The following is a 72,089-nucleotide window of genomic DNA, read 5'->3' as shown; positions in this document are numbered from 1 at the left end:
ATAGGTATTTTGTACTTCATTTGCACGCATCTCTATGCATTTTGTGTAGTGTTTAGCTACAAATGTCCCCCGAATTGTCTACTTTAGTTTCTCTTGTATTATTTACAAGTATGAACCGGAAAGGAGCATAATCAAGCCTAAAACATGTCGCTATGCATGCATTTAGTAGATGAGTTGAGTCGGAGCTTGGAAACTACTAATTGTGATGCGCAGAGAAGTAAGATAGCTAGGCGAGCAAAGGAAGAACTTCAAATTACTAGTGGCTAATTGGAAGAGCCATATCTCAAGTTCTACAACTGATTTTCATGTTATTCCAATTGGAGATGAAAGCCTCTCCTCTTAGCTTTCCAACGCAACTGGAAACGCTCTATTTGCCAAAGTAACAGATAAATGGCAGCCGTTTGAAGTTCAGTGCGCGAAGCAGGAATTGTGCGCTGGAAACCACTTGATCGAGTACTATTGTTTTCGATCGAGTAGTTTAAGTCCTCGATCGAATTGCTTATTTTAGATAGTGTTCGATCGAGTATGTTTTCTACTCGATCGAGTGGTTTTGCTATAAGTTACCCGATAGAGGAGTTTTAAAGTACTCGATCGAGTACTTTCTTATCTGCCGCAAGGTTTTAATCCGTGTTTAGGTTATCTTTTGTTTATTTTCACTTCCCTATATAAGGAAGTCATCATTAGGTTAATAAACATCTCTTATCACATCTTATATACTGTTTTACTTATAATCTCTGCTGCTACCTTGTTCTTATTGCTGGATTCTAAACTTCTGTAACCTTTCTTTTCTCTCTTTTATATTAATTCTCTTTTGCTTATTCCTTAATTATGTTTGTTCTTGCTTCTTCCTTCTCTTTTGATTTATTCATTATTATGTTTAGCTAATTCTCATGCTAGGATTTAGGGGATTCAATGAATTGATGTTAGTTGCTAATTAGGTTTGAAGATCTGTTGCTTAAATCATGTCTTTGTTGTTAATCATCGCATATAATTATTCTTGTCTATTTGAGTCAACTCAAATAGGTAATAAATCACGGTACACCTTGACCTAGACCGGAAGGTTGGAATGGGTAAGACCTGCAGTGAACATTAGGATGCTTTAGTGAGGGCGGAAGCTAAGCTAATAGTGTCTTAGGGTGAATTGAGACCGGAAGGAGATATTTGTTGCCCCTTAGACTGATACAAGTGACCGATCTGTGACCTTAGCTGCAATTATTTGACATTCATTGATGACCTGACAATCCTAGCTCTCTCTCTCTCTCTCTCTCTCTCTCTCTCTCTCTCTCTCTCTCTCTCTCTCTCTCTCTCTCTCTCTCTCTCTCTCTCTCTCTCTTTATTGTTAATCCCTTTATTTTTATCGCTCAATTTCTCTTGCCACCTCTCTTAGTTAAAAAATCATATTCAAACCCCTGTTACTCTTAGACTAATTTAAAATAGATAAATCTCATTTTTGCCTCCCTGTGGAGATCGACCCTACTTACCGCTAGCTTCTATTAGTAGTACTTTGGTATTTATTTTTGGTACCTGACAACGGTATCAAACACAAATATACCTTTTTGGGTTACGGAAAAGAATTGGAGTCCCGAAAAATCCGGATCGGGACTCATATCCGGAGCCGCTGCCGCCACCATCTCCGCTTGTTGCAAGGCAAGATCACCGCGACTGTAATACTCCGTAATTTTAGATATAATTTATAATTTATAAAGTGTGAATAATTAATAATTGTCGTCGTAAAAAAAAAAAATGGGTAGCTTTACCGACGGTTTGATCGAGTAGTAGGGGGGAGTTGTACTTGGTTTTGATGTTATTTATACTACCTAGATATTTTCGTTATTTAATTAATTTATGCAAATTCCTAGAACATTCCTACCACCTATGATTTTTATATATATATACCAGACTCATGCCTCACCATCACTTTTATTCCACATTGAAAATACAAACCTACAACTTGTGAGAAAGAGAGTAATCTTTGTGAGACAACATTAAGACGGAGTTTTCACCTCTCATTAAATTTAATTGTGGTAAGTTATCTAATAGCTTTACATTAATGATTTACTTTGACCAAAGCTTTGACCGCTGCCTTTGACCGTCTTTTAACCTTTCGTTGACCTGCCGTGGCCTGTTTGACCGATGGGTTGACCACCGTCAGTTGACCGTGTGTGGGGGTGTTGGTTGGGGGCGATTTTGGGTGTTGATATGGGTAGTTTAAATCTTAATTTAATCAATAAATAATAGTTTATAATTATATATAATTTAATTGTTGTTAGGTGGTGAATTTGTGGAAGAAGCTTTCTAGTAGATTAATTGATTTAATTTTGAAGATTTGCTAAAGGTAGGATATCTACTCAAGTTACTTGCTTGTTAAATTAATTAATTGATGAATTACCTATAATATCAATTTTTATTGCATAGTTGTCGTAAGAGGAATTATTATTACATTGTTGGCATAAGACGAATTATTATTGCATTGCTATTGTAAGAGTTTTCCACCATGAGTTATTATTGCAATTGTTGTCTTACGAGCATCTTATAATTATATTACTATTACTGTCGGGTTGGCTCTCTATTTATTGGCATCTTTGGAAGAGATTGGTATTGCGATTGTGATTATTGGTCGGCCAGGCATGGGAATGTGGAAATGTCGTGGACCTGCACGATTGTGGTCGTCCAGGCACGGTGGTGTTGGAGTGACCGTGGACCTGAGCGGTGTTTGTGATGTTGGGTGAGCCGTGTGTCACGGCTATGAGACGCGTGTGTCACGGCTATGAGGCGTGTGATTTCTATTGTTGTCTTTACTGTTGCATGTTTTATTATATCTATTTATTTGTTGTTTAGTTATCCTAATCAACCATTTGGTTGATCGTGTATTCTGTAAACAGCTGTGATGAACCAATTATTGAGGAGCAGATTGATTGACAGGTTAGCTTTTGAGATGTGCTGGATGCTTGGAGGGAGCTTGGGGCGCATGAGCTTTATCAGAGTCTAGAGATCACCTAGTTTATATACAGACACTATTTATTTTAATTCTGTTGTTTTTTAATTCAAATTATTTGAATAGTTCAGTTGAGTTGTAATAAACCTCTTGAGTTATCCAGTTAAATAGTATTTATTAAAGTACCTTATGTTATGTTTGTCTTTACACTTACTACCTCAGGCCACTGAGATGGTAATACCTTTATTTATCTGGGAATGTCTTGCTAAAGGCTCCTGAATAAATGGGGGTGTTACGAAGTGGTATCAGAGACAAGTTCCTAAGGCCTAAAACGAATGAATCCAATGAACGTAGGACTGAACCCGGAGTAAAAACTGTTTAGGAGCCCTCTTATTAGGTCAGGGAGACGTCATTAATCGGGCCCTACTCAGTTTTGAGCTGGTCACCTCGAGGAAGGTTAAGAGAGTGGGGTAGTTAGCGTGGATGCTTTGCCTTAAGGGTCTATTTGTAGTCTGAAGTAGCGAAATTACTAACTTTAATTGCAGGATGTGAACAAACGGTAAGAAATTTTGAGACGGATGAAGGGAAAGTGGCGTGTGGCCGATTAGATGGGTGTATGTGGTGGATTAAATTTGCTTTAAGCACGTGTTAAATTATGGCATAATTATTCGTGACATTTTCTTAGTGTATGACAGATGACACGAATTGAAGGAATACGAATTATATGATTTTGTTGCATTTTTTCATGAATTTAGTTGCACATATGTGAATTACATGCTTAGAATCATATGTCTAGAGATATGCGATATGTGTTGCCCTAAACCTATAAGCATAGAATTATGAGATTGCATGAATTAGAGACTAAGAAAAAGTGACGGATAATTATTTTGTGCAAAGGAGGGGAGGAGGCCGTGAGTGGGCCATAGGGTAGGCGTGTCACGGTTGTTGGTCGGGCAAAGGCCGGATTGGCCAATCACACATTCTTTTGTATGCAGGAATTTTATCATATACCTTGTGCTAAGATTTTTTTTTTTAAACAGAAACTTATGTTTCTTTCTTGATTCTTAATAGAACCCAAATATGGCACCAAAGAAAGCTACACCCACAACTATGTCACAGGAGGAAATCGATAGGTTGATTGCAACGAACGAGGCTTTGACAGCTGTTCTGAAGTCGAAAAATTCCACAATGGATCCTGCTAAGATGAGTGCTGCCATTGCACATCATAATCCAATGAAGTACGATGGGCTAGGTGAACCGTCCTTATTGGGAGATTGGTGTAGTGAGTTTGACAACCTCTTTGAACTGTTGAATTACCCTGAGGAGATGCTAGTGGATCAGGCTGCTCACTACTCGAAAGGGAAGGCCGGACTGTGGTGGAGTCGTAATAAGGGAATTATCAGAGAAGCTTGGAAGGAGAGTCAGGGACCTTATATTACCTGGAAAGGCTTTAAGGAGACGATGAGAGCTGTGTTTGTACCAAAGCACGTCCGGAGTAGGATGAGGTTAGAGTTTGTTATATTTAAGATGACGGAAGAGATGACGATAGAAGACTACCATAACAGATTCGTGGAACTAGCTGAGTATGTGTCGGACTTGAACTATGGTGAAGAAGTGTTGGCATTGAGATTTGAGAAGGAGTTTACCATGCGCGTTAAGAAGAGGCTCTCAGCTAGGGAGCCAAGCATTATGGAGGAAGTATATCAAAGAGCGGGACATGCTGAAAGAATTGCTGATATGGTAAAGGAGGAAAATAAAGACAAGGGATAAAATAGACGTGGCAAAACGGGTCAACGGGTTGGGTTCGGGTCGGGTCAATTCAGGTCGGGTCAGTTCGAATTTCTCATTGATATCGGGTTAACTCGGGTCGGGACGGGTCATTTCGGGTTTCGGGTTTGTTGTCGGTTCAGTTCCGGGTCAAGCGGGTCGGGTTGTTTCGGGTCGGGTCATTTTCGGGTCAATGAATAATAGAGAAATTGTCATTTCAAATCTTTTCGGTTCAATTAGAGTTATATTTTAACGGGTCATTTTCGGGTTTGGTGGTTTCGGATCGGGTCATTTTCGGGTCAGGCCAGTTCGGGTTAAGAAAGCTCGGGTCATGTTCGGGTCGGATCGGGTCAATTCGGGTTTTCGGCTCACATTCGGGTGATGTAGTTCGGGTCACTTCGGGTCTCGGGTCAGCTTTTTTGAGTCAGGTCAATCAGTTCGGGTTGCTTTTACCAGGTCTAGGATAAAAGAGAAAGGTTGAGACTACAAGTGAGGTAGCTGGAGGAAGTAAGAAGCATAATTACAACCAATTCAGATCATTTTCCGCAGGAGGAGCTATGAGTAGCGGAGGGTACGGCCGAGGTGTTGGGGCGAGCGGGGCGAGTGAACAGAGCAAGCCACGGTGCTATGGATGTGGTAGATTCGGTCATAATATCGTTGAATATAGGACTGTTGATACGTGCATTTTATATAGTCTTTTTAGGCCTTTTTATGCACGTATTTCCATGCTTTTATCGTAGTTTATGCTACGAAATGCCCCGAATATGCTACTTTGGTTAGTTTTGTCTTATTTGCAGGAATGAACCAGAAAGTAGTGAAATCAAGCCTTTTACCGTCCGTTTAGGATGCATTTGGAGGAAGAGTGAATTTGGAGCGGGAATGTAGCTATTTTGAGATGCGCAAAGAAGAAAGATAGCTAGGCGAGCAAAGGAAGAACTTCAAATTTCTAGTGCCTAATTTGAAGAGCCATATATCGTGTTCTACAACTGATATTCAGGTGATTCCAATTGGAGATGAAAGCTTGTCCTATTAGCTTTCCAACACCACCGGAATCGCCCTGTTTGCCCAAGTAACGAAGAAATGGCAGCCGTTTGAAGTTCAGTGCGCAAAGCAGGAAATTGTTGCTGGAAAGTACTCGATCGAGTACAATTATGCTCGATCGAGTCCTTTTTATACTCGATCGAGTAGTTGCATTTTAGGATTTACTCGATCGAGTAGATTTTCTACTCGATCGAGTGGTTTAAGCTTTAGTTTACTCGATCGAGTGGTTTTAAATCACTCGATCGAGTGGATTCTCTTATGGGCTTTGATCCCGTGACACTTTAGGTTTAATTTCGTATTAGCTTTAGTATAAATAAGAGATTAGCTTCGCTAATCAGGGGATTGAAAATTATTGGTGGACTGTTATTCATTCATTCACATATTACGACATTCGTTATGGCTTCCTTCCTCTATTCTCTGGATCTTAAATCTTTGTAACTTCTCCTTCTTCTTCTCTTTTAATTTATGTTATTTCTTGCATCCTTAAATCTCTTTTCCTTTAATTCTTTTTCATGAATAGCTAATTTGCATGCTAGGATTAGGGAATCTATAGCATAGATGGACTAATATGTTTTAGATTTGGAATTGGTATTAGTAGAATTGCCTCATAGTTGTTTTAATTGTTACATCTAGCGAATCGACCGGCCGGAGACTAGCTAGATAACTTGGGAATTTCTGACCTAGATCGAAAGATTGGAAGGGAATAGACCTAATTATGAACAATAGACTACCCTAGTGGACCGAAAGGACCTAGAGTTATTTAGGCATTAGATTACTTTAATGACGGCGAAAGTTAAGTTAGAAGTAATCTAGGGCGAATAGAGACCGAAAGGAGATATTCACTGCCCTTGTATGAGTACCCAGACCGGACCTTAGCTATTTTAGACCGTCATAGCTGTAGGTACCCGAAATCCTAGTATCTTTCTCTCCTATTACTCTGCTCTTATTTTCTCGTACTCTTTCTGTCTTTGATTTAGATTAGTTTTAGATTAATTACAATCAATTAACCCCCGTTACTCATAGACTAAAATTAGACAGATAAATCTCATTTTGCCTCCCTGTGGAGATCGACCCTACTTGCTGTTAGCTTCTGTTAGTAGTACTTAGGTTTATTTTTGATACTGCGACGACCGGTATCAATTGTTGTGAGAATTAATATTTGAAACGACAGATTTGGTGGAGGAAATTAGAGAGGGTACCGGACACCAACACCTATCTATGGAAGTAACCGTTTTAATGGATCTTGGAATAATGAAAGAAGCTACAACAATAACAACAACTATCAGAATCGCTTCAACAATAATCAAGGTAATGGAAACAGGTCGTACCAAAGACAAAACAATGGGGGAAATCAAACCAGTGCCATGAAGCCAGGGGCGGAGTCGGCTTCAACCGTGCAGGGTGGAGTCAAATCCAATGGTAAACTGTTCATGATGGGTATGGAGGCTGCTGAGGGAGATGCACATGTGGTTTCGAGTACTTTTCTAAACAATTCTAAACCATCTTACGTTTTATTGATTCGAGAGCAACCCACTCATTTATATCAAGTGAACATGTTAAAGTATTGGAATATGCTAACCCATTATTTATAAAAGACGAAGTAGAAATACCTTCTGGGGAGTCAGTACCTTGCACCAGAGTATATAAAAACGTAAATATTCTAATCGGGGAGGTTTTATTTAATGGACTTAATAGAAATTCCTTTGGGAGGTTTTGAAATCATTTTGGGGATGGATTGGTTGAGTAAGAATAGAGCCTTTATTGACTGTTACCAAAAGAAAGTGTCCTTGAAGGGACCAAAGGGAGTAAGGGTGTCCTATAAGGGATTTGTAGTAAAACCGAAGGTAAGACTATCAACAATTACTCTGAAATCGTGTTTGAGGAAGGGAGGAGAATTAATTTATGTCATGTAGAGGACCTGCATGAGGAGGTGAAAGACGCATGGGAGATCACGTTAGTGAGTGAGTTTCAGGATGTGTTTCCAGATGAGATTCCGGGTTTACCACTAAAGAGAGATATAGATTTTAACATTGAATTGAAACCTGGGACGGGACCTATTTCTAAGGCACCTTACAAGATGGGGCCTAAGGAGTTGGAGGAGTTGAAGAAGCAGTTGGAAGAGTTGTTAGAAAAGGGCTATGTGAGGCAAAGTGTATCACCCTGGAGCACACCAGTTTTATTTGTTAAGAAAAAGGTTGGGAGTATGAGACTGTGTATAGATTACATAGAGCTAAATAATGTGACAATTAAAAATAGATACCCTTTGCCTCGAATTGATTATTATTTGATCAACTGAGCGGAGTAGGAGTTTTCTCTAAAATTGACTTGAGATCTGGGTAACATCAGCTGAGGATTAAGGAGGAGGTTATTATTAAGACTGCCTTTAGGACGAGGTATGGGCACTATGAGTTTGAGGTAATGCCATTTGGGTTGACCAATGTACCTGCCGTATTTATGCATTTGATGAATAGAGTATTTAGTCCCTACCTTGACCAGTTTCTTATCGTCTTTATTGATGATATCTTGGTGTATTCTAAGAACAAAGAGGAGCATGAGAAACATCTGAGAATTATGTTGCAGACCTTGAGGTAGAATAATTTGTATGCTAAGTTGAGTAAATGTGAGTTTTCGTTGGAGAAGGTAGCATTTTTAGGGCATGTGGTGTCGAAGGAGGGGGTGTCTGTTGACCCAGGAAAGATTGAGGTGGTATCTAACTGGGAGAGGCCAAAGAATGTAGCTGACATAAGGAGTTTTTTGGGATTGGTTGGTTACTACAGGAGATTTGTAAAAGATTTATCTAAGGTAGCTAAGCCTTTGACAGCTTTGATGAGAAAGGAGAACAGGTTTAGGTGGGATGAGAGTTGTGAGACAGCTTTTCTAACCTTAAAGGAACACTTAACCATGGCTCCTATCCTAGCTTTACATGAAGGGAGTGAGAATTTTGAAGTATATACTGATGCTTAGAAGAATGGGTTAAGATGTGTTCTCATGCAAGGGGGTAAGGTGATAGCTTATGCTTCGAGGCAGTTGAAACTGTATGAAGAGAATTATCTGACGCATGACCTGGAGCTGGGGGCGGTTGTTTTCGCTTTAAAGTTGTGGAGGCATATTTATATGGGGCTACTTTTAACGTATTTTCTGATCATAAGAGCCTTAAGTATATATATACTCAAAAGGAGGTTAATATGAGGCAAGGGAGATGGATAGAGTTGATTGGAGATTATGATATGGAGATAGTCTATCATGAGGGGAAGGCTAATGTGGTGGTAGATGCTTTAAGTAGGAAGTCCATTCACGCTCTATGCTCAGTTATGTCGCGCGTGAAGCTGTAGGGTGAGATAGAGAAAATGGGAATTTGTGTGATAAGAAAAGGGGATTCAGTTGGGGATTTGACCATTGAGCCAGAATTGTATGCTGAAATTAGAGAAAAGCAAAAAAGGGACCCGAAGGTCGAGAGGTGGCGCACGGTCGTGGCTGACGATGTGGCGTTGCATTTTGCCGTATGAGAAGATAACAGCTTAAGGTTTGACGGGAGGTGGTGTGTATATGATGACGAGGAGTTGAAAAGAAAGATTTTGACTGAAGCACATTCTACACCATATTCTGTGCATCCTGGAGAAGATAAATTATATAAAGATTTGAAGAAGATATTCGGGTGGCCAAGGATGAAGAAAGAGGTTGATCAATTTGTCTCAAGATGCCTGACTTGTCAAAGGGTAAAAGGTGAGCATAAAAGACCACAAGGTAAGGTTCAGTCTTTAGGTGTGCCTGAATGGAAGTGGCAAAGCATTTCTATGGATTTTATAGTTGGTCTGCCTCGAACTCAGAAGGGTAATAATATGATTTGGGTAATAGTAGATCGTCTGACTAAGACTGCACATTTTATTCCTATGAAAGATACTTAGAGTAATGTAAGAAATATTGTTAAGTTGCATGGAATTCCAAAAGATATAGTTTCTGATCGTGACTCAATATTTATTTACAAGTTTTGGCAAGAGTTGCAAGAGTGTATGGGAACAACATTGAAGATGAGTACTGCATTCCATCCAGCGATAGACGTGCAGACTGAGAAGACTATTCAGACATTAGAGAATATGTTAAGGATGTGTGTGATGGAATTTGGAGGATCTTAGGAAGAGAGGTTGGTCTTGATAAAGTTTTCTTATAATAACAGCTATCATGCTAGCATTGGCATGACACCTTTTGAAGCTTTGTATGGAAGGAAGTGTAGGAGTCCAGTCTGTTGGGACGACGTAACAGATGTTGTGACCCTAGGGCGGGAGATGATCTAGAAGATGATTGAGCAAGTTCATGTGATCAGACAGAAGATGAGAGTTGCACTTGACTGACAGAAAAGTTATACCTATTTGAGAAGAAGTGATATTGAGTTTGTTGCAGGGGACAAAGTGTTACTGAAAGTGTCTCCAATTAAGGGGTGATGCATTTTGGCAAGAGAGGAAAGTTGAGTCATAAATATATTGGGCCTTATGAGATTTTAGACAGAGTTGGTGAAGTAGCATACCATCTTGCACTACCACCATCCTTGGCCAGAGTTCATAATGACTTTCATGTCTCGCAGTGGAGGAAATATGTGAGTGATCCTACTCATGTGTTAGCAGCTGAGACAGTTGACATGGATGATAATTTATCTTATGTGGAAGTGGCTAATTAAATATTAAACAGAAAAGTGAGAAAGACTAAAAATGGCAAGACAACGTTAGTGAAAGTTCTTTGTTCTAATCATAATGTAGAAGAGGCTGCTTGGGAAGCTGAAGCTGAGATGAAAGAGAAGTATCCCCATTTATTTGCTTAAGGTATGTTGGTTACGGGGACGTACCATTTTCTTTTACGGGGGTAGAATATAATACTACGTTTATTTTGGTCCTAAGAGTAAATAATTTAGTTTAGTTACTTAGAAGTTATCGTGTTAGTTGTGTGGTGACCTTCGAGACGAAGTTCCTTTTAAGGAGGGAAGAGTGTAATACTCCATAATTTTAGATATAATTTATAATTTATAAAGTGTGAATAAATAAAAATTGTCGTCGTAAAAAGAAAATAAATAAATAAAACGAGTAGCTTGACCGACGGTTTGACCGAGTAGTAGGGGGGTGTACTTGGTTTGGGTGTAATCTATACTACCTAGATATTTTAGTTATTTAATTAATTTATGCAAGCTCCTAGAACCATCCTACCACCTACCATGTTAATATATATATATATATATATATATATATATATATATATATATATATATATATATATATATATATATATATATATATATATATATATATATATATGTACGTGTATACACCAAACTCATGCCTTACCATCACTTTTATTCCACATCAAAAACACAAACCTATAACTTTTGAGAAAGAGTGTAATTTTTGTGAGACAACTTTGAAATGGAGTTTTCACCTCGCATTAAATTTAATTGTGATAAGTTATCTAATTGCTTTGCATCAATTATTTACATTCACCAAAGCCTTGACCGCTGCTTTTGACCTGTCGTGGCCTGTTTGACGACGGGTTGACCACCGTCGGTTGGCCGTGTATGGGGGTGTCGGTTGGGGGGATTTTGGATGTTGATATAGGTACTTTACATCTTAATTTAATCAATAAAGAATAGTTTATAATTATATACTATTTAATTGTTGTTAGGTGGTGAATTTGTGGAAGAAGCTTTCTAGTAAATTAATTGATTGAATTTTGAAGTCTTGCTAAAGATAGCATATCTACTCAACTTACTTGCTTGTTAAATTAACTAATTGATGAATTACCAATTAGATGAATTTTTATTTCATTGTTGTCGTAAGATGAATTATTATTGCTGTAAACATAGTCACCCGCACCACGCGCACACGCTTGTTGGTTCACAGAGATCTTGAGTAAGGGGTGAGGGTACGTATTAGGAAGCTCTTTTATTCAAACACCTAATCCCGTCCGCCTCGATAGCAGTCTCTACTAATGATCAGGGAAGTTATTTATATTCAATATATTGTCAATTGTATGCATGCTATGCAACATCCACAGATTAATCCTAGCATGTGAGAATTTGGACTATGTCGGTGAACAAATAATTTTAGCACTCAATTTTGTCGAAGTTGGATTTAGGTTCGTTACATGTGAATACGCCAGAGAAATAAATCATACAAGATAAATATGAAAATACGATAAATTACATGATATAAATTACAATGGATTAATTTGAATTTACATCATAAATATGCTCAAGAGGGAGATTTGAGAAGAAAATAAAATAAAAAGAACAAAAAGAAATTAAAATATGAAAATATGTCGAATTATAAGTGATAATACGAATAATAATCGATTAGAAACCTAATTAGAAGCCTACGTCAAAACGAGAAAGAGTTCAGAGGCAGAAGCCAACCCAGAACAGGCGCTGCAACTGGTGCGTCCTCTAGAAGAGGTGCATCACCTGTTCCCAATGTTCTAGAGCTGGGTTCTGACTGTGATAGTCAGACTCGCGGGTTAGTTAATTTTCGTTGGTCAATTTATGTCGATTATTGATGCGTGACTCAAGTAGAAGTGATTTAGTCAGATTATAATTGTCAGATTAAAAGTTAAGGAGGATTTAAGACGGATTATACAACGTTTTACAAGACGATAAAAAACGAAGTCGGTTTATATAAGTAAAACAGTTAAAAAAAATGGGATCAAAACAGAAGTTGTAAAATAAAGGATTAGGACTGGAAAACGAGTCGAAAACAATGTACAAAAGGCGAATTCAAGCGACTTGATATGAGGAAATCAAATCTCTTAAACTCGAGTTTGAATTTATGACGAAAACCAGCAAATATTGATTACAGGGATCTAAGACGAGAAAAGATGGAAAAGATTTATAAAAACTAATTTGACATTTATTAGACGAAATAAGATTTAAAAAAACGATAAAGAAAATAAAAGACGAAAGATGTAGAAAAACCGGGGAAGAACAAGAAGTGCAGCAACTGAAGGCAGCCTCTGGAAGAGGCGCAGCAGATGCTGCGGCCTTTCCAGAATGCGCATCAAGTGATGCGATTCTTCCCTACGTTGTTACTCTGCTGTTTCCATCAAAGGGTTTTAAAAAGGTGATTTTAAAAGACGGTTTGAGCATACAAATGATATAAATTCTTACATATGTTATATACAAAAAATAAAATAAATAAATTGGGATTTTACACCCACAGACTTACATGTTTGACAAAACGAAATTGACTAAGTTGTCGTTTAGTGATTGCTCGACTCGATGTATGAATGAAAGTGCCCTTAAAAAGGATTTAAAACAGATTGATTAGATTTATTAGGTGGAGTTGGTCAAATTAGTTGGTCTATGTAATGTGACTGGTACTCAGAATCATCTGAGCTTACGTGGTCGCATAGAGCAAGCACGTAGGCGTCGAAAAGCAAGAGCGCGGTCTTAGAATGCAAAGGGAGAAGAGAAAGGGCGGACACTCGCGTGATAAATATGTGAGGCGGAGGCGTCTATTTATACTAATCACGTGGAAGAATTTAGATAAAAGTGGGATTAGGAAAGAAATCCGGAAAGATTCTGGAAACTGTGGAAAAACCAGCCCAGGAAGAGGTGCATCAGGACCTGCGTGTGGGAATTTATCTGTATGCATCCCTTAATATACAAGGATTATAACAAATTTTAGGAAGATGATCACTAGTCATAAAATAAAATTACATAAACAAAAGTATAAAGGATTTAGAAATAACCTTCGGTCCTAGAAAAAATGGCCTAAGAACAATATCAAAATTGATATTCGCCTATTAGTTGCATCCAAGACGATATGAGATATGCCCTTTGATTATGCTAGAATCGATCCAAGTTTTTTGTAAAAATTTAGGTTGTTTTTGTGTTTTTTTCTGATAAGAGGAGAGATTAGGTTAAAAGAAAATTAGGGTAAGAAAATGATCTCCCTTTCTCCTCTAATGGAAACCAAAAATGGGAGTGAATAAGGGAGATATTATCTTCCCTAACTCGGCCCATATCACCGAAATAACGAGTATATTTTCCTTATTTTCGGTTATTCCAAAAATGTATAAAATGTGTTAAATTGTCATCTAGTGAGGATCGAACCCATGACCTCTTGGTTTGTGTACCCTCACTATTACCACTATGACACATTCATCTTGTTGATATTAAATATAACCGATTACATTTAATTACGAATTAACAGATTAATTCGTCCAAGCTAACATTACATACATTTAACTAAATATAACTAATTATATTCAATTTACGAATTGACAGTTAATTCGTCTCAACTAATATTATTTAATCTTCATTAAATAATTGTCTCATCAACACATTGACTAACTGTTTAGTCATATTAGGCATCAACGTGATTATATTTCTATAACCACATCTCTCAAACACATCCTATAGGTGTGACCTTTAGGGACCAGTTGATCACCGCCATCTGTATGATAATAACGTCAAACTTTCTAGCAAGCCAATCGTTATTAGGTAATCGTTAATCAACTGATTAAAATACGAAGTATACCCTTGTGAACCTGTAAGAGATTTACAAATGTTATCACACTAATTTGTGGAGGACACAAACTCCAACAAACTCCCACTTGTCCTCACAAGTGTATGTGCGATAACCGATTCTCATATCCTAAAATTTCTCCCAGTCAATGTAAAACAATTTGCAAATCCGTATTCACAAAGGTCGTATTTTACAAGCGATCATCATCAAGAGTGGTTTCCCCGACTAGAGAGTAACTTAACTGATAAACGAATCATCATTCGAGCATGGCCATGCATTTCAGTTACAACTCCTCGAGTGGCCCTGAGAAATAACTATACCTGATAAGGGTTGGATATTTTCCTCAACTCGAATCCTGCAGATGTAACCACTGTATGAAATGACCCAGAAAAAATCTACTTAGCCTCCAGTTACGGAAGACCGTGAGAAAGAAACCAAAGTCACCCAAAAACTGCCTTAATCTCAAGAGACAGTCGATAGTCAAAAGAATCGACTCTAGGAACACAATGGATGTCCTATCCACGACCTGACACCGAATGTTTTTAAACATTTAGGACTCCATTACGTTGTGACAAAAAGTTGTCCTACGAGGTATCGTTATAATCTCGCATCTGTGATCGATCAGTTAACCGTTTGACTTATGGTTCGTTGAACCCACCATCAATCGACTGCACAATATAATAGCCGGAGTTATCAGCTCACATTGGCGATTACGGACCAAAACAATATAATGTAATTCAGTTCACTTTGTGGGGTTCAATGTTGTTAGTACAATCCACATGAAAAACAAAATATTATAATAAAACGATGAAGTTATAAATAGTATATGAAAAAGATAATGTATCAAATCCATAATCAAGTACTACAACTAAGGAACGCGTTTAATTCCCATGAAATTAACGTGCCCTACATGCTTATCATAATTCAACGGTTTAGTGAGAGGATCCGCGATGTTATCATCCGTCGCAATCTTGTCTATCACTATCTCCTCTTGCTCGACGTAATCACGGATCAGGTGAGCTTTCCGATGTACATGTCTAGATTTGTTGCTAGACTTTGGCTCCTTAGCCTGAAAGATGGCACCTCTATTGTCACAATAGATGGTGATCGGGTCATTCGAACTAGGAACTACCATAAGTCCTTGTAAGAATTGACGCATCCATATCGCTTCCTTTGCTGCCTCCGAAGCGGCATAGTACTCGGATTCAGTAGTAGAATCTGCTACAACACTCTGTTTGGAACTCTTCCAGCTGACCTCAACACCATTAAGAGTGAAGACGAACCCGGACTAAGATTTTGAATCATCTCGATCCGTTTGGAAGCTAGCATCTGCGTAACCGATTGCGCATAGCTTAGTATCGCCTCCATAAGTCAATACCCAATCCTTAGTCCTTTGTAGGTACTTGAGGATGTTTTTAACAGCTATCCATTGTGTTTTACCTGAAGTCTTTTGGTACCGACTCGTCATACTCAATGCATATGCCACGTTTGGACGTGTGCATATCATGGCATACATGATCGATCCTTTTGCAGATGCATAAGGAACACGACTCATGCGCTCAATCCCTTCAGGCGTCGTGGGTGACTGAGACTTGCTCAACTGCATCCCAGTCGTCATTGGAAGGTTCCCCTTCTTGGAGTTGGTCATGCTGAACTTCTCAGGAATCTTATCCAAATAAGACTCCTGACTAAGTGATAACGTCCGTCGTGATCTATCTCGGTAGATACGGATTCCTAAAATGCGCTGTGCCTCACCCAGATCTTTCATCTGGAAATGGTTCTTCAACCATTCTTTAACCGAAGATAGGAGAGGAATGTCATTCCCAATCAAGAGTATGTCATCAACATACAATATCAAGAATACAATCTTAATCCCACTCGACTTGATATATAAGCATGGTTCTTCGACCGATTGAGTGAAACCATACTCTTTTATCACCGATTGAGTATGTCATCAACATACAATATCAAGAATACAATCTTAATCCGAGAAGCTTGCTTAAGTCCATAAATGGAACGCTTAAGCTTGCATACTTTCTTAGGATGTTCAGGATCTATGAAACCTTCTGGTTTCACCATGTACAACTCTTCCTCCAAATAACCATTTAAGAAGGAGGTTTTCACATCCATTTGCCAAATTTCATAATCATGAAATGCGGCAAACGCTAAGATTATCCGAATGGAACGTAGCATGACTACAGGTGCAAAAATCTCATCATAATGCAATCCGTGCACTTGAGTGAAACCTTTTGCCACAAGTCGTGCCTTATAGGTATCTGGTTGCGCGTCTACAGAACGCTTTATTTTGTAAAGCCATTTGCACTGTAGAGGTTTTACCTTATTTGGTAAATCAACTAGATCCCATACGTCATTCTCATACATGGAGTCCATCTCGGATTGCATGGCTTCGAGCCATAGCTTTGAGTCGGAATAGGTCATAGCACCTTTATAGGTAGCGGGTTCATTACTCTCTAGGAGTAAAACGTCATTCTCCTCGACCATACCAATGTATATGTCCGGAGGATGAGAGACTCTACCCGACCTCCTAGGTTCCTCAGGAATATTAACCGTATCATCAGTTGGAGGAACAACTTCCTCCATCCGTTCCTCGGTCGTTGGTTCTGGACTCTCCGACAGCTCGAAGGTTCTATTACTCGTCTTGTTCTCGAGAAATTCTTTCTCTAAGAACGTCGCACTAGCCGCAACAAAAACTCGATGTTCGGTAGGCGAATAGAAGTAATGACCAAATGTTCCTTTTGGATAACCTATAAAGTATGTCCTGACCGATCGCGGGCCGAGCTTATCCTCGTGTCTCCACTTGACATAAGCCTCGCAGCCCCAAACCCAAATAAAGGACAAATTAGGGACCGTTCCCTTCCACATTTCATATGGAGTCTTGTCGACAGCTTTAGATGGACTTCGGTTAAGTATAAGAGCAGCTGACAAAAGAGCAAAACCCCATAATGAATCAGGCACTACGGTGTGACTCATCATGGATCAAACCATATCAAGTAAGGTTCAATTTCTCCGTTCGGACACACCATTAAATTGAGGTGTTCCAGGTGGAGTTAAATGCAAAACGATTCCACAGTCTTTCAGGTGTTGATCAAACTCATTTGAAAGATATTCGCCACCCCGATCTGAACGGAGTGCTTTAACCTTTCTACCCGATTGGTTCTGTACCGTTCGGTATTCCTTGAATTTCTCAAAGGACTCACTTTTATGCTTCATTAAGTAGACATATCCGTATCTACTTAAATCGTCCGTGAAAGTGATAAAATATCTATAGCCATCTCTAGCGGTAATTGACATAGGTCCACAAACATCAGTATGTATGAGTCCTAATAGGTCACTAGTGCGCATTCCAACACCTTTGAAGGAAATTCGAGTCATCTTGCCAATGAGACATGATTCACACGTGCCATATGTAGAAAAATCGAATGCGGGAATAGTCCCATTATCGACGAGTTTCTTCACGCGTTTCTCATTTATGTGTCCCATTCGACAATGCCATATATAGGTTTGATCATTGTCACCAACCTTTATTTTCTTATTATTCACGTGTAATACTTCCGTGGTTTGGTCTAAGATGTAAATTCCATTCATGGAAACTGCTTTGCCATAAATCATTTCATTGAAAGAGAAAATACAGCTATTATCCTTTATTGAAAATGCAAAACCGTCTTTAGCAAGTACGGAAACAGAAATAATGTTCTTTGACAAACTGGGTACATACTAACAGTTATATAAAAATAACTCAAAACCACTAGGGAGTTGGATTACATATGTTCCCTTCGAGACAGCAGCAACTCGTGCTCCATTCCCGACATGAAGGTCCACATCACCTTTTTCGAGAAGTATGATGTTCTTTAGGCCCTGCAAATGATTACACAGATGAGAACCACAACCAGTATCTAGTACCCAAGTTCTGAAACTTGCATGGTTAATCTCAATCATATGAATATAAGATGACATACCAACAGGAACGACGCGGCCTGCTTTGATGTCCTCACGGTAGAGGGGACAGTTCCTCCTCCAATGTTCAGTCTTGTGACAATGGTGGCACTCTATGTCACCGCCCTTGCTCTTTGCCTTGCCCTGTGAGCCACTAGTCTCACTAGGCGCACTCTTACCGTTTCCTGGCTTCTTAAACTTTGGCTTACCTACAGCTAGGTCGCCATAAGCCTTGTCCTTACCTTTACCCTTGTTTGAAATCATGAGAACATCCTGCTTCATGCTCCCACTCAATTTCATATCCTTCTCGGTCTGTACGAGAAGGGAGTGTAGCTCATGAGGACTCTTTTTCAAGCCATTCATGTAGTAGTTCGCCCTGAAAAGGGCAAAACCATCATGAAGAGAATGAAGCATTCGGTCAATATGACAATGCTCTCACTGATTTTGCAATCAAGAGCCTCCAGCTTCTCGACATTCTCAATCATGTGAAGAATGTGTGGGCTAACCGGTTGGCCCTTCTGGAGTTTCGCATCAAAGAAGCAATAGGTATGCTCATATATAACGATTCTCGGTACATTTGAGAACTCGTTAGTGAGCGTGGTGAAAATCTTGTTTGCACCCTGAGCAATGAAGCGTCTCTGCAAATTGGTTTCCATTGCAAAGATGAGTACGTTCTTTATCGCACCCGCTTCCATAACAAAGTAACTATAAGCGAGTGACTCGTTGACTCCTGCATTGGGGCCTGGGTTGACCGGTATTGGCTCAGTTAAGTACTTAGGCTTACCGTCAGCAATGGCAGCATTCCGTAGTGCCGCCTCCCAGTCCGCAAAGTTGGACCCATCATTCTTCAGTCGCGTGGACTGATTCATGTGGTCCATGAAAGCTTTCAGCCAGGACTCGCGTCCAAGTGTGGCACTAGGCATTGGGATTGCGTTATTTCCAGCCATTTCGTTGTAACAGTATTATGAAAATAAACGTGTTCTACACTGCGAGAAGAAGAATAAAATAATAAGCATGTGCATCGTTTATATTTTTAAGTCTAATGAACTACTGTCATAACGCGAAGACTCAAAACGTTTATACAATTGACCTCCCTCAAGAATTATATAAATGATCCCAAGACTCAATTCTCTGTAAATTGATAAGCTAACCTTTTAGCTAATTCTACCGTTAAAATTCTTGGTCGATAAATTTCTGTAAATTCTATCTTTAGTCCATCATAATCACGAGAAACTCTTCGGACTATGATGTTGAGGTAAACTAAGTCAACACAACTGCTTACCCAACGTAGAAGAGGTCATATTATGCCTACCGACGAAGAAGGGATTCATAGTTGTTTGCCCTTATAAAGACTAATCTCAATTTCCGTTTTTTAGAGGAAGATCCCATCAACTTTATTTTAATTCATTTTAAGTGAACTAATATCTAGCATGCGAGAATGAATAAACTAAGGTGATGGCTTAATAAGACTGTGACATCTGTATGTCCATGAAAACTAACATACAACCTATATGAGTCAATTTTCATGCATTTTAGTAGTAGGTGGTTTGGTTTTAGGCGGAATATGATGCATAAACTATCATGTGAATGAAGAGAAATAAAAATGAAAACGTAAAAACAATAAAAGTCCTAGTGTGGCCTATCCTATCAAAATGAACAATAAATACAAGTTTGGAATTCATCCTTGGACCCGAGAAGCTTGTCTTGATGTTCCATCTTGATCCATGTAGCGGGAGTGAGCTCCAATCTTCATCTTTAGTCTTCTTCGAAAAAATACAATAAATAAAATTTACATAATAAACCTATTTATTACATTCTAATTTCAAAACCCAAAAACTAAAGAAAAGTAAAGGAGATTCGAGATCTCATAATTACATAAAAAATCATGTTTCCTTCATTACGAAAACATAATTTGACTAGCGCCACACTAAGTATTACAAATTACAACCGATTGCAAAAAAAAATACGTAAATTAAATTCATTCAATCGATTCATTCAACAAAAATTAAAATGCATCAACTAAAAATAAATTAAACATACATGACACAATTCCTTAATTATGTTGATTAATTTATCCAAACCACCTATTTAAATCAAATTAAGTGACAATTTCTCAATTAATCACATTAATTTCAATCTTAATTCATATTAAACTTGTAATATGAATTCAATCCGTCAAAATTTTAAACTGCTTTAAAATAATATGATATCTTGAAATTGTGAACCGTTTCATAATAACTAATTGGCCAAAACAAACAAGTTTTTTTTTTCAGCCACGGCAAAAGAAAAAAACAAAATTTTTTTTTTTTTAATTCCCAGCTGCTCACGGCTGGAATAAAAAAAACAGCCCAAAATTTTTCCCAATTCGGCAATTTGACAAAAACGAAAGAAAAACAAACTTTTCTAATTATAATTTTATTTTTCTTTTCCGACATTTCAGGAAAAAAAAACACACAAAAACGGAAATTTTTTTTTCTTTTTGGCTCACGGCAAACCCTAAAAAAAATATGCCGTCACTTTTTTTTCTTTTGCGGCAAAAAGCCCTAAAACAAAAATCGATCAAGAAAATGTTTACAGTTGCTATTAGAACACTATTTAGCAAATGAATTAATGAACATGATTAATCGTATATGCTAAAACTATATAGCAAAAACAAGTTCTTGTATCATCGACATGATGATTCTATTTGTATTTTAACTTAATCTTCATTAAATCAAAATCTACCAGTTCTTCATATGATAATTTTAACTGATTAAAACAATGATATGAAAAATGAAATTGGAAATAAATCATCAAGCAAAAGAAAAAAAAACGAAAAAAAAGGCCGAAGAAAAAAATTACCTCTCGGCAAAAACAATTTATAGCCGAAATATTTTTTTTCTTATTTTTCGAAATTCCTCATATTGTTTACATACAATTTTATGAAAATCATCAAAATTAAAATTCGTGGCCTTGGCTCTGATACCACTTGTGGGAATTTATCTGTATGCATCCCTTAATATACAAGGATTATAACGAATTTTGTGAAGATGATCACTAGTCATAAAATAAAATTACATAAACAAAAGTATATAGGATTAAGAAATAACCTTCGGTCCTAGCAAAAATGGCCTAAGAACAATATCAAAATTGATATTCGCCTATTAGTTGCATCCAAGACGATATGAGATATGACCTTTGATTATGCTAGAATCGATCCAAATTTTCTGTAAAAATTTAAGTTGTTTTTGTGTTTTTTTCTGATGAGAAGAGAGATTAGGTTAAAAGAGAATTAGGGTAAGAAAATGATCTCCCTTTCTCCTCTTATGGAAACCGAAAATGGGAGTGAATAAGGGAGATATTATCTTCCCTAATTCGGCCCATATCACCGAAATAAGGAGTATATTTTCCTTATTTTCGGTTATTCCAAATATGTATAAAATGTGTTAAATTGTCATCTAGTGAGGATCGAACCCATGAACTCTTGGTTTGTGTACCCTCACTATTACTACTATGACACATTCATCTTGTTGATATTAAATATAACCGATTACATTTAATTACGAATTAACAGATTAATTCGTCCAAGCTAACACTACATACATTTAATTAAATATAACTTATTATATTCAATTTACGAATTGACAGTTAATTCGCCTCAACTAATATTATTTAATCTTCATTAAATAATTGTCTCATCAACACATTGACTAACTGTTTAGTCATATTAGGCATCAATGTGATTATATTTCTATAACCACATCTCTCAAACACATCCTATAGGTGTGACCTTTAGGGACCAGTTGATCACCGCCATCTGTATGATAATAACGTCAAACTTTCTAACAAGCCAACCGTTATTAGATAATCGTTAATCAACTGATGAAAATACGAAGTATACCCTTGTGAACCTGTAAGATATTTACAAATGTTATCACACTAATTTGTGGAGGACACAAGCTCCAACACTGCGACCTTTCCAAGAGGCGCAGCTCCTGCTGGGTTTTCTCTTGGGTGATTTCCTCCTTCGCAAGAAAGATTTCTGCGGCTTTATTTAGGAATTAGGGAAGATGTATGCTTCCTTATTCCGCAAGAAAAAGATATTTCCGTGATAAAAGATAAAAATTAGGAATAATACTCTAGAAAATTTCTAGAACATTCCGATAGAACTCGATCGAGTGACTTTGACTCAGCCGGCTACTTGTTTCGTTAATTTCAGCATTGACTTGGTGATTTAGCTTCCGAAATCACTTCATGCATCTCGTAACAGCAGTATTTCCCGCTCCAAATCCAATCATACTCTAAATGCAAGCAAAGTGGACGATAAAAGGCTTGATTCCACCACTTTCGGGTCCATTCCTGCAAATAAAGCAAAACAACCCAAAGTAGAATATTCGGGGCATTTCGTAGCATAAAACTACGAGGATAGCATAGAAATACGTGCATAAAGAGGCTTAAAAAGACTATATAAAATGCACGTATCATATGCTTCCATATTCCACAAAAAAAAAGATATTTCCGTGATAAAAGATAAAAATTAGGAATAATACTCTAGAAATTTTCTAGAACATTCCAATTTTCGACTGGGGTTAAGACGGTTCTAGAAAATGGAAATGGTTTTTTCACCCGGACTCCAAAGGTACTCTAATTACTGTCAAAACGACCGTATCGGCGCGTAGATGACGACCACGAGGTTAACTCGACTGTTTGAGCTATTACGTGTCGATGAACTTACGAAATGTCATAAATGGCTCCGTGTTATTAAACATGCGGCCCAATTATCACTGGGTGGTTGGCGGGAGGTGTAGAAACGGGGTGTCTACAATTGCATTGTTGGCATAAAACGAATTATTATTGCATTGTTGTTGTAAGAGTTTTCCACCATGAGTTATTATTGCAATTGTTGTCTTATGAGCATATTATAATTGTATTACTATTATTGTTGGGTTGACTATTTGTTTATTGCCATCTTTGGAAGAGGTTGGTATTGCGATTGTGATTACTGGTCGGCCAGGCACGGGGATGTGAAAGTGTCGTGGACCTGCGCGATTGTTGTCGTCCAGGCACGGTGGTGTTGGAGTGACCGTGGACCTGAGCGGTGTTTGTAATGTTGGGTGAGCCGTGTGTCACGACTATGAGGCGCGTGATTTCTGTTGTTGTCTTTTCTGTTGCAGGTTTCATTATATCTATTTATTTGTTGTTTAGTTATCCAAGTTAACCATTTGGTTGACCGTGTATTTTGTAAACACTTATGATGAACTAATTATTGGGGAGCAAATTGACTTACATGTTAGCTTTTGAGATGTTTTGGATGCTTGGAGGGAGCTTGGGACACATGACCTTCGTCAGAGTCTAGAGATCACCTATTTTATATTCAGACACTATTTATTTTAATTCCGCTGCTTTGTAATTCAAATTATTTGAATAATTCTGTTGAGTTGTAATAAAACCTCTTGAGTTATCGACTTAAAGAGTATTTATTTTAAAGTACCTTATGTTATGTTTGTCTTTATGCTTACTACCTCAGGAAACTGAGATCGTAACGCCTTTATTAATCTGGGAATGTCTTGCCAAAGGCTCCTAAATAAATAGGTTGTTACAGTGACGAACCTGTTTTTTTAGTGCCATTGATGATGGAAGAAGAGGGTTCGTGATTGGGATGGTGTGGGTGGTTGATTGTGAAATATTAATGGAGTTTTGAGGAAGAAAAATGTTTTTGAGAGACGAAAGATTGAAAAATAATGAAGGAAGAAGGGGTATCGTCGCGTGTTTAATTGGGAATCAGGGGGATCTTAGCCGGTAGGGGCACCGGCCGCCGGTCACCCGGCTGGGAGTCCGAGGCAAATTTGATTTTCTTCAAAAAAAATTGTAAACATTCAGGGGACTCCCAGTCGGTCACCCGACAGGGAGTCTTTGCCTTCTTCCCTCACCTCGTTTGTCCTCACAGGGTTGCTCTCGGCCGGCGGACCGGCTGCCGTCCTACCGGCAAGGAGCTTGAGTCTTTGCCTTCTTCCCTCACCTCGTTTGTCCTCATAGGGTTGCTCCCCGCCGGTGGACCGGCTGCCGTCATAACGGCAGGGACCTTCTTCTCTTAAAAATTCATCGTGTTTTCCTTCATAGGGGAGTCTCGGCAGGTGAGCCGGCTGCCGGCCTACCGGCTGCAGACTCTTCTCTCAAAATTTCACAAGTATTCTTTAATGGGGTGGTCCTAGCCAGTTGACCGGCTGCCGTCCTACCGGCTCACACCCCCCTTCACTTCAAACTTCAAAAATTCCAATAAAATTTCCAGGAACTTCCCAGCCGGGTAGGGTACCGGCTGGGAATCCCTTCTTCAATATCTCATGTTTTTCAACTTAAATCGTCAGGAGGTTCCCAGCCGGCACAGGGGCCGGTCGCCGGCCTACCGGCCGGGTGACTTCTTCTTCGTGAATTATTCTTTATTTCTCATTTGAAATCCCAACTTCTTCACTTAGCCTTAATTTGCGTGTTTCCCACTTTCAAGCCGACATATCATGTCGGGAAATAGGCCAAGTGAAGGGTATGCTTGTGTTCCACATTTACCCAACGACCATTGCGTGACATCCCGTCACCAAATCCAACTTTGCACAAGATGAAGGTTGATCCAAATGCTCTCATGTTCTATCTAATATACATGTAATATGTACAAAAAATGGTGGTTATTGGGGAACTCCACCAAACCCAAACTTCATTGTTTTAGAGATCATTCATCTCCCAAGAGAGAGGGATCTTCAGGTTCCATTTCACCATGGGTTTCAATCGGTTGCCCTTCATAGTAGTACATCACACGTTGACCATTAACTTTGAAATATTCACCTTTCTTGTTCTTCAACTCGAATGAACCATATGAGTAAACAGTTACCACTTCAAATGGTCCCGACCACCTAGACTTCAATTTTCCAGGGAACAATTGCAAAACTTGAATTGAAAAGGAGGACTTTGTCCCCCAAACTTATCTCTTTCCTCATGATTTTGGAATCATGCCATTGCTTGGTTCTCTTCTTGTAAAGCTTGGCATTCTCATATGCATCCATTCTAAGCTCATCGAGCTCATTTAGTTGAAGAAAGCGCTTGTTCCTCGCAATGTCCAAATTATAATTGAGCTCCTTCAAAGCCCATCTAGCACGGTGCTCCAATTCAAGAGGAAGATGGCACGACTTACCAAAAACCAACTGATAGGGAGTGGTGCCTATCGGAGTTTTTTAAGCGGTTCTCAATGCCCAAAGTACATTATTAAGCTTGGCACTCCAATCCTTACGTGATTTGTTCACCACAAGCTCAAGGATGGCCTTAATTTGACGGTTCGGTACTTCCACTTGCCCTTTTGTTTGGGGATGGTAAGCAAGATCGACCTTGTGTCGAACACCATACTTCTTAAGCAAGGCATAGATGGTGCGGTTGATGAAATGTGAGCCACGATCACTTATTACGGCCCTAGGCACTCAAAATCATGGAAAGATATAATCCTTGAAAAGTTTGGTAATGACTCTTGAGTCATTGGTGGGTGCGGCAATAGCTTCAATCCATTTTGACACATAGTCCACCGCAACCAATATGTATTGGTTGCCAAACGATGATGGAAACGGTCCCATGAAATCCACACCCCATACATCAAATAGTTCCACCTCTAGAATGTTGTTAAGAGGCATCTCATCTCTTCTCCCTATATGTCCTCTTCTTTGACAGGAGTCACAAGAATGAACAAAGGCATAGGCATCCGTGAATAAACATGGACAATAGAGGACTCTAGCTTGAGTCCTTGAAGTGGATAGATGGCCTCCATAAGTTGTTTCATGACACGATTGAAGGATTGCTTTACCCTCTTTATGAGTGACACATCTTCGGTAAATACCGTCATTGCACCTTCTATACAAGAAGGGTTCTTCCCACACATATCTTCTTGCTTCATATTTCAACTTCTTTCTAGCTTGGCTATCAAATTCTTCCGGGATAAAGGTAGAACACAAGTAATTTGCAATATCCGCATACCAAGGGTCGGAATTCATAATAGCCATGATGGTGTCATCGGGTAGCCATTCATTAATGGGTATACCATCATCAATATCCCCTCTTGTTTCTTGTGTTAACCTAGATTAATGGTCTGCAATGACATTTTTGGCACCCGCTTTATCATTGATGGTGAGGTCAAATTCTTGTAGCAATAGAACCCAACATATTAATCTTGGCTTAGAGTCCTTCTTTATAATGAGTCGTTTGAGATCGGTGTGATCCGTGTAGACGATCACCCTAAAGCAAAGATGGTAAGGTTGAAATTTATAGAAGGCATACACCATCGCCAACATCTCCTTTTCTGTTGTGGTGTAGTTGAATTGAGTGCAATCCAAAGTCTTGCTCACATAAGCTATTATATAAAGCTTATTATCATGTCATTGACCTAGAACCGCCCCTAGTGAAAAGTCGCTCGCATCGCACATTAATTCAAAGAGGAGGTCCCAATTTGGTGGTTGCACAATTGGAGCCGTCACTAAAGCTTGTTTGAGCCTACAAAAACTCTCATGACAAGAATCATCAAATACAAAGGGAGTGTCTTTGGCAAGAAGTGAGGTGGGGGGTTTGGCAATTTTTGCAAAATCTTTTATAAATCTTCTATAAAAACCCGCATGACCCAAGAAACTCCTCACACCCTTGACATTGGTGGGTGGGGGAAGTTTCTCAATCACCTGAACTTTCACCTTATCCACATGGATCCGTATTTTGGAAATGACATGTCCAAATACCACTCCCTCTTGCACCATAAAGTGGCATTTTTGCCAATTTAAATTAAGGTTGTATTGGATGCAAGTTTGGAGCACTTGGGAGAGGTTTTTCAAACAATCATCAAAGGAGGTGCCATAGACACTAATGTCGTCCATAAACACTTCCATGGACTTCTCAATATAGTCCGAAAAAATTGACATCATAGCTCTTTGAAATGTCCCGGGAGCATTGAAAATTCCAAATGGCATTCTCCGTTATGCGAAGACACCATAGGGACAAGTGAAAGTAGTTTTTGTTTGGTCATCTGGGTGAATAGGGATTTGGAAAAACCCGAAGTAACCGTCAAGAAAGAAAAAATACTCATGATTTGCCAATCTCTCGAGCATTTGATCAATGAAAGGCAAAGGGAAGTGATCTTTGATTGAGGCGGAATTTAATTTTCGGTAATCAATACACATTCTCCATCCCGTAACTGGTCGGGTGGAGATGAGTTCACCATCCTCATTCTCAACCACGGTCATACCGCCCTTTTTAGGGACAATTTGAACCGGGCTTACCCAATCGCTTTCCGAGATGGAGTATATAATTCCGGCCTCAAGCAATTTATCAACTTCCTTCCTTACCACCTCCTTCAACTTCTTATTCAATCTGCTCATAGGTTGAGCGGAGGGGGTGTATCCATCCTCTAGTGTAATGTGATGCATGCACACTCTAGGATCGATACCCACAAGATCGTTAATGCTATACCCAAGTGCCTTTTTGTTGGTTCTAAGGACACTTAAAAGTTTTTCTTTTTGTTTCACTTTTATGTTAGCATTGATAGTAACGGGGAAGGTCTTTGCATCGTCAAGAAAAGCATATTCAAGGGAGGGGGAGGGGGTAAGGGTTAAGGTCTAACTTGGTAGGGTTCTTACCCTCATCTTCACATGAAAGTGGTGGTATAGCTTCATAGTCTTCTTCTTTATCTTCCCCCGAGCATTCATCTCTTTTTTCTTCAATCACCTCTTCTAGCATGTCAACCGAATAAGCACTCTCAAACATTGTCTTAGACATAGCCCCCGTTAGAGAGAATTCAACCACATTTTCTCCCACATTGAAGGAAAGCTTTCCATTTTTCACATCTATCAGTACCCCTCCGGTTGCCATGAATGGCCTACCAAGAATAATTGAAGTTTGTTGGTCTTTCGGAATATCTAATACCATAAAGTCCGCCGGTATATAGAAATTCCCCACTTTTACCGGGACATCTTCAATAAATCCCTTATGATATTATACCGATCGATCGGCATGTTGCAATGTCATATAAATCGGAATCATATCTTAGAGACTAAGCTTCTTGGGAATGGGAAGAGGTAGGATGCTAACACTTGCACCCAAATCGCATAAAGCTCTTTCATTGTTCATATTACCTTCTATACATGGGATTGAGAAGCTACCCGGGTCTTGTAATTTCTTTGGTATGTGATTAAGCAATACCGCACTACATTATTCCGTCAAGACAACTAAGCCATCTGCTCCGATTCTTCTTTTCTTTGTCAACACATCTTTGAGAAATTTAGTGTAGTGGCATTTGTGTCACCACCTCGGTGAAAGGTAATGAAACTTTAAGTTTCTTAAACATATCCAAGAACTTAGAGAATTTCTTCTCCTCGTTCATTACTCTACCTCTATTAGGAAAAGGTATTGGAGGGACATAAACCTTGTTAGAAGGTGAGGCTTGCATGGTGGCATCAATCTTTTTGGCTTCCATTTCTTTCTCTTCACTACCCACTTTGTCAACCTCAATTTCTTCCAAGACAAAGTTTTCATCATCCATAATCTCCCCAAACCAAACCTTTGCTTGTCCCCAAGCAAATTAAATGCAAACTAATGGAACGGAAAAAAAAAGCTCAGAGCTAGCTATAACTTGTCTACTTAAACCAATTTAATGCAGTAAATAATTAATAGTCATAGCCACAGCAGTCAATACACAAACGAGTTATAAGATGTCCATAAACAAGGCTGACCTATCGACCTTGCAAGACCAACAAAATCGGACTCTCACGTGGTCACTCTTCTCTCATGAAGCAAAGGGTGAATATGTATGTAAGTGAGAAAGAGAATACAGTCACTCACCTAAACTGCGACCTACATAACATGCATGCAACAAAAATGAAAGACGATTCAAGTACTATGCATACACTCCAACCAACAATGTGCGTCACAGCCGAGGGCTTACAAATAGTATGGGAAAGTGAGGTTTAGGCGAGAAAAGGCAAAACAGATTATGGAAATGTGAAGGTAAAAGCGCCAAGCTAGTTCCTAAACAGGACCATATAAGACCGTCCGAATCTCAACTGACTGAAAAATAAGTACAAGTGCCCTTCATTGGCACACATCTCACTATCCAAACACACTATCTCCTCAAAAATGTGAAAATAAGAATAGGGAGTAGACCGTCACAAGATAAAAGTAAGTGCAGACGGTCTCAAAATTCAACCAACCCAATTTTTTCATTCTTTTCTTTCCTTTTCTTCTTTTCTGCTCACGTGTGATTTCTTTTTTTTTCTTTTTTCACCACACGTATTCTTTCTTCTTTTTTTTTCATGTTTTTTTTCATTTTTCTTCCTTTCCCATTCCTCTACCAACTCCAATCAACAGAAACGAGGCAAACTCACAACGGATCAACATACCACAAAAGACACAACTAAACTAGCTTCACTGGGCAGGCTCAGTTTTGGATGTAGCTAATGGGTCAGAAAGGCTAAATTTGGATTAAGTGGAGCTAAATGGGTGAAAAATGTAAAAAGGGAAATTTGCAAGCGCCTCCCTGCATGTGACACCGACCATAAATCCGAATGTATGCATTTAACGAGAAATCGAATGTCATAAATGTGCAAAAATGATAAACATGCTCTGCAAGGAGTACTACTCTCAATTCCTATGCAAACTGGTCATGGATGTCACCAGTTATAAGGCTCTAAATCTCAGAAATTGTAAAGTAGGTTGCCAAATTATCAGGTCAAGTCTACATAGTTAGCTTAATTTTTGACATTAACTCGTAGATATGCATAAGACTCAGCTAATAACTGTCAATAAAGTACAAGGCTCAAGTAAAAATGACAAGTTACAGTGCAATATCATCACGGAAATCTACCGTTCCGACTCAACCTATATGCAAAAATAAACGTGAATTTTTTTAATTTTTATCAATTTTTTTGATTTTTATGAGGTTTTTGAGTTTTATAAAAATTAAACAACAATGCATACAGAAAAATTAAACGTGATAACAAAAATGCAATAAAAACAACATGCAGACACAGATATGGATGCATAACCTCCCCAAACCAAACCGTACAATGCCCTCATTGTACCCAAAAATAAGGAAGGAAATGCAAACTAAAGGGAGAGAGTGGAGATGCAGAAAACTCACAAGATAACGCGAAGTAGGGACCTCCCCAAACCAGCCAACAACATGGGAGGTCGCTAAATAGCTCCAGAACAGCGTCACAGGAAGCAAATCAACCAAATTCTACCCGATGGTACTCGATCGAGAGAAGTTAGTACTCGATCGAGTACAAATAGCTGCCAAAGTGTTTGATCGAGGAAAAGAATTACTCGATCGAATGGTCCTGCAGGCTACAAATTTCGACTAAAAACCAAGTCTGAAATTGTTCACAGTCTATGGTTGTAAAAACCAATTATTAAGCACGCAGCAAAAACTAAAATGTTTGAAAAAAAACAACTACAAATAAATCTCCGGGTTGCCTCCCGGGTAGCGCTAGTTCCAGTCAGGTCCCAGCTCGACCTTCTTTTCTTCGGGCCTCTCTAATTTAGCCTGGTCAAAACAGCTCAAGGCACGCAGCAATCGATCAAATAACTGCGCATGTGCTACACAAAAATGTAAGTAGCACCATAATATAAAAATAAAATAGAAATTTAAAACATGTAACCATTTGAGCCTAACGAATTTGCTATGACAGCTCCCAAATTTATCCACAAAGTAATCCTGCCCTCCAGATACGGGCGGAATATAAAAGCTCAAATTATCCGTCAGTGGAAAATTTGAGAACTTGGGAGCATTTAAAAACAATCTAAGGCACCGTTTCAGTTTAACGAATTTCTGATGACAAGTATGGTGAAAAATTGTTAAATTATTTGTCCATCTGGGAGGGGGTAGAGCATCAAAAGAAACAACATGAGTCAAATGAGATAGCATACTATCAAGACTAACAATAATGAAATTATCGTTAACTACCTTAGGTTGGTCGCTCTCAATGTCGGAATCATTGACAAAAGAATGTATTACCTCTTCCGTGCTAGGAGTAATCACTGACTCAGCTGTCTTCTCGTTACCCTCCTCTGTGGGTTCTGTCCCATAAATCGCAGCCTCTAAAGCATCCAACTCGGCTTTGAAAAGGGAAGATTCACCGTAACCATTGTCTTCAGCAAAATCGTCATCCAAAACGGACCCAGGTGACGTATCATTGCTCTCCATGGCCATATCACTCGATTGAGAATGATCTTTGGTCGATCGATGAGTTTCTTCATCTAGTTCACTCGATCGAACATTGTAGGGTGTTCGATCGAGGTCTTCCTCATAACAGTTATTCGATCGAGTGGTTTGTTCTACTCGATCGAATTCTTCCTCATAGAATTCACTCGATCGAACATGATGGACTGCTCGATCGAGTGTTTTATGCTAAACCGTGGTGAAGTGCTTGAGAAATGCTTCATGCTCTTCGATTTCCGAGTCGTACAAATCGTCATCATCAATAGGTAGCTCAGGTTCTTCATAGGAGGGACCGCTCTTGGTACAAATAACATGTACCTCCTTTGGATGCCTATAATCCATCTCGGTAGCTAATAGAGCTATTTGAGACTCATGTAGCTTGACACGAGCTTCCCTGGCTTCATCAATTTCTTGTGCTCGAAGTGCAAGTGCCTTCACCAAGGACTTCAATTCAGCAACCTCTTCATTTTCTTCAACGGGACGAAGGGTTTGTTGTTGCGGGAGCCAGATAAATGGAGGCTTTTGACAGCCTCGTTGCTGAAGCGGATGTGGCGACACATATGTAATGGGATGACTAGCTTGTCTACGCTGCTTGAACGCATAGACTTCATCGCGCCAAACTTTGATACGGTCGTTTCCCGCTAGACAGATAACAGCATTGTGCCCCGCAACACCACATCTTTCATAGAAATGCACCTGTTGCGCCATAGGATGGAACATAGGTGGAAGATCAATGGTACTCAAGCCTTCCCTTCGACGATCTTTTACCTAGAACTGTGTAGGTAGGACCTATAGGACCTATCAAAACAGCACTAAAGAAAAATATGAGAACTGCCTCAAGGAATAAATCCCTTGAGGCTAAAGACAGACAAAAATAAACAAGTAAATAAAATAGTTGTCTCCCAGGCAACGGCGCCAAAATTTGATACCGTCGTCAGGTACCAAAAATAAAATACCTAGTTACACTAACAGAAGCTAGCAGTAAGTAGGGTCGATCTCCACAGGGAGGCGGTCACTATCTACTTGTTTATTCGGTCTGTCTACGTCACAGTTGGGGGTTTTGAATTGAATAAAACTAAACTAAACAAGATTAAGGGAAGAGAATTAATGATAAGAGAAATTAATAAGGAAGAGAGAAAACTAGGATGTCGGGTTATCAACGAACGTCAGTTAATTACAGCTAAGGTCACAGATTAGTCAATGTGTCGGTCTAAGGGGCAACGAATATCTCCTTCCGATCTCAATTCGCCCTAAATTACTATTAGCTTAGCTTCCGCCCTCACTAACGCATTCTATTGTTCACTGCAGGTCTCACCCTTTCCAACCTTCCGGTCTAGGTTAAGGCTTACCAAATAAATTAAATAGGCTAAATGCATCGATTCAAATAGCTAGATACAATTAAAGCAGTGATTAACAACATAGACTTAACAACAACGACAATCTATAAACCTAATTAGCAGTTAACATTGGTTCATCGACTCCCCTAGATCCTAGCAGGGGAATTAGCTAGACATAGATAAGGGAAAAGCAAGAACGAAAATTAAAAGAATAAACAACATCATAAATTAAGAGAATAAGGAAAGAGAATTACTAAGGATAGTCCGGAAAAGTAGAGAAGAAACAGTGTCTAACAGAGGAAAGGAAAAAAAGTAGTGTATACGGTCCATAGTATGATACAAATGACGTTTGATGCTTTCCTATTTATAGGAAATAGGATTTTATTTGACCTAAATACAAATTAAAGCTAAAAAGCTCGAGCCCAATAGAGATTTACTCGATCGAGGACTTTTATATCACTCGATCGAGCAAAACCAAGCTAAATCCTCTCAATCGAGTACTTTAGGTACTCGATCGAAAACTTATTAAATAGGCACTACTCGATCGAGTAGAAAAAGGAGTCGATCGAACACAATTGTACTCGATCGAGTACTTTCCAGCGCACAATTCCTGCTTCGCTCACTGAACTTCAAACGGCTGCTATTTCTTGTTACTTGGGCAAACAGGGCGTTTCCAGTGGCGTTTGATAAGAGGACAAGATTTCATCTCCAATTGGAATCACCTGAAAACCAGTTGTAGAACTCGAGATATGGCTCTTCAAAGTAGGCACTAGTAATTTAAAGTTCTTCCTTTACTCACCTAGCTAACTTACTCCTTTGCGCATCTCAAAATAGTAGTCTTAAGGCTCCGAGTCAAGTCATCTCATAAATGTATGCATAAGGACATGTTTTAGGCTTGATTATGCTCCTCTCTGGTTCATACTTGTAAATAATACAAGAGAAACCAAAGTAGACAATTCGGGGGACATTTGTAGCTAAACACCACACAAAATGCATAGAAATGCGTGCAAATGAAGTACGAAATACCTATATAAAATGCACGCATCACATGGGTTGATCACTTACTTTCCCCTTCTTGGAGTTCTTACCTCTACTTGTTGGTGATAAATGTGGGCTCTCAACTCCTCCTCTCATAACATCCCTTTTTCTATTTAAATCGTAATCATAATCCTTATAAGGGTCTTCCATACCTTTCCCACCCCTCAAAGTGACCACATGAGCTTGTTGGTGATGAGGTGGTCCATCCTTAGGATGGAGGTCTTGCATTGGTAGAGATTGTGATCCCCTTATAGGATTAGAAGCTCCTTGATTCGAGTTAGCCATATAAGAATCAAGTGTTCTTTGGTGTGCTTGGACATTAGAAATATCGGACCTTAGAAGCTTGAATTGTTGCTCCGCATTGGCTTCTTTTTGTAACGCCATGGCCTCCATGTTTTTCAACATTTTTCAATGGAAGCATTTGGGTTTGGTGGTTCAATGAGAGGGGGTGGTTTCTTTTGGGGTTGGTAATTTTGATTTCTTTGGTAGTTTTGATTTCCTTGGAAATTTTGGTTTCCTTGGAAATTGCCTTGAGGTTGGAAATTTTGATTGTCTTTCCGTTGTTGTTCCTTAGGGGTGGGGGAACATAAGGTTGGTTGTTGTTTTGTGGAAATCTCCGAAAATCGAAACCTTGGCCTTGGTTTTGGTTTTGGTTGTATTACCTTGAACGATCCGGCTTCGGTGGTGGTTGATATTAAGGTTGTTGATATTTAGGGTCCAAAGATTGGCCCTCAAATGAAAGCCTCGGATCTTGATTCGGAAAAACACGGCAAAAAGTCTCTTGGCGTTGATAAGAGTACTTTAGTTATTAGCCTTGCACAAGATAACATTCTTGTGGGTATTGGTCATCTTGTTGGAAAGACAGACACGTGTCATGAACATGACCAACACCACCAATTTTGTCACATATCGGTTGTTGGATATAGTTTCTTGGAGGAGACATTGGCTCTTGCACATAGTACACCCTAGAGTGACTTGGTCTCTCCTCTTGGACTTGTTGGACTTGATGGACTTGTCCCTTACCCTTCTCCAATCCCAAGTTGTCAAATTTCTTTGACAATTCATCCAACTTAAGCTTTGTTTCCAACTCAAGTCTAGTGGGCCCTTTACCTTTTCCCTCGTTATCTCTTGTACCATAACTATTTTCCTTCTCGGATATGTTTTGAATCATCTCTGTGGTAGCTACGCTATTCATAGCATAGAAGTTTTCGCCGGAAGCCGCCACAATCATGTCCCTAAACCTCGGCTCAAGGGTTTGGAAGAATGTTTGGGTGGTCATCCATTTGGGGATGCTATGGTGTGGGTAAGTGGTAAGAAGGTCCTGAAATCGCTCCCAAGCTTCACTTAGGGTCTCAAGGTCTTTTTGTTTGAAGGTTTGAATTCCTTGCCTTATCCTTGCGGTTTTTGAGGGTGGGTAGAATTTGTTGATGAAAGCCTTAGAGAGGCTAGCCCAAGTTGTGAATGTACCCTGTTCATGTGAATTCAACCATTTCCTTGTATTGTCTTTCAAGGAGAAAGGGAAGAGCATGAGAAGAATTTCCTCTTCGGTGACACCATTATGCTTTATTGTGCCCACCTTCTCTTTGAACATAACGAGATGCCCATGTGCATCTTCATTATTTATCCCAAGGAAAAAGTCTTGTTGAATGAAGGAGATTACATGGTGCCTTAGCTCAAAGGTGTTGGGAGCAATGGCATGATAGTTAATTGCCGAGCAAGACCGGTTAGGATCCGACCTATTATAGTATCCCATGGGTTGGTCCGCCATTTTATCTTTCACAAGGTTGTATCTTGGTGAAATGGGTGAATTTGGGGTATTTAGTGACCTTGGTGACTCGGTGTTATGAGTGCAGTTTGAGTGTTGTGAATAGGTGGGTGAATTTTTGGGAGATGGATTTGGTGAATTACGTGGTGGAATGTTGAGTAGATGAAAATGGGAGGAAGAGGGTGTTGTATTTGGAGGCTCAATTGTGGAAATTTGGGTAGCTGACGGATTAAAAAAGGGTGGTGATCTTCGTATAGCCGATAGAGCTTGTCGTCTTCTTGCCCAAAATGTTTTCTCGATCTCGTTATCAAGAGGGAAGAGAGGTGTGATATAGCACCTATTCATGCACTTAACAAAAGATCAAATAGTCCTAATGAAAGGTTTGCACTAGGGAAAACGGAGAAAACAAACAAACACAAATGAATTAAGCCTAGAAATTAATTAAACTATCTTATCCAATGAATGTCGTCCTCGGCAACGGCGCCAAAAACTTGTAATTTATTTAAACCTCGCAAGGAACGAGTGATAGTTGTGTATTGCATGGGTTAAATCCCAAGGGACGATATCTATGGTTCTAAGACGGTCTAACTTATCCTCGTTTAATTCTAGCCAAAAGCAATTGATTGGTGACTAATGATAAGCTACAACAAAAGCAAGAGAAGCAATTAACAAGTAAGTAAGTAAATTGATCTAACTCAAGAGTTTAAAAGACTAAGGTAGTCGGGTTCACAAGTGTAGGACAAGGTTGATTATGGTCACAACTAAAGTTGGTCTATGGGTAAGGTGCGGGTAGGTCTCCACCTCTCAGTGTAAGACGATCCTTAGTCTAGGGTTGGTCGAGTGATGTGTCTAATTTATATACGATTTTACCCCCTATTTTAGCTCAGTTTCATTTGATTATTTCACTTTTATTAGTGTATTTGTGAGCTAATTCCGTGTTCTAGGTGTCTTTGCTTGTATTCATTATATTTTGTAGGAAATGAAGCATTTGGTAGCTTTTTCCCGTCAAATTTGCAAGCACTAAAGTTCAAGAGGCTAAAAGAAACAATATCATGCAAATGGAAGGGCGTTTTGGAAAATTCCGATCAAAGACATCCGAGCATGAAGGAAGTGACATGGGTTGATGCAAGTAAAGAAATGGAAATAAAGCCCAAACAAAGTCCAAATGACCAAGTTAAATTGCAAGCTTAGAATTCCAAAATGATGCTCTAACTCGGGGAATTAAGGAGCTTATTGATGCAACATAGAATACCATTTGCTAATTAATCAAGGATTAATAGCAATAAAGCAAGAAACTTGCGTCTTCGATCGGGGTGGGGTGTCCCCGATCGGGGTTTCCTTCCCCTTGGATTTTTACGTTTCACCCTTTATTCCTATATAAAGGATGCTTAATCCGTCAATTGGGATCATCTTTTCATAAACTTTCCATACTCTTAAGGACACAAATTCTCTTAGTTTCATAATTAGTTTACATTTCATTAAGCATTTCCTTTGTTATAAACAATTTACTTAAGCATTTTGTTCTTTATAATACAAGCTTTCCATTCAGGTTATTTGGGTTGATCACTTGTATTCTTCTTGTTTAAGTTCTATTTCTTTTATTACGGTAATTTCATTACTAGCTTTACTTCGTTAATTTATTCGTCATTTCCTTTATCATATAGTTTTCATTATCATTACTAGCATTTTACATATAGTTATTAGTTTGTTACAGTTCGTTATCAAGCTATCATCATCTTAGTTCATTCTAGCATTTCCATTTACATTTCATCATAGTTATTTTACCAATCATATGTTATCATCATCTATTTATTTTATAGAATATTGTTTCTAATTCTTATGTTTCCATCATTTAGCATAATTCTAATTCTCTTTTATTCATTTAGTTATATTTCTATTATCATCATGTTTACTAATTCACATGTCATTAGTTTAATTTCCAACATGAGTGAGTAGTCCTTTTTGTCTAGGGATTAGGGAATCCATGCATGAATCATATTTGTAATTGTTAAAATTAGGATGTTATAATATTGTTTAGTAGTTTCTATCACAGGCTTGTTTTATTTGCTAATCTTTGGTAATTGGTCACTGTTTGGGCTAAAATCTGAACCTTAGCTTAATAAGAGGCAAACCCACTTGGTACCGTCTCAAGAGCTGGGCCGTGGAAATAGGTCAATCACAAGAAGCCCAAAAGCAGATGGAATCCGCCTAAGGGGTTGGGCCGAGAAGCATGCGACAGTGGAAAGGCCCAGTGACAAAGGAATCTCGTGTGTTGGAAAGTCTTCAGGGAGATCTTAGGGAGAATTCAGGGAGATTAGGGAGAATGGTGGAGGAAGATTCGTTTATGGAGTTGTGATAGGAGTAATATTCCTTACCATAAACGAGGTAGGACATATCTAGGGTTCATACCCTATAAATAGCCAAAGAAGCAATCAAGGAAGGGCATTGAAGATCTCACGCATACATACAACATATTGTGCTAGCTAGATTTACATTCCATCTCCACTTCCCGCGGTCGTTTCCCACATTGGGTTTTCCGCGTCACCAAATCTCACGTGTCAACCTCTATTTACGTACTTAATTCCTTTATTTAACATTAAACACAAACATACAATCAATACGCAACGAGTAAGACCGCGTTGACCTCGCATAACCTAATTCGGTAAAAATTACCAAAACAGTTTGGCGCCCACCGTGGGGCATTGTGGTCCTCAATCGTTGATTACCCAGACATATAATAGACAAGCAAACGTCAGCAGCCGTGTCAGGGAGCGGTCAGCCGTCGATACCACCCAATCCAGTTCAGAATCCAGCATCAGCGGCACAAACTCAGGCCCCCGGACACACTCGAAGAACCGCATCCGTGACAAAAGTCACTCTGCCTCCTAGAACTCCTGCTCTGGAAGCTCAACACAGATCAGATAGGGGAACAGCAAGTACAAGCCTTACCCCGCCACCCAGTCCAACACAAACCCTGCTCAGTGGTATGGAGAATCTTCAAAAGGTCATGGAAGATATGCGAGAGGACCAGAAAAAGGCAGAAGCTGAAGCAAGAAGGAGGGACAGGGAACTCTAGGCGCAAATAGACTTTTTGAAGCAGCAGTCCGGCACACCAGCAAGCATGAGGGATGAAGGTTGGGCCCGTTAGTAGATCTTACCCAGGGGGCATCAAGCAGCACGAGTCAACTTCGACGGATACCAACCAAGTTGGTAACAAGACTGGATCTAATAGTAGTGTCAACAGGAGAAAGGATAACCCACAATGGCTAAGATACCTCACACCAGACAGCTGGCAGCCAGCCAGCCGCGTGAAAGTACAACCAGGTAACCTTCCAGTTGATAACTTCGTAGTAACTAACCAGACACCTGGTGCAGGATCCTCAGGTAGCCCGCAGGTAAGCTGGAATCAAGCAACACTCGTGACCTCAACCCCATTAGCTACCACACCACATCAGAACCTTTAAGAATTCGGGCCTGACAGCAACACTCCAAATTAGTAGGTAGCAGACAAACGAATCCCGGATTCAGGAAGCCTGACCAATCAGTAGTACCTGGAGCTAAGGGAGATGCTGAGTAGGGTCCCGGGATTGGCACCTCCACTTGAGAAGGCGGTACCCGGCAGTTATGCTGACTCGCAATTTGTGGCTGCCATATCCATTGTTGCCATGCCAAAGGGATTCACAAATCCAAACATGCCTCTCTTTGTCGGCACTACAGATCCCTTTTACCACATGAGCTAGTACAAGCAGAAAATGATGAAAGTGACGGCTGTAGGACAAGTAAAAGAAGCATGTATGTGTAAGGGGTTTGGATCCACACTGTCGGGGCCAGCACTCCGATGGTTCGTAAGCTTGCCTAACAGGTCAATATCCACGTTTGCCGACCTGGTAAACACATTCACTCAGCAATTTGCAAGCAGCCGGAAGCCGCAAAAGCATGCAGGAGACTTGTACAGAATTGTTCAGGGAGTTGGTGAGACCATTGGAGAGTACAACAATAAATTCAACAATGAGAAGGTGGCGGTACGGGAATTTTATGTGTCAACAGCAGTGGAAGCCTTCAGAAGGGGACTACACCATGAGTCTGACCTGTATAAGCAGTTAACTATGCACCCATGTCATAGCTTTGAGGCGGTGCAAGAAAAAGCAGCAGTTGTGATCAGATTAGAAGAATATATCCTAGCCAGAGTCAGCATACCAAGTACGCCAAGCGTATCCAGCACATCAGCCATGGAGAAGTCAGGTAGAAAGGAACCCACTAGTAAGAAGGATGAAAGATACAGGCCATATGGAAAGGGAGTCAACAGGGTCGACAACAGAGAAGAAAATCAGCAACTCCCCACACTGGCTGAATATAGATTCACAACTAGCGTCGGAGGAATCCTAAAAGCACTGAGAGAGATGGGAGACGGGGTAAGATGGCCCAGGCCACCATTAGAGGGACAGGCATGGCGAAAGGACAACAAGAAAAAATGCGAGTTCCTTCGTGACATTGGGTATAACACGGAGGATTGCTACACACTACACAGGGAGATCAGACGCCTGTATGAGCAGGGAGAACTGAGCGACCTATTACCACGTGGGGGCAAGCAGCAGGATAAGGTAGGCTCCGCAAAGCCTGCAGCTCCACCTACATGCACCAAGATAATAAACGTGATAACAGGCGGCTCAGACTTAAGCGGATTGACATATTCAGCAGCCAAAAGGCGTGCCGCAAAGACTAAGGGAGATAGACCAGAAACTTCTTGCACGATTTCTCACAATGACCTACCTGCTGTAGCTTTCGACGAAGGGGATGTGCATGATGGACAGGAAAATCACGATGCACTTATCATAACTCTTGACACGGCTGTTGCAACCCTGTCAAAGATAAAACCAACGGGTCTCAACTAAATGTAGCAGAGGCAGTCGGGTATCGAATCCACAGGGAGATGGGAATCCTATAGTCAACTAGGTCTCTCGAAAGTAACCAAAATAGGGGGTTTGTTTGTTTGTTTTCTAAAGACTACGAGCAAAGGAGAGAATAAAAAGGAACGAGAGAGAAATAAAATAGAGATGAACAAGGGAGAAAGGTACTAGGATTGTCGGTTCACCATGGCTTCTAAAGTCCGAACTAAAATATAGATGCCCTAAATCCAAGCTGTGGGTAATAAACGTCACCTTTCGGTCCTTAGTTCGCCCTAGGCAACACTAGTTTAGCTTTCGCCCTAGCCAGCATAAATCCTAATGAAACGCTGCAGAACTACTCCTTCTCCAATCTTTCGATCTAGGAGAAGGGGAAAACGAGACAGTTAATTGAGTGCGTCGACTCAAACAATTAAGAGATAATAAAGCAGCAGATGCATACAACTAGACTACGGGTGTCTTAATTAATTCGTCCTTCCTACGCCATGGCTACCCTAAATCCTAGCAAAGCGATTAGCTATTCATGATCGAAATGAGGAACAATAGTGGCCAAGCAAATAACAATAGATAACATAATAAACGAAACTGAACTGAAATTATGCTATGATAATACCGAATTCAACAGAAGAAAAGTTGAGAAATGGCGATGAAAAGTACTTTTGATCCAAAAACAAAAGCAACAGTCTCCGTCCTTTGTCTAGAATGTGATAATTAGGTCTCAGTATTCCTTGCCTTTTTATAAGAAAAATAGCAAAGGGAATAAAGCGTTATAAAATAACAACACAAAATCGAACTAAAGCCCATCAGTGCGTGGCCTCTCGATCGAACTCCACAGTTCCTCGATCGAGAAATTTCCCTAAGCATCTCCCTCGATCGAGAAAAGGACATCTCGATTGAGGCCTTCACCCTTGCATTCACTCGATCGAGAACAAGACATCTCGATCGAGGGGTTCTTGACTTCTTGTGTGTTCTCCTAATCCTTTGGATACCTTCACGCGTCTCAAGATGGTAAAGTTTCGCGCCAACTCTCTTAAGCAGGCTTGGAGGATCGCAAATAGGCTGATTTCTAGTCATTGCGGTTCGTACCTGCAAATAATGCAAAGCAGACCAAAGTAGACTATTCGGGGTATAAAGTGACATAATATCACTCAAATACATAGAAATGCGTGCCAAAAGAGACCGTAAAAGTCTATGTAAAATGCACGCATCAAACTTCCCCAAACCAAACCTTTGCTTGTCCTCAAGCAAACTAATGCAACTAGCTAGGACGAAATGGATAGGAGTAGAACATAGACAAGCTGAAGACCGTTGGCTTAAACCGTTTAATGCATAAGAATCAACTACTAGTAGCTTGACATCAAGCCAAACGAATTTATGCATATTTCAAAGAGACGTTGAACTTTCGACCTTGCAAGACTTTTAAAAAAAGTGGACTCTCACGGGTCGCTCAATCACACAAATAGGCATAAGGTGATATGTAAAATAAGATAGAAGGAATAAAGAACACTCACCTAACTGCAACCTATAAGGACATACATGCAGTCTAATATGAATAAAGTCTCTACAACCGTACATATGCATTCCAACCAAACTGATGACCAAGACACATGCCGAGGACTTACATATGGGTAAGTGAGGTAATAGGTAAGAAGGGGCTAAAATGAATTTGGATATGTGGGGTTAATAGCCAGGCTAGCAACAATGGATCCAAATTATACAACTTCCCTACTTCAAACGCCATACATATCATTACGAAATAGTGCAAATTGGATGCACACAGCTCACTAATCACCATAAAATTATCAACTCCCCATAAGATATAAATTAAACATGGGAGCATAAATCACAACATACAGTCTTTTCATTTTCCGCATATGATTTTTTTCTTCTTCTTTTTTTTCCATATTTCTTTTCGGATTTCTCTTTTCTTGTTTTTTCCTTTTGTTTTTTCCTTTTTCTTCACTTCTTTTTCAATATTTCTCCTTCATTTCCTTCACCCATCCATCTCATGAAAAGATATAATAACCAACTGCAAATCAACACATTCCCAACATTGCTACCATTACTAGCTCGGCTAGGGTAGGAAAAATATGGATTGTAGCTAAATAGGGACAAAATGGGCAATTTGGCTATGTGGAGCTCATGGGTAAAATGAAATAAAGGGGTTGCCTCTCCAAACATGTGTCACCAACCACAGACCCGAATGCATACATGTACTAAGTAGACTAAACTCATGCTTATGCAATTTGATGTTACATGCCTTATAAGGAGTAACTACTCACCTCCTACATGAACTGGTCATGGATGACACCAGTTATAAAGCTCTAAACCTCAGAAAGATATTGTAGTTTGCCAAAATTTCAAGTCAAGTCTACTTATTCAACGAATTTTGAAACGAAATTCGAGAAATTGCAAAGGCTGTTGCTAAAAGAAGTGAAATAAAGCAAGGCTTAAGCAAAAAGACAGTTATCAGCAATGAAAAACTCCCATCAGACTCAACCTAAAATGCAAAAATAAACATGATTTTTTTTCTTGAATTTTGAAATTTTCCAATTTTTTATGAGATTTTTTATTTTTATGAAATAAAATACAATGCAAACGTAAGTAAACGTGGTAACAAAATGCGGTAAAAACAACATGCAGACACGATATGGATGCAAATCCTCCCCAAACCAAACTGTACAATGTCCCCATTGTACAAAGTAAAGGAAAAGAGATGCAAACTAAAGAGAGGGAGAGTCGAAAACTTACAAAAGCGTGCAGACCACGGACCTCCCCAAACCGAACTAGATAGAGAGGTTAGTAGGGCTTTCGATCGACAAAGGATCAGGTCGATCGAGAAGAACACGGTACTCGATCGAGACAAGTAACACTCGATCGAGGCTTTTAGCGGTGCATAAACTTGATCGAACAAATAGGATCTCGATCGAGAGCTTTGAAGGCGTAGGACCACTCGATCGAGCAAGAAGGCTACTCGATCGAGGGCTGTTGCATCAGTAAGCAACAGTACGGTACCTGTGCTGTACCAAAAACGCAAAAATTCTATTAAAATTGTTCAAACGCACACCAAACAGAAATAAAGAAAGTTAAAAGTTCGAAAAACAAATACAACAATTTACAATCGAGTTGCCTCCCGATAAGCGCAGGTTTATAAGGTCCCGCACGACCTATAAGTGTCAAACATCACTCTCTGCCATCGCGTCGAAAAAGAGAACTTCGACGCGTCCAATCACAGCATCAGCCCCATAATAATGCTTCACAAGATGACCATTAACTTTGAAGCGATTCCCCTCGGAGTCCTCTAACTCAACTGATCCAAATTTAGTGACGCCAATCACCGTGTACGGACCACTCCACCTGGACTTCAGCTTACCAGGAAATAGTCTCAACCGAGCATTAAACAGTAACACCTTTTGCCCAACATGGAACTCACGGGGTACAATCCTCTTATCGTGCCAACGCTTAGTCTTCTTCTTATAAATTCGGGAGCTATCATAAGCATTCAAATTAAACTCCTCCAAATAAGCATCTAGTCGCAATAAACACTTCTCACCACACAAGTCAGCATCATAATTAAGCTAGCGGATAGCCCACCAAGCTTTATGTTCTAGCTCAACAGGAAGATGACAAGACTTTCCATACACTAAACGATACGGTGAAGCACCGATTGGTGTCTTAAAAGTCGTCCTATAAGCCCACAACGTGTCCTCTAGTTTAGCACTCCAGTCTTTCCGTGATTTAGACACTACTTTGCTTAATATCTCTTTTAGTTCCCTATTAGAGACCTCAACCTTTCCGCTAGTCTAAGAGTGATACCCCAAACCCCTACGGTGTTTGACACCATATTTAGACAGCAAAGCAGTCAACTGTTGTTCTCTAAAATGTATACCCCTATCGCTAATGACGACCCTAGGGACACCAAAACGGGGAAAAATAATCTTACGAAACAGCTTAATCACGGTCCTGGCATCACAATTGGGAGTGGCAATTGCCTCCACCCACTTAGACACATAGTCTACAGCTACTAGAATATACCTGTTACCCTGGCTAGACGGGAATGGCCCTTGATAATCGATGCCCCATACATCGAAAATCTCAACCTCTAGGATGCCGTTCTGAGGCATCTCATGTCTCTTGGAAATGTATCCCGTTCTCTGACAAGCATCACAGCTAGCAACAAAAGTTTTAGTGTCAGTGAAAAGAGTTGTCCAATAAAAACCTGACTGCAATACCTTAGCCACGGTACGTGATGGACCGTGGTGTCGTCCACAAGGAGCCGAATGGCAGCCTTCTAGGATAGCTTTGGTCTCCCACTGCGGAATACACCATCTGTAGAGTCCGTCTGCACATTCCTTAAATAAATAAGGGTCATCCCATAAATATTGTCGTGCATCGTGTAAGAATCTCTTGCGCTGCTGATGAGATAAATCTGGCGGCAGTGCCTGACTGACAGCAAAGTTAGCATAGTCTGCAAACCAAGGTTCAGCACCATCCTTAGAATTTACAGAGGTCACAGAAAAAACATCAACAGAAAATAAAGAGTCGTCAGCGAAAGAATTATTAATAGGAAGAGAATCCTCCCCCTCCTGTTGCGTCAGACGCGACAGATGGTCGGCTACGACATTTTTTGCTCCCTTCTTATCCTTAATCTCCAAGTCAAACTCCTGTAAAAGGAGTATCCATCTCAGCAATTTGGGCTTAGCTTCCTTCTTGTTCAGAAGGTGTTTCAAATGACGCATGATCTGTAAAAATAATAACTTTAGAACCCAACAAATACGATCTAAACTTATCTAACGCATAAACAACAGCTAAAAGCTCCTTCTCCGTGGTAGCATATTTCACTTGAGCCTCATCCAGAGTTCGGCACACATAATAAATCGCACTCAGCGCTTTGTCTTTCCGTTGGCCTAGCACCGCTCCTAGTGCATAATCACTGGCATCGCACATAATCTCGAAAGGCAGCTTCCAATCTGGAGGCTGGATAATGGGTGCAGAGACCAAAGCCTGCTTCAAAGTGTTAAAAGCAAAAAGACATTCATCATTAAAATCAAAAGGAGCATCCTTTAAAAGCAAATGTGTAAGCGGTCGAGCAATCTTTGAGAAGTCCTTGATAAACCGACGATAAAAGCCAGCGTGACCAAGGAAACTTCTCACCCCCTTAACATTAACTGGAGGGGGTAATTGCTCGATTACTTGCACCTTTGCTCTGTCTATCTCAATACCCCTGTTGGAGACTAGGTGCCCAAGGACAACGCCCTCATTTACCATAAAATGGCACTTCTCCCAGTTTAGCACTAGATTAACCTCAATACATCGCTGCAAAACTTTATCAAGGTTAGCAAAACAATTATCAAAGTCATTCCCATAGACACTGAAGTCGTCCATAAAGACTTCCATGATAGACTCGATATACTCAGAAAAGATCCCCATCATACACCTCTGAAAGGTGGCAGGGGCATTACACAAACCAAAAGGCATTCTGCGATAAGCAAAGACACCCTTCGGACAAGTAAAGGTAGTCTTTTCCTGATCATCTGGATGAATAGGGATCTGAAAGAACCCTGAGTACCCATCCAGATAACAGAAAAACTCATGAGAAGCCAATCTCTCTATCATCTGATCAATGAAAGGAAGGGGGAAATGATCTTTCTTGGTGGCGGCATTTAATTACCGATAATCTATACACATCCGCCACCCGGTCACTAGTCTAGTAGGTATTAGCTCATTATTTTCATTTCGGACAACTGTAGTACCACCTTTCTTAGGTACCACCTGAACGGGACTTACCCATTTAGAATTCCCAACTGAATAAACAATACCTGCGTCGAGTAGTTTCATAACCTCAGCCGTCACAACCTGCTCCATCTTTGGATTCAGCTTTCGCTGACCCTGCCTGCGAGGTTTGTGATCATCCTCTAGCTCAATCCTGTGCATGCAGACATTGGGGTTGATACCCTTAAGGTCATCCAACGAATATCCCATTGCCTTCCTATTCCTCATAAGAACAGTCAATAAAGCAGTTAACTGTCCGTCGTTGAGCTTAGCGCTCACAATCACTGGAAACTGCTCAGTATCATCAAGAAAGGCATACTTAAGGTGAGAGGGAAGAGCTTTACGCTCGGGGACCTTTACCTCGACTGAGCACAAAGTGTGTGCCAAGTTCTCTACCTGTTCCAGCTGAACGTCAGACAGCTCTATCTCATCTGTAGTAATTCCAAGCAACTCCTCGACATCGTCCTCGTCATCTGAAAAATCTGCACACTCATCTAGAAACATCAAAGACTCATGCGGATCCTTAACTAAGGAATCCGACCAAAACTCGTAAGCAGACTCATCAATAATATCCACAGAATAACAAGTATCCTCGATCATCGGTCTAGACAAGGTCTCGGGCAGACTAAACGTAATCACATCATCCCCTACCTCTAGAGTCAAACGCCCGTGTTTGACATCAATAATAGCTCCAGTTGTACACAAAAACGGTCTACCCAAAATAATCTGGGTACGGGTATCCTCAGCAATATCTAAAACAATAAAGTCCATTGGAATAATGAATTTGCCTACCTTGACAGGCACATCCTCTAAGATACCTAAGGGCCGTCTAACAGATCTGTCGGCCATCTGTAGGGTGATATTGGTCATTTTTAGGTGACCCAATTTAAGCTTAGAAAAGATAGAATAGGGCATGACACGACATCGGCTCCAAGGTCACACAAAATGCCCTATTTATCACCACATCTCCTATAACACAAGAAATATAGAAACTACCCGGGTCCTTCAGTTTTGGGGGAGACTTTCCCGAAATTAGACTACTAGACTCTTCCATGAAAGCGACAGTAGCTGTTTCTCCAAATTCCCTCTTACGCGTAATAATATCTTTCATAAATTTTGCGTAAGGAGGTATTTGGGTAATTAGCTCAGCAAAAGGAATGGTTACCTGAATGTTTCTTACCATATCTGCGAATTTGCTGAATTGTCTCTCCGTCTTTGTGTCGCGTAATCGACTCGGGTAAGGGACCTTAACCATAGGAAGTGGGTCCTCTTCTTTCTCTTTACCTTTATCAGTTCTTGACACCCTCGCAGCACAGGAGGGTACCCCACTACGGTCAGCATTGGAATGCGTGTCCGTAGGCTCAGCATCTCTCGATCGAGGCTCAGAAGTGCTCGATCGAGAGCTGTTCTTGCTAACCTCTCTCGATCGAGAGGTTTCATTGTGCAGCTTACTCAATCGAGAAGTACCGTCTCTCGATCGAGGGGTTTCTTCCTCAGCATTGGTCGATCGAGAGGTAAGTTCACTCGATCGACCACCCTTCAGCAATTCTTCATCATTTTGCTGAATAGTGATCCCTGCCTCGGCGTTTGAACTTTCTGGAGTATGTTCTGGTCCGTCATAAGTGCGACCACTCCTCAAACTTATTGCATTTACCGGGTCTTCCTCTAAGCACATTGACTCACACTTTTCGAGCAGTTTACGGAAGACATCCGCACCAGATTCCTGCTCAAGATGTTGCATGTGAATGGCGGCCTTAAGGTTGTACTCGACCTGAACATTGTCAGCATAAACCTCGAGGGAAGAGCCTCCTTGCCTAAACTTCCGATAGGCTAGAACGCTCTCGGACGTAGCCATGCATGAAATGGGATTGTGTCCCCATTCGCCACATCTTCCACAAATTACCTCCATAGCTGAACTATAACCTGTAACCACAGAAAAGACTCGGGCGAAGAATGAGAACTGTCTCAAGGAATAAATTCCCTAAGACAAAAGACAAACAAAGGAACTATAAAATTGCACCGTCTCCCCGGCAACGGCGCCAAAATTTGACACGGCTGTCGCAACCCTGTCAAAGATAAAACCAACGGGTCTCAACTAAATGTAGCAGAGGCATAGCAGAGGCAGTCGGGTATCGAATCCACAGGGAGATGGGAATCCTATAGTCAACTAGGTCTGTCGAAAGTAACCAAAATAGAGGGTTTGTTTGATTCTTTTCTAAAGACTACGAGCAAAGGAGAGAATAAAAAGGAACGAGAGAGAAATAAAATAGAGATGAACAAGGGAGAAAGGTACTAGGATTGTCGGTTCACCATGGCTTCTAAAGTCCGGACTAAAATATAGATGCCCTAAATCCAAGCCGTGGGTAATAAACGTCACCTTTCGGTCCTTAGTTCGCCCTAGGCAACACTAGTTTAGCTTTCGCCCTAGCCAGCATAAATCCTAATGAAACGCTGCAGAACTACTCCTTCTCCAATCTTTCGATCTAGGAGAAGGGGAAAACGAGACAGTTAATTGAGTGCGTCGACTCAAACAATTAAGAGATATTAAAGCATCAGATGCATACAACTAGACTACGGGTGTCTTAATTAATTCGTCCTTCCTACGCCATGGCTACCCTAAATCCTAGCAAAGCGATTAGCTATTCATGATCGAAATGAGGAACAATAGTGGCAAAGAAAATAACAATAGATAACATAATAAACGAAACTGAACTGAAATTATACTATGATAATACAAAATTCAACAGAAGAAAAGTTGAGAAATGGCGATGAAAAGTACTTTTGATCCAAAAACTAAAGCAACAGTCTCCGTCCTCTGTCTAGAATGTGATAATTAGGTCTCAGTATTCCTTGCCTTTTTATAAGAAAAATAGCAAAGGGAATAAAGCGTTATAAAATAACAACACAAAATCGAACTAAAGCCCATCAGTGCGTGGCCTCTCGATCGAACTCCACAGTTGCTCGATCGAGAGCTTTCCCTAAGAATCTCCCTCGATCGAGAACAGGACATCTCGATCGAGGCCTTCACCCTTGCATTCACTCGATCGAGAACAGGACATCTCGATCGAGGGGTTCTTGACTTCTTGTGTGTTCTCCTAATCCTTTGGATACCTTCACGCATCTCAAGATGGTAAAGTTTCGCGCCAACTCTCTTAAGCAGGCTTGGAGGATTTCAAATAGGCTTATTTCCAGTCATTCCGGTTCGTACCTGCAAAGCAGACCAAAGTAGACTATTCGGGGTATAAAGTGACATAATATCACTCAAATACATAGAAATGCGTGCCAAAAGAGACCGTAAAAGTCTATGTAAAATGCACGCATCAACTCTGTCAATGGCCAACTGTACAGTTAGGAAGGTCCTGGTGAACACTGATAGCTCGGTCAATTTGATCATGCTGAAAACCGTAGAAAATATGGGTTTCAGCGAGAAAGATTTGCAAAAGAAGGCCAACCCGCTGGTGGGGTTCAGTGGAGAGACGGCCAATTCGTTGGGCGAGATAGTAATCCCAACCTACGTGGGAGGAGTCAACAAACAGGTGAGGTACTTGGTCATAGATGGACCCTCTACCTACAACGTTATTCTTGGAAGGCCATGGCTGCACCTGATAAAAGCACTTCCCTCAACATACCATCAATGCATAAAGTTCCCCACGCCATGGGAAGTAGAGACAATACAAGGAGAGCAAGAGGAAGCTCGAGGCTGCTACAAGAAAGCATTAAAGTGCATAGCCAGCCCTCCAGTATAGCAATTACAGAAGCAGCATGTCCAGGACGAATACGTTGAGCCTTCAACCGAGGAGTTGGACAAAGTCAACCTGGGCAAGTTGCACCCAGAAAGAACCGTGTTAATAGGGGCTCGGTGCACTAGATATCTCAAACAACACCTAATTGAATTCTTGCAAACCAACATGGATTGTTTCGCATGGTCCCATGACAACATGATAGGGATAGATCCATCTATCATAACACACAAACTCAGCATGGACCCAGGAAGCAAGCCCGTCCAGCAGAGGAGAAGGAAGTTTGTAGCTGAGAGAAATAAGGTGATCAACCAGGAGGTAGACAGCCTGCTAGCGGCAAATAAGATAAGAGAGGTGAAGTACCCACAATAGCTGTCAAACATGGTGGTAGTACCTAAGAAGAACGGGAAGTGGAGAGTATGCGTGGACTTCACCGACCTCAACAAAGCATGTCCCAAGGACCCCCTCCCGCTGCCATACATTGATGCAACGGTGGATGCGACATCTAGACATGAAATGTTGACATTCCTAGATGCTTGGAGTGGTTACAATCAAATCAAGATGGATCCAGCAGATCAAGAGAAGACAGCATTCATGTCTGAAAGAGGAATATACTGCTACAACATCATGCCCTTCGGCCTGAAAAATGCAGGGCCCACATATCAAAGGCTAGTCAACCGGATGTTTAAAGAGCAGATAGGAAGAACCATGGAGGTCTATATTGACGATATGGTGGTAATGTCAGAGAAAGCCAAGGACCACATGCAGCATCAGGTAGAAATATTCAGCACCCTCAGGGAGTACAAAATGAAGCAAAACTCATCCAAATGCACCTTTTGAGTTTCCTCAGGCAAGTTCTTAGGCTACATTGTAACTCAAATAGGGATAGAGGCCAGCACCGAGCAGATCAAGGCCGTGTTACAGCTGGAATCACCAGAAAAACCAAAGGATGTGCAAAGGCTAGCTGGCAAAGTGGCGGCTTTGAGCAGGCGCATCTCAAGATCCACAGACAAGTGCAGACTATTTTATGATATATTAAGGAAGAGCCAGAAGTTCGAGTGGACGGCAGACCACGAGCAGGCATTTAGGGATCTGAAGCACTACCTCAGCACCCCACCACTACTATCAAACCAGAGCAAGGAGAACCATTATTCCTTTACTTAGCTGTCACAGAGGTAGCAGTAAGCGCGGTTCTTTTCAGAGAGCAGGACAAGGAGCAAAAGCCAGTCTACTATGTAAGCAAGTCTCTGCTGCCAGTAGAGACCAGGTACACGTCTCTTGAAAAGGTAGTACTAGCACTGGTAATTGCATCTTACAAACTGCGCCCTTACTTTGAGTCCCACACCATACATATTGTAACCAATTACCCATTAAAATTCGTGATGAGGAAGCCTGAGCTGTCAGGCAGAATGTCAAAGTGGTCCGTACATCTTAGTGGATATGACATCAGGTATGATCCAAGAACAGCAATAAAGTTGCAGGCACTGGCAGACTTTGTGTCATACTTCAGCCTAGCTATCCAAAATCTGGCAGACGAAGAGATCCTAACCCTCAAAGGTGTTGGAGCTTGTGTCCTCCACAGTTAGTGTGATAATGTATATAAATCTCTTATAGGTTCACAAGGGTGATGCGTGTATTTTATATAAGGTTTTTACCTCATTTTCACACGCATTTCTGTACTATTTATGTAGCATATAGCTACAAATACCCCCGAATATTCTACTTTGGTTCGTTTTGTGTAATTTGCAGGAATAAACCAAAGAGGAGCTAAATCGAGCCTAATTTGTCCCAACTGCAAGCATTTATGGAGAATAAGGAGCCGGAGCTTGGAATCTAACATTTTGGAGACGCATGAGCTGGTTTCGGAAGGTGTTTTGAGGTCTTACGTGCCAAGATAGCTAGATCGAGAGATTTATTACTCGATCGAATGCTTTATATACTCCAAGTTGCTCGATCGAGCAGTTCAGGGAGTCAATCGAGAAGACTTTGCAAGGATGCTCGATCGAGTGGTTTAATTCCAGTCGATCAAGTGGTTTGGTGTTAGTTTGCTCGATCGAGTGGTTTATTTCCACTCGATCGAGTGGTTTGTCCTTCTTTAGACTTTTTCCGCCTAATTTTGGTATGGACTTTTGTAATTAGTCCATAGGTTAGATTAGGAAGAGATTTTCGTATGTAAAGGGAGGAGGAGGGACTGCGTCAGGGACTCCCCTCCTTTCGGATTAACTTTTACTCTATACTTTCGACTGTGGATTGAATCTTGCTTCCTTTCTACGCTTTTTGCTACTCAGATTTAGATTTGTATTGGTATTATCATTCTCCTTTAATTCCTTAATTCTTAATCATTGCTTTAATTCCTTCTTCCCTTTTATTGTTATCATAATTGCTTTTAATTCAATCTTCATTCGTTTTATTATCATGTTTAGCTTTGATTATATATATGTTATTGTTGGTAATTCAATAACGATGTGTAGCTAATTCCCTTCTGCTAGGACTATAGGGGATCCATAATTATGAAAGGAAAGTAATCGAATCGTAAGGTTAATGCTGGTATAATCTTTGTTGTTAACAGCTGCAATTAATTGTATCTGTTTAATTGAGTCGACGCAATTAGGCATTTATATCTTAGTGACCCTTGACCTAGACCGAAAGGTTGGAAAAAGCGAGACTAGTAGCGAACAATAGAGTATTATAGTTAGGGCGAAAGCTAAGCTATTTGTGCTTTAGGGCGAATTGAGACCGAAAAGAGATATTCACCGCTCCTCAGACCGTATCTGCACTGACCTGAGACCTAGATTACTTGACTGAATGAATATGGTGAACCGTCTGTCTTAGTTATTCCCTCCACTTGATTTATCTTATTTCTCCTATTTTCTCTTCCTTATCCTTACTATTAGTTTAGAATCAATCAATTAAAAACCCACCAATTTGGTTACCTTGACAGACTTAGACGAGGCTAACATTTTCCCATCTCCCTGTGGATTCGACCCGACTTCCCTAGCTATATTAGTTAGATCCAGTTGGTTATTTTTGATAGGTATACGACTGCCCTGTCAAAGGGTATACTTAGTATTTTATCAGTTGATTAACGTTTACTTAATAACGGTTAGCTTGCTAGAAGTTTGACGTTATTATCATACTGATGGCGGTGATCAACTGGTCCCTAAAAGTCACACCTAAAGGATGTGTTTGAGAGATGTGATTGTATGGAAATATAATCACATTGATGCCTTATATGACTAAAAGGTTAGTCCATGTATTTGACTAAAAAGTTAGTCAATGTGATGATGAGACGATTATTTAATATAATTAAATAATATTAGCTTAGACGAATTAATTGTTAATTAGTAAATTGAATATAAACTGTTATATTTAATTAATGTATATAATGTTAGCTTAAACGAATTAAGATGTTAATTCGTAATTAAACGTAACCAGTTATATTTAATTAGCAAATTATAAATATGTGATATTTATAGTTAAAGTATATATATTATACGACATTGTCATAATAAATGATGACGGACCGGTATTAATAAATCGACTACAAACTGTTATGTGTGGAATTATTAATATGTGACGACATATATGACAATTGATAATAATACGCATTATATACAATATGATGACAACCAAAAATAAGAAGATTATATCCTTATTTGTTTTGGTGGTCACTCGGTCAAACAAGAATAAAAAGGAAGAAAAATATCTTCCCTCTTTCTCTCCTTTTTCGGTTATAATAGGTGAGAAGGGAGATCATTTTTCTCACTTAATTTTTGACCTAATTCTCTCATCATACAAAAACCCTAAAAATAATTAACAATTTAGGGATCTCATTCTAGCAAAAAGAGAGGCATTTCTCAAAGCATTTTGGGTGCAACGATTAAGAGAATATCGATCTCGATATTGTTCTTAGGCCATATTGCTAGGACCAAAGGTTGATTCTAATCTCTACTATTTTGTTTATGCAATTTCATTTATGACTAGCAATTTCATAATTATAATTTCGTTATAATCCGAATTTCTTGATGAAGTATACCGATATTTCCCACAAGTGGTATCAGAGCATAGGCCACGAAATTATTTTATATGATTTTCATAAATGGATTTAAACAAAAAAAAATTTGAAAAAAAAAATTCCGGCCGAGAGCAATTTTTTATTTGCCGAGTGCAATTTTTTTTCTACCGAGATGATTTTTCGTTTTTGATGTTTTTGTTTCCATTTTGATTTATTCATATTGTTGTTTTAATTAGTTAAGATGATAATATGATAAATTTGTAGATGTTTTGATTTAATAACAATTAAATTAAAATGTGAATGGAAATTTTTTTAATTGTTGATGATTTGTTTTTGCTATATAGTTTTGGCATACAAGTTAATTTAATAATGTTCAAATCAATTGTGATGAATCAAATATTCGGATAATCGATTTAATCATAATTTGGATATTCATTTTAAGAGGTTAAATTCAATCATCTAGTTTGAATCCATGTTTAAATTAAAAGATGATGAATATGGCAATCTTGTTATAGTAGCAACATTAAACAAATTGTTCACATTAAAAGGGAGTTTTCGAAAAAAAATAAGTAAAAAAAATATGTTTTTTTATTTGTTTTTAGGGCAAAATGCCGCAATAAATAAATAAAAACTGTTTTTGTTATTTTAGGGCATAATGAAAAAAAAATTGTTTTTCTTTTTTTTTTCAGATTTGCCGAGAGCAAAAAGAAAAAAAATATATTTTCGTTTTTTTTTTTGTGATATTGCCGAGAGCTGAAAAAAAAAGGTTTTGTTTTTTTATTTTGGCCGATTAATTTTATACATTATTTTCTATAATGTATGATTGTTTGTTGTAAAAAAGTTCACAAATTTTAGATACCCAATTATTTTAAAGAGGTTTAAAATAATGTTGGATTAATTCATATCACTAGTTAATGTGAATTAAGATTGGAATTATTCTGAGTAATTGAGGAATTGTCACATAATTTTGATAATTATAAAATAGGTGGTTTGGATAAATTACTCTACAAAATTAAGGAATTATGTCTTGAATGGTTAATTTATAGTTGATGCATTTTTATTTAGTTGTATGAAGTGTTGAATGGTTTAATTTACGTATTTTTGCAATCGGTTGTAATTTTGTATTACCTAGTGTGGCCTTAGTTAATTATGTTTTCGTAATGATGGAAACATAATTTTTATGTAATTTTGAGATCTCGAATCTCCTTTTGGTTTTCTTTAGTATTACGTTTTTGAGATTAGAATGTAAATAGGTTTATTTTGTAATTTTATTAATTGTAATTTTGAGAAGACTAAAGATGGAGATTGGATTGCTCACTCCCGCTACATGGACCAAGATGGAACATCAAGACAAGTTTCTCGGGTCCAAGGATGGATTCCAAAGTTGTATTTAATGTTCATTTTGGTAGATAGGCCACACTAGGACTTTGTTTTTATTTTACGTTTTTCATTCTCGTTGCTTTTCATTCGCATGATAATTAGTGCATCATATTCCGCCTAAACCAAACCCCCTACTACTAATATGCATGAAAATTGACTCATATAGATTGTATGTTAGTTATCATGGACATAAATATGTCTCACTTTTTAAGCCATCATCTTAGTTTATTCATTCTCGCATGCTAGATATTAGTTCACTTAAAATGAATTAAAATAAAGTTGATGGGATCTTCCTCTAAAATAAAATTGAGAATTGTCTTTATAAGGGCAAACAACTATGAATCTCTTCTTCGTCGGTAGGCATATAGGACCTTACTCTCCATGTGACCCCTTCTACGTTGGGTAAGTAGTTTGTGTTGACTTATTTTACCTCAACATTATAATCCGAAGACTTTCTCGTGATTATGATGGACTATAGATAGAATTTACAGAAATTTATCGGCCAAGAATTCTAACAGTAGAATTAGCCAAGAGGTTGGCTTATCAATTTACAGATAATTGAGTCTTGGGATCATTTATATTATTCTTGAGGGAGGTCAATTATATAAATGCTTGAGTCTTCGCTTATTACAGTTATGCATTAGACTTAAATCATAACGATGATTATGCTTATTATATTTTTCTTCTTTTCGCAGTGTAGAATTCGTTTTATATTGATAATATTGCTTACAACAAATGGCTGCAAATAATGATATCCCTATGCCAAGTGCCACACTTTTACGCGAGTCCTGACTCAAAACTTTCATGGACCACATGAATCAGTCCACACGACTAAAGAATGACGGGTCCAACTTTGCGGACTGGGAATCATCATTACGGAATGCTGCCATTGTTGACGGTAAGCTCAAGTACTTAACTGAGCCAATACCGCCAAACCCAGGCCCCAATGCAAGAGCTAACGAGTCACTTGCTTATAGTGACTTCGTCATGGAAGCGGGTGCGATAAAGAACGTACTCATTTTTGCAATGGAAACCAATTTGCAAAGACGTTTCATTGCCCAAGGTGCAAACAAGATTTTCACCACGCTCACTAATGAGTTCTCAAAAGCACCGAGAATCGTTACATATGAGCATACATGTCGCTTCTTTGATGCGAAACTCCAGAAGGGCCAACCGGTTAGCCCACACATTCTTAACATGATTGAGAATGTCGAGAAACTGGAGGCACTTGATTGCAAAATCAGTGAGTGCAGTCATTGACCGTATGCTTCATTCACTTCATGATGGTTTTGCCCTTTTCAGGGCAAATTACTACATGAATGACATGAAGAAAAGTCCTCATGAGCTACACTCACTTCTCGTACAGACCGAGAAGGATATGAAATTGAGTGGGAGCATGAAGCAAGATGTTCTCATGATTTCCAACAAGAATAAGGGTAAGGGCAAAGCTTACGGCGACCTAACTGTAGGAAAGCCAAAGTTTAAGAAGTCAGGAAACGGTAAGAGTGGGCCCGTGACACTAGTGGCTCACAAGGCAAAGCAAAGAGCAAGGACGGTAAAGTTGAATGCCACCATTGTCATTGTGACAGGACATTGGAGGAGGAATTGTCCCGTGTACCTTGAGGACATAAAAGCAGGCCGCGTTACTCCTGTTGGTATGTCATCTTATATTCATATGATTGAGATTAACCATGGAAGTTTCGGAACTTGGGTACTTGATACTGGTTGTGGTTCTCATCTGTGTAATCATTTGCAGGGCCTAAAAAACATCAAACCCCTCTCAAAGGGTGATGTGGACCTGCGAGTCGGGAATGGAGCACGAGTTGCTGCAGTCTCAATGGGAACATACGTAATTCAACTCCCGAGTGGTTTTGAGTTATTTTTTATATAACTGTTACTATGTACCCAGTTTGTCTAAGAATATTATTTCTGTTTCCGTACTTGATAAAGACGGTTTTTCATTTTCAATAAAGGACAATAGCTGTATTTTCTCTTTTAATGAAATGGTCTATGGCAAAGCAGTTTCCATGAATGGAATTTATATCTTAGATCAAACCACAGATATATTACATGTGAATAATAAGAAATTAAAGGTTGGTGACAAAGATCAAACTTATCTATGGCATTGTCGAATGGGACACATAAATGAAAACCGTGTAAAGAAACTCATTGAGAATAGGACTATTCCCACATTTGATTTCTCTACATTTGGCACGTGTGAATCATGTCTTATCGGCAAAATGACTCGAATTTCATTCAAAGGTGTTGGAATGCGCGCTAGTGACCTATTAGGACTCATACATACTGATGTATGTGGACCTATGTCAATCACCGCTAGAGATGGCTATAGATATTTTATCACTTTCACAGACGATTTGAGTAGATACGGATATATCTACTTAATGAAGCATAAAAGTGAGTCTTTTGAAAAATTCAAGGAATACCAGAATAAGGTTGAGAACCAACTGGGAAGAAAGGTTAAAGCACTCCGTTCAGATCGGGGTGGCGAATATCTTTCAAATGAGTTTGATCAACACCTTAAAGACTGTGGAATAGTTTTACAGTTAACTCCACCTGGAACACCTCAATTAAATGGTGTATCCGAACGGAGAAATCAAACACTACTTGATATGGTTCGATCTATGATGAGTCACACGGTAGTACCTGATTCATTATGGGGTTTTGCTCTTTTGTCAGCTGCGCTTATACTTAACCGAAGTCCGTCTAAAGCTGTCGACAAGACTCCATATGAAATGTGGAAGGGAACGGTCCCTAACTTGTCCTTTATTCGGGTTTGGGGCTGCGAGGCTTATGTCAAGTGGAGACACGAGGATAAGCTCGGCCCGCGATTGGGCAAGACATACTTTATTGGTTATCCAAAAGGAATGTTTGGTCATTACTTCTATTCGCCTACCGAACATCGAGTTTTTGTTGCGGCTAGTGCGAAGTTCTTAGAAAAAGAATTTCTCGAGAACAAGTCAAGTAATAGAACCTTCAAGTTGTCGGAGATTCAAGAACCAACAACCGAGGAACAGATGGAAGAAGATGTTCCTTCAACTGATGATACGGTTAATATTCCTCAGGAACCTATGAGGTCGGGTAGAGTCTCTAATCCTCCAAACAGATACATTGGTATGGTTGAGGAAAATGACGTTTTGCTCCTAGAGAGTAATGAACCTGCTACCTATAAAGGTGCCATGAGCTATTCCGACTCTAAGCTATGGCTTGAAGCCATGCAATCCGAGATGGACTCCATGTATGAGAATGACGTATGAGATCTTGTTGATTTACCTAACAAGGTAAGACCTCTTCAGTGCAAATGGCTTTACAAAATAAAGCATTCTGTAGACGGGCAACCAGATACCTATAAAGCACGACTAGTGGCAAAAGGTTTCACTCAAGTGCACTGATTGCATTATGATGAAATTTTTGCACCGGTAGTTGTGATGCATTCCATTTGGATAATCTTAGCGATTGCCGCTTTTCATGACTATGAAATTTGGCAAATGGATGTGAAAACCGCCTTCTTAAACGGTTATTTGGAGGAGGAGTTGTACATGGTACAACCCGAAGGTTTCATAGATCCTGAAAATCCTAAGAAAGTGTGCAAGTTTAAACGTTCCATTTATGGACTTAAGCAAGCTTCTCGGAGTTGGAATCATTGTTTCGACCAGGTGATAAAAGAATATGGTTTCACTCGATCGGTCGAAGAACCATGCTTATATATCAAGTCGAGTGGGAGCAAGATCGTTTTCTTGATATTGTATGTCGATGACATACTCTTGATTGGGAATGACATTCCTCTATTATCTTCGGTAAAAGGATGGTTGAAGAACCATTTCCATATAAAAAATCTGGGTGAGGCACAACGCATATTGGGAATCCGTATCTATCGAGATAGATCACGCCGGATGTTATCATTGAGTCAGGAGTCTTATTTAGATAAGATTCTTGAAAGGTTCAGCATGACCAACTCCAAGAAGGGGAACCTTCCAATGACGTCTGGGATGCATTTGAGCAAGTCTCAGTCACCCAAGACATCTGAAGGGATTGAGCGCATGAGTCATGTTCCTTATGCATCAGCAATAGGATCAATCATGTATGCCATGATATGCACACGTCCAGATGTGGCATATGCATTGAGTATGACGAGTCGGTACCAAGGCAATCCAGGTGAAACACACTGGATAGCTGTTAAAAACATCCTTAAGTACCTACAGAGGACTAAGGATTGGGTATTGACTTATGGAGGAGATACCAAGCTATGTGCAATCGGTTACGCAGATGCTAGCTTCCAAGTAGATCGAGATGATTCCAAATCTCAGTCTGGATTCGTCTTTACTCTTAATGGTGCTGCGGTCAGCTGGAAGAGTTCCAAACAGGATGTTGTAGCATATTCTACTACTGAATCCGAGTACTATGCCGCTTCAAAAGCAGCAAAGGAAGCTATATGGATGCGTTAATTCTTACAAGGACTATCCATAGTTTCTAGTTTGAATGACCCAATCACTATCTATTGTGACAATAGAGGTGCCATCTTCCAGGCTAAAGAGCCTAAGTCTAGAAACAAGTCTATACATGTACATCGGAAGGCTCACCTGATCCGTGATTACGTGGAGAAAGAGGAGATAGTGATTGACAAGATTTCTTCGGATGACAACATCGCGGACCCTCTCAGTAAACCATTGAAATATGATAAGCATGAAGGGCACGTTATTTCCATAAGAATTAAACGTGTTCCTGAGTTGTACTAGTTGATTATGGATTCGATACATTATCTTTTTCATATGCTATTTATAACTTCATCATATTATTTCATATTTTGTTTTTCATGTGGATTGTACGACAACATTGAACGCCACAAAGTGAACTGAATTACATTATATTTGTTTTGGTCCGTAATCGCCTACATGAGCTGATAACTCTGGCTATTATATTGTGAAGTTGATTGATGGTGGGTTCAACGAGCCATAAATAAAAACGGTTGGCTGATCGATCACAGATGCGAGTTATGACGATACCTCGTAGGACAATTGTGACAACGTAATGGAGTCCTAAATGTTTAAAAACATTCGGTGCCAGGTCGTGGATTGGACGTCCATTGTGTTCCTAGAGTCGATTCTTTTGACTATCGACTGTCTCTTGAGATTAAGGCAGTTTTTGGGTGACTTTGGTTTCTTTCTCATCGTCGACCGTAACAGGAGGCTAAGCAGATTTTCACTGGGTCATTTCATACTGTGCTTATATCTGCAGGATTCGAGTTGAAGAAAATATCCAACCTTTATCAGGTTTAGTTATTTCTCAGGGCCACTCGAGGAGTTGTAACTGAAATGCATGGCCATGCTCGAATGATGATTCGTTTATCAGTTAAGTTACTCTCTAGTCGGGAAAACCACTCTTGATATTGATCACTTGTAAAATACGACCTTTGTGAATACGGATTTTGCAAATTGTTTTAATTGAGTTGGAGAAATTTTAGGATATGAGAATCGGTTGTCGCACATACACTTGTGAGGACAAGTGGGAGTTTGTTGGAGCTTGTGTTCTCCACAGTTAGTGTGATAACGTATATAAATCTCTTATAGGTTCACAAGGGTATACTTAGTATTTTATCAGTTGATTAACGTTTTCTTAATAACGGTTGGCTTGCTAGAAGTTTGACGTTATTATCATACTGATGGCGGTGATCAACTGGTCCCTAAAAGTCACACCTAAAGGATGTGTTTGAGAGATGTAATTGTATGGAAATATAATCACATTGATGCCTTATATGACTAAAAGGTTAGTCCATGTATTTGACTAAAAAGTTAGTCAATGTGATGATGAGACGATTATTTAATATAATTAAATAATATTAGCTGAGACGAATTAATTTTTAATTCGTAAATTGAATATAAACTGTTATATTTAATTAATGTATATAATGTTAGCTTAAACGAATTAAGATGTTAATTCGTAATTAAACGTAACCAGTTATATTTAATTAGCAAATTATAAATATGCGATATTTATAGTTAAAGGATATATTATACGACATTGTCATAATAAATGATGACGGACCGGTATTAATAAATCGACTACAAACTGTTATGTGTAGACTTATTAATACGTGGCGACATATATAACAATTGATAATAATACACATTATATACAATATGATGACAACCAAAAATAAGAAGATTATATCCTTATTTGTTTTGGTGGTCACTCGGTCAAACAAGAATAAAAAGGAAGAAAAATATCTTCCCTCTTTCTCTCCTTTTTCGGTTATAATAGGTGAGAAGGGAGATCATTTTTCTCACTTAATTTTTGACCTAATTCTCTCATCACACAAAAACCCTAAAAATAATTAACAATTTAGGAATCTCATTCTAGCAAAAAGAGAGGCATTTCTCAAAGCAATTTGGGTGCAACGATTAGGAGAATATCGATCTCGATATTGTTCTTAGGCCATATTGCTAGGACCAAAGGTTGATTCTAATCTCTACTATTTTGTTTATGCAATTTCATTTATGACTAGCAATTTCATAATTATAATTTCGTTATAATCCGAATTTCTTTATGAAGTATATCGATATTTCCCACAAAAGGGAACAAGGAAGCAGAAGTATGGCAGATGCACATCGATGGAGCCTCCAACCATAGGGGGGCAGGTGTAGGACTAATCTTGCGATCACCGCAGGGAGATCTGATAGTAAAAGCAGTAAGATGTGAATTTAAGGCAACTAACAATAAAACAGAATATGAAGCCTTAATACTAGAAATGATGAATTCATAGCCAGGGACTCAAAGATGATCGCCTACTTAAAGGTGGTGATGTGACCATAATTGGCGCATATTTAGCCCCCGAATTAGCCTTGTTTCCATGCTTTTTAGTGCTTATTTGGGTCATTTCTTATCTTTAGTTCTTTGATTTGCATATTCTTTGAGATTTTGATCCCTTGGTAGGAAAGGAGTAAGAATCTTGCATTTTCATGGCAAAACGAGACTAAATTGATCGAATTCAATGACCAAGCATCAAGGAGAGACAAGATTAGAAGGCCTTTGTACATATCATAGTAGAAGAGCAATGTTGAGAAAAGATCCTTGAGTCCCCAAGGAAATCCCCAAGGAATTTATGAAGAAAAGGGAAGAAAAGATGAAGTTACTATGCTGACTGACAATCCGAGCGGATTGTCAACAATCCGTCCGTCCAGCTCCAGCACAATCCGAGCGTCTTTGCCTGAATCCGCTCGGATTCCCCCTCCACAATCCGCCCGGATTCTTCAGAATACGCTCGGATTCCAAAGCCAGAATCCGCCCGTCCCGACCCTTATCCGCCCGGATTCTGCTCCAGCACGAATTGTCTTCTTCAAGCTACGAAAAGAGAAGCCCTTCTCTCCAAAAATACCGGGTCCTCCTTGCTCAACTTAAAAAGTGTAATTACTAGTTTAGCCCTTAGTTAACCCTAATGCATCCTCCCTAATTTCCACTATAAATACCCCATTAGTCTAATTAGAGGAGCAGGTTCTTCTTATCAATAATTAGTGTAGTTAATATCAATCAAATCTCTCTTCAATATTGTAATAAAGTATTAATCAAGTTTTAATCCAAGTTCTAGTTCTTTAATCTCTCTTTTGTTCATCCTTTATTTTGGGTAATTGAAGATTATTTGGGTTATTGTTGGGCGATTGACAACCTCTCAATCAAACATCAAGTACTTCTTTTATCTTTGCTTTATTATTGGAATCATTAGTAGGTATAATCTCTTAATCCCTTTTTAATTATTATTAATTACTTTCATTTATTCATCATGTTTCATATTGTTGTTATGATTGACAACCTTGCTAGCATGATCAACATGATAATGAGTGAGTAGTCTCTTAGCTAGGGTTAATGGGTGATTAGGGGAAACCAACATGGGGAATGATTCATGCTTAAATTAATATGCTTTCATGTTTTATTTGCTTGCTTGTTTTGATCTCAACTCATGCACATGTTATATTTGATGAAATGCTAAGCCTATGAATCCTTGCATTTACTATCATCTTCTATCTTTTCAATGAGACTTGTAAGACATAACCTAACTCGAGTCTCTATAGACCATGCATGTTGTTGAGTAGGGAAGATTAAGTCGACTTGTAGGTGTTGTACAATCTAATCGATTCGGCTCCGGGACCCAAACTTTCCTAGGATTGTAAGATATAACCCAACTCAATCCATCACAACAATAATTGCTTGCTTATAATTTGAGAACATGTTTGTATGATCATATCCCATGATTCCCCTATGACCCCATGACACCCTAGTGCCTTTAACCAATTGTTTACACCCCTTTAATTCATCTTGCTTGTTTATTTTCATTGTTATTCTAGTTTAGTAACCTTCTACATCAACCCAATTTGTGACACCCCTTAGACATCACTAGTTACAATAGAAATCTCATTTCAACTCCCGTCCCTTGGGATCCGACCTTTACTTCCCTCTTTACTAATTGTAGAGTTGTTTGTGGAGCTATAAATTGTGTTTTGATTCGACCGTGACCAACTACCACATCTTAATTTGTGAACACTTAGCGGGATCGCATCAAAAATGGCGCCGTTGCCGGGGACGGTGTTTGTTTGATTTAGATTTCTTTTTATTGTCATTAGTTGTGTCTTTCTTCACCTTGAGGAAGTAAAACTCCTCAAGGTTTGTTCTAATCATTCTCGAGTTATTTGATATTTTGCATGTCTAGAAGGTTACAAGGTGATTTGTTACCTTTTGACCGTGAAATCGAAAGAACCTTGACGAACAATAGGAGAGTTGTTAGGAGGAATTTACGAGGTATTAGTGAAGTTGTCCAACCCACTAGTGAGTTTGTCAATCCTTTCGCAATAGAAGGAGAAGAAAACCCATTACACAATACCCCACAAAATCCACCTACAATGCCAAAATTCTCGTCACACTCCATACCCACCGAGGAGAATCTACCAAATGGTACTCCTACCCCGCAACATCTCACCGGAAATTTTATTGCCAAGTCCGCCTTCATCCAACTAGTTGAGAGGAGCCAATTCGGGGGGACGCCTAGTAAGGACCCTCATTCTCATATGGAAACCTTTTGCGATTATTGTGATGCTATCTCTCAAACGGGCGTGACTCAAGACCAAATTAGATGGGTCTTATTTCCTTTTTCCTTAATCGGCACCGCGAAGCAATGGTTGAAGGGCCTTGATAAGGCCACCCTTGGAATAGATTCTTGGAAGAAGTTGGCTCTAGCTTTCTACAAAAAATTCTACCCACCGGAAAAAACTAACATGCTAAGAGCTCAAATTACGGGTTTTAAGCAAAGGGATGAAGAGTCTTTGTATGAAGCTTGGGAGCGGTTTAAAGGTATTTGTCGCTCATGTCCTCACCATGGACTTAGCGAATGGTTTTTGGTGCAACAATTTTGGAATGGTTTATATGAAGATTCTAGGAACATTCTCAATATGGGATCAAATGGAATGTTCACCGAAGTTGATGACAATCAAACATGGAACAAGATTGAGGAAATGGCGGTCTATAACTCACAATATAGTAGACCTCGCAAGGCTACTAGAGGAGGAAAGCATGAAGTGGACTCCGTTACTCAATTGGGTGCTCAACTTAGTGCTCACATTGACACAATCAATTTGAAGTTTGAACAAGCTATGGCTAGACTTGAGGAAAACTTAAAATCATCAAAGCATCATGTTAATGCCATGACGGCATCCTCATCAATCCCAAGTGGGATATGCGAGAATTGTGGAACTTTGGGAGATGACCAAGGTGAATGTAGGGGAACAAATGAACAAGTGAATGCTTTCCAAGCATATAAGAGTGGTACCCCTTATTCCAACTTTTACAATGAAAACACCAAATTCCATCCAAATCTCTCATACAAAAGCCAAAATGTTCAAAACCCTCAAACAACATACACTCCACCACCCATGAGAAACCAAAATCAAAGACCCTTTTACAATCAAAACCAAGGTTACCAAAATCAAAATCCATACAATCACCAAAATGACCAAGGCTTTGATGTCCAAAAAGCGGTCCTCCAAATGCAAAAAAATCAACAAGAATTTTTCACTCAAATGCAAAAAGATAGCCAAGCAAAGGAAACCACCATCAACAACATTCTAGCTCACACCAAGATGTTGGAAACACAATTGACTCAACTAGCATCTTCAAGCTCACAAAGACAAAAGGGGCAATTACCACCTCAAAGTAATCCCCTAGACATGAAACGTTAGTGCCATTCACTTGAGAAGTGGTACAAGGTATGAAGCACCGAAGAAGCAAGTTGAGGATGAAGTTGTGGAAGCTAGTAAAAAGGAAGAAATTGTGCAAAACTCCAAAGATGGAGAATCATCAAAAGAAGAAAGTTCAAAGAAAAATTAAGACAAGGCCAAGGAGAAGGAGCCCATTGTGATTAGACTTCCTTTTCCAAGTCGTCAAGCCAAGCCCAAATTTGATGATCAACTTGGAAAGTTCATGGAAATTGTGAAGAATTTAGAAGTCTCAATTCCTTTCACGGAATTAATCAATCACGTTCCGGCCTATGCGAAGTACATGAAAGATATCCTCACAAAGAAGAAGTCGATCCGGAAGCTTGAGACTATCGCTTTCACTAAGGTGAGTAGTGCAATACTTCAAGGGAGTTCACCTCCGAAGTTAAAGGATCCGGGAAGCTTCTCAATACCGTGTACCATTGGCGACACGACGATCAACAAAGCCTTATGTGATCTAGGGGCTAGTGTGAGTGTCATGCCGTACTCGGTAAGTAAAAGGTTGGGGATGGGAGAGCTTAAATGCACCAACATCACACTCCAAATGGCCGATAGATCGACGAAGACACCGTTAGGGATATGGGAAGATGTCCCCATGCGAATTGGGAAGTTTTTCATCCCGGTGGACTTTGTCATTGTTGATATGGAGGAAGATTCCAACATTCCAATAATCCTAGGAAGACCTTTCCTACACACCGCCGGTGCGGTGATTGATGTAAAACATGGTGAACTCACTCTAGAAGTGGGAGATGAAAGCATAACTTTTAATCTTGACAAGACTATGAGAGCTCCTCGTTTGCATGAACCATGTTTCATGATTGATCATTATAGCCGAAAAGATGAAAGGAAGAAATCGGAACTCCAATGGAAGAAGAAAATTGAAGATGCTCCATTCAAAGAGCAAGTGAATTGTGACAAGGAGAGCTTGCAAAGCTCATCAAAATCAACCAAGGAAGAAGAGGATGGCCTCATTGGCCAAAAGAAGAAATTGGGAGAGTTGTCTCCATCTAAGCAAGATATTTTCAATGATCAACTCAATGAAGTTTGTGGTCTTTGGGACGACGAATTTGAAGGGATTTTTAATCCCTACATTGGACATGCCATCGATCATGATCAATAACAAGGGCCACGGTCTATTGAGAACCTCTACCATGATAATGAACAAGCTTTTGATTACTTCTTCAAGGTGTTGAGCAACATCAACAACACCTTGGACATGCCCCCTTGACATCTCATCAAGAATGAGAGTTTGGTGGAGTCCTCCCTAAACCACCACTTGTAAATATTTCTAACTCCCTAACTTACATTTCAATTCTTGTATTGCATTTTTGTCATTTTTGGATTTTTATTTACTTTGATCAAAATAATTGTCATGTTTGAGAGAAGTGAGGGAGGGACTAACGATTTCAATTGATGTATAGTGCTTTACCTTAGTGTGGGGATGGCAATTGCCTAGGCTATCCATGCCTTAGTAGTGCCCCCACAATGAAGAACACAAGACTTGAAGAAAGAATGAAAGAATGATAAGGGAAATGCGCTGTGCACGGGTGGAACTGAATCCGTGTACACAGAGGAAGAATCTGAGCGGATTCTACAGAATCCGCCCGTCTTATGTAATCCGAGCGTCTTGCAGAAAAGACGCCCGTCCTGAACTGAGCTGAATTTTGAAAATTTCTTGACTGTGCTAAAATCCGAGCGGATTCCACAAAATCCGCCCGTCTTGAAGAATCCGTCCGTCCTGAAAGAAAGACGTCCGTCTTTGCAGCTGAGGAAAGCAAGCAAATTTCTCTGGACAGAAATCCGTCCGTCTTTGAGCAAATCCGCTCGTCCCGTGTTCAGCAAATCCGAGCGGATTGTAACAAATCCGCCCGTTTTTAGGCGAGTTTTGCAAAGTTCAGAAAGAGCAGAATCCGCACGGATTGGGCAGAATCCGCATGGATTGCCCCTGCAGATTTGAAATTTTCGGCCTCTTTAAAACCCCTCCCATCTTCATTCATTCATTCATTCATTCATAAACACTACCCACAACATCAAAACCCTCATCCTCTCCATCACAAAAACAAAAACCCTCAACAACATTCACCAAAATCAAATCAAACCATCCTTCCAACAACAAATTAATCACTCCTTCCTCAACAAAAATCAAAACCAAGCACAAAATCTTCAACCTTTGAGTCGATTTTTGTTTTCATAAAGGCAAAGCCTTTCACCTTCAAATCGATTTTGGCATACTACAAATTGAAGATTTTTAATTCTTTTCTTGGATTAGTTCAACAATGGCAAGGACTAAGGGAGCAATAAAGGCAACAAAGGCACCAAAGGCTAAGGCACTCTCACAAAGGCAAAAGGCTCTTCAAACAAAGAAAGCATTGGCTATGGTGGTAGCAACACCAAACGTGGAAGTGCAACACCAACAACAACCTTCTATGGGAGCAACAACACCTTCTACTCCGGTAATTGATCAACTTTTGCATTATCCGGAGGTAACTTTTATTTCCGATACCCATAGAAATACCTTTGTCAAGTTTGCTATGAAGTCATTACAATCCACCAAATTCATATGTGAAGATACCTTACAAAAATTGGGTGTTCTTGAACAAACAAAAGCCTTTTTCAATGCCATGGGGTTAAAGAAATTGTTTGAAACAAGGGAATTGACATACCCCTCCCTTACCTTGGAATTTTTAAGTTCTTTGAAAGTCACCAAAGTTGAGAATAGGGAAAATCTCGAGTTTCGTCTAGCTAACGTTAGTAGACGCATTACCTTTAAGGAATTGGGTGAAATTTTGGGTCTTAGTGATGAATCGCGTTATCTTAAGCATTATGGAAAGTATGACCCCGAGCCTCTTTGGGAGGCAATCTCCGAGAAGAAATTTGAGGATTTTCATGCGAGTCGTGCTCTTTTGGTCCATCATCCGGGCATAAGAGTATGGCACAAGGTTGTGGGAAATACCATAATTGCTAGGAAAGACACCAACCATTTCACAAGACTTGATTTTATTCTCCTTGAATCGGCTTTGAATATCGGAAGAATTCATACCAAGCCTTACAATTCTTTGAGGCTCTTGGTAGATAGATGGCTCAACATCGATAGTGGGAAGAAGGGCACGACCGTTATTGTCAATGGCGGCCTAGTTACACTCCTAGCCAAGCACTTTGATCCTAACTTCAATAAGGATAACAAGTACAAAACAAAGGAGGGTGGCCATCTTGTTGATATGCATACTATGATTCACAAGTTCAAGTGGGTTGCCCAAAACCCCCTTGACACTAAGTATGGATGGCTCACTAGTGAAGCTAGATCGTTCACCTTGCCCTCGAAGATTTGTCGTCTAAGCATCCACCGGACCAATTATCTACTTCCCCTTTCCAAAGAAGCCGAGTATATCATTCAACAACAAAAGGGTGATCTTGAAACTCCCTCCTCTTCCATTGTCATACCACCTTACCCCTTTGAGTATGAAGAGTTCAAGCCGGAAGGAGTTGAAGTTGGGAAAGACTATGTGACTCTTCTCATGCAAGCAATGCACAAGCAAGCCTATGAAGATCGGAAAAATGCCTACTTGGCTCAATATCCACCCCTCCTACATTTAGCTAGGCAAGGACTCCTTGATCCATCTTGTCCTTTGCCTAGTTTGGCGGATAGAGAAGTCTTATTTCCGGGTGCATCTAGGGTCGTTGTGGGTGACAATGAGGTTGTTGGAAATGATGAGGAAGTTGATGATAATATTGAGGAAGAAGCAAGTGAAGGAGAAAAGGATGGTGAAGATGATGATGAGGAAGATGAGGAAGAAAGTGAAGAAGCAAATGACAAGGAAAGTGGCAATGTCACCACTTCTCATGAGGGAAGTGATGATAGCATGATGGAAGATTAGCAAGCCTTGGATACTCCTACACTCTCATGGTTTGTCTATTTCTCTCTTTGTATTTTATTTTATTTTGATCATTGTTGGAGTAGTCCTAGCCCCATTAGAGGACTCACACCTCGGTACCATTGAGGTGTTCTCATTCTATTGTTCCCGTTTTAAAAATCAAAAATGACAAACTAGTTTCGCATAGCATAGTGTGTGCATGAACTATACCCATCCTTGGACATTAGCAATAGTGTCTCACTCGGTTTGGGGAAGTTAACGCATACGCAACGGGAGGTAATCTAAATTATCCTCTCCGTCATAACAAAAACCATGCATCATGTAGTGTACCTTAGTGTAGATTGCATTTAGTATAGAAATCATGCATCATCTTTGCATAATTTCCATCATTTTGGCCATTGAGGACAATGCCCATATTAGTGTGGGGATGGGAATTCTAACATTTAACCTTTATTCAAAAATCCAAAAAAAATTGAAAAATTTCAAAAATCATAAAAATTTGAAAATTGAAAACCCAAAAACATGTTTATTTCCTTTTGTAGTCTTGTATATATTGTCTTGTATATATTGTGTTTGTTCTATCCTTGTTCACATTGATTGACTACGCCACATCCGAGACATGAGGATATTGAAGACCGCATGGTATGATCTTTCCAATCTCCTTTTTCCTCTTTATGTTAATGACTATGTGGCTTTATTTTGATTGATGCGATTTAATAATGTGAATTTAGGATTGCATTTAGTTTATTTGGCATATTAGTTGGTAGAATCATATGCATTAGGATGTATAAATGCTAGTTGCATCATGGCATGTAGTTGCATGTTAGAAAAATTTTGCGAAACCATCTACTTGGGAAGCTTGACAAGTGTATATAGGCCCTAGTAGATGCTTTTTGTTCTTAAGACTTTGCTTCTTAGAATACTTGTAAAACACCCTAGGATGTGTCATGCTAGTATCCTTTGACCCATGAATTAAGGCCTAGTCAAGAGTACCTTGTGGTGTGATAACTCCTTGGCTACCGTTTATTCCAACGTGACCCTTGAAACCATGCAACCATCATTCATCCATGTTCTACCATACATTCTGTCATCAAAAGGGAATGGGCACAAAAAGAAATCAATTTGAGTTCAATGAAATGAAAAGTGAAAGAAAGTTTGCAAAAATGCATCAAATGAAAAGAGGAGCAAAAATAGAACTCCTAAGCTTCAAATACAAGGCACCCTCGTTACTAATTGGGGTGACTTTGAAAATGTTCAAAAGAAAATGCAAAAGTTGAAAGCTGTCAAGTATTGAAATGCCAAAAATCAAAAGAAATGGCAAGAAAGTGTTCTCAAATGTTATATGCCACAAGAAATTGGGGGGAAAACAAAAACCAAAGCAAACTCCCAAAATGAAACTCAAATATCTATTGATCCCTTTTTCCATCGTATCCATTTTTGTGCATGGTAGAGAGGGGACGACCCTTCTTCTTGTCTAGGCAAGAGGGGGAATTCCGCGATCCTCCAGTGTTTCTAACACCATAGGGAGTCTACTCTTGACAAAAGCATTTAACGATTGAGGACAAAGGTACCCTAGCTTGACACAACTTGGAGGTGATTTATTGGTATCCTTCTAGGCTTAGTAGTTTGAAGAAATTGTATATATTAAGGATTGTGTACCCTTGAATTGCTTCCCTTGTAGATAATTTCCGCCACTTAGATGAGGAAAGTGGCTATTCTTTTTGTAGATGCATCCATTATGTGTTTTTGTGTGCTTAATGATTGGATGTGTCGCCATTTTGGCAAGCCCCACCTTGCCTTGCAAGAAGCCATCCTACCTCATGGTTGTCTTGTTGTGAGTTAAAGGGGCGGAGTGAGACCCGCTAATTGTCTCATATCGGCTATATTATTAGGATAAGTTAGTATTGGTCCTAGTCTTTGTCACCTCTTTACTCGGGACGAGCAAAGGTTCGGTTTGGGGATATTTGATGTGACCATAATTGGCGCATATTTAGCCCCCGAATTAGCCTTGTTTCCATGCTTTTTAGTGCTTATTTGGGTCATTTCTTATCTTTAGTTCTTTGATTTGCATATTCTTTGAGATTTTGATCCCTTGGTAGGAAAGGAGTAAGAATCTTGCATTTTCATGGCAAAACGAGACTAAATTGATCGAATTCAATGACCAAGCATCAAGGAGAGACAAGATTAGAAGGCCTTTGTACATATCATTGTAGAAGAGCAATGTTGAGAAAAGATCCTTGAGTCCCCAAGGAAATCCCCAAGGAATTTATGAAGAAAAGGGAAGAAAAGAAGAAGTTACTATGCTGACTGACAATCCGAGCGGATTGTCAACAATCCGTCCGTCCAGCTCCAGCACAATCCGAGCGTCTTTGCCTGAATCCGCTCGGATTCCCCCCCACAATCCGCCGGATTCTTCAGAATCCGCTCGGATTCCAAAGCCAGAATCCGCCCGTCCCGACCCTTATCCGCCCGGATTCTGCTCCATCACGGATTGTCTTCTTCAAGCTACGAAAAGAGAAGCCCTTCTCTCCAAAAATACCGGGTCCTCCTTGCTCAACTTAAAAAGTGTAATTACTAGTTTAGC

At 39.5% G+C, this 72,089-nt stretch overlaps 4 protein-coding genes and 2 non-coding genes across 6 annotated transcripts; 4 read left to right on the top strand and 2 right to left on the bottom strand.

The window, feature by feature from the left end:
• Nucleotides 1–7,107: 7,107 nt before the first annotated feature.
• Nucleotides 7,108–9,876, top strand: LOC141630681 (uncharacterized). The gene is made up of 7 exons (XM_074443453.1): nt 7,108–7,219; nt 7,729–7,937; nt 8,090–8,158; nt 8,384–8,545; nt 9,076–9,152; nt 9,261–9,591; nt 9,673–9,876. Exons 1-7 carry the CDS (start codon nt 7,108–7,110, stop codon nt 9,874–9,876), a joined length of 1,164 nt encoding a protein of 387 aa, XP_074299554.1.
• A 15,770-nt stretch (nt 9,877–25,646) lies between these two features.
• On the bottom strand, nt 25,647–26,213 carry LOC141630680 (uncharacterized). Its single transcript, XM_074443452.1, has one exon. It carries the CDS (start codon nt 26,211–26,213, stop codon nt 25,647–25,649), a length of 567 nt encoding a protein of 188 aa, XP_074299553.1.
• Nucleotides 26,214–35,072: 8,859 nt separating this feature from the next.
• LOC141635433 (small nucleolar RNA R71) lies at nt 35,073–35,179 on the top strand. Its single transcript, XR_012540124.1, has one exon. It is a non-coding gene; the product is annotated as a small nucleolar RNA R71 (small nucleolar RNA).
• Nucleotides 35,180–39,300: 4,121 nt separating this feature from the next.
• LOC141630679 (uncharacterized) lies at nt 39,301–40,440 on the top strand. The gene is made up of 2 exons (XM_074443450.1): nt 39,301–40,132; nt 40,244–40,440. Exons 1-2 carry the CDS (start codon nt 39,301–39,303, stop codon nt 40,438–40,440), a joined length of 1,029 nt encoding a protein of 342 aa, XP_074299551.1.
• A 9,116-nt stretch (nt 40,441–49,556) lies between these two features.
• LOC141630678 (uncharacterized) lies at nt 49,557–49,970 on the top strand. Its single transcript, XM_074443449.1, has one exon. It carries the CDS (start codon nt 49,557–49,559, stop codon nt 49,968–49,970), a length of 414 nt encoding a protein of 137 aa, XP_074299550.1.
• Nucleotides 49,971–64,637: 14,667 nt separating this feature from the next.
• LOC141634703 (small nucleolar RNA R71) lies at nt 64,638–64,744 on the bottom strand. Its single transcript, XR_012539428.1, has one exon. It is a non-coding gene; the product is annotated as a small nucleolar RNA R71 (small nucleolar RNA).
• Between the last annotated feature and the right edge of the window lie 7,345 nt (nt 64,745–72,089).

Source organism: Silene latifolia, chromosome Y (genome assembly GCF_048544455.1).
Source record: "Silene latifolia isolate original U9 population chromosome Y, ASM4854445v1, whole genome shotgun sequence".
Lineage (NCBI taxonomy): Eukaryota > Viridiplantae > Streptophyta > Magnoliopsida > Caryophyllales > Caryophyllaceae > Silene > Silene latifolia.
Note: the sequence above shows the minus strand (reverse complement) of the source record. Positions and strands in the feature narration are given on the sequence as shown.

What these genes read in the sequence shown, in the direction of transcription:
- LOC141630678 (XM_074443449.1), top strand. Translation starts at nt 49,557, where the DNA reads ATGGCCAACTGTACAGTTAGGAAGGTCCTGGTGAACACTGATAGCTCG.
- LOC141630681 (XM_074443453.1), top strand. Translation starts at nt 7,108, where the DNA reads ATGAAGCCAGGGGCGGAGTCGGCTTCAACCGTGCAGGGTGGAGTCAAA. An exon ending in ATGGGCACTATGAGTTTGAG is followed by an intron (nt 8,159 to 8,383) that starts GTAATGCCATTT and finishes TCGTTGGAGAAG; the next exon opens with GTAGCATTTTTAGGGCATGT. An exon ending in TTGTAAAAGATTTATCTAAG is followed by an intron (nt 8,546 to 9,075) that starts GTAGCTAAGCCT and finishes GTGAAGCTGTAG; the next exon opens with GGTGAGATAGAGAAAATGGG.
- LOC141630679 (XM_074443450.1), top strand. Translation starts at nt 39,301, where the DNA reads ATGATGAAAGTGACGGCTGTAGGACAAGTAAAAGAAGCATGTATGTGT. An exon ending in CGACCTATTACCACGTGGGG is followed by an intron (nt 40,133 to 40,243) that starts GCAAGCAGCAGG and finishes TGACATATTCAG; the next exon opens with CAGCCAAAAGGCGTGCCGCA.
- LOC141630680 (XM_074443452.1), bottom strand. Translation starts at nt 26,213, where the DNA reads ATGGCTATTATGAATTCCGACCCTTGGTATGCGGATATTGCAAATTAC.